The sequence below is a fragment of the Ambystoma mexicanum genome, chromosome 1q, assembly GCF_040938575.1.
Source record: "Ambystoma mexicanum isolate Mex_15411 chromosome 1q, UKY_AmexF1_1, whole genome shotgun sequence".
NCBI lineage: Eukaryota > Metazoa > Chordata > Amphibia > Caudata > Ambystomatidae > Ambystoma > Ambystoma mexicanum.
Window position 1 is genome coordinate 1,139,178,556 of NC_090922.1, and position 72,089 is coordinate 1,139,250,644.

Sequence of the window (72,089 nt, forward strand, 5' to 3'; positions counted from 1 at the left end):
TTAGTGATATCTGTGTTCGGTCCGCGGACGGACTTCCCAGTTCGCTCCGCGGACAGTGTCCTGATTGGCCAATCGGCTTGCGTGATGTTTGCGGACATGCAACGTGTTCGCTGATTGGACGGTGTGGAGCGTGAATCACGTCAGATTTTCGGTAGCGCCCGCCATCTTGGATTCGTGGTCGTCCGCGGACAGCGCGGTGAACCTTTGTTCTAAATTTGTATTTAGTAGAGTGTGTTGGTGTGTAGGAGTGTTTGGGGAGGTTGGGAGTGTATGAGATGGGATGAAAAATGTGTTTTTTTATGTGTTAGACATTCTTTTTGTGTTCGATTTGTCTGCGGACATCACTGCTGTTCTGAAATGTTCTAAATAAACTGAATGGGGGGTGTTCTGAGGACTCAATATGTGTCCATTTTGTTCGCAAGCAAACTGAAACTGTTCTAAGAACGCTCGCAGTGTCCTGAAATGTTCGCAAATAAACAAAATGGGGGTGTCCTGAGGACACTGTCCGTATTGTTCGTTGTCAAGTTGAATATGTTCTAAGAACACTCGCTGTGTCCTGAAATGTTCGCAAATATGAATGGGGGTTGTGGCTGGCAAGTTGAATGTGTTCTAAGATGGGGGTGTCCGTAGTGTACGCTGTCCGTATTGTTCTCTGTCAAGTTGAATGTGTTCTAAGAACACTCGTGGTGTCCTGAAATGTTCGCAAATAAACAAAATGTTGGTGTTCTGAAGACGTTTCTAAGAACACTTGCGGTGTCCTGGAATGTTCGTAGGGAGTGTCCATATTGTTTGCTGGCAACTTGAATGTGTTCTAAGAACACTTGCAGTGTCCTGAAATGTTCGCAAATAAACAAAATGGGGGTGTCCTGAGGACGCTGTCCGTATTGTTCTCTATCAAGTTGAATGTGTTCTAAGAACTCTTGCGTTGTTCTGAAATGTTCGTAGGGGGTGTCCTGAAGATGCTGTTCGTATTGTTCTCTGTCAAGTTGAATGTGTTCTTAGAACACTCATGGTGTCCTGAAATGTTCGCAAATAAACGAAATGGAGGATGTTCTGAGGACACTGTCGGTATTGTTCGTTGTCAAGTTGAAAGTGTTCTAAGAACTATCGCGTTGTTCTGAAATGTTCGTAGGGGGTGTCCTGAAAACGCTGTCCATATTGTTCGCTGGCATGTTGAAAGTGTTCTAAGAACACTCATAATGTCCACGGACATTAAAAGTTTCCATAGACCATAGTTGAAATGTTTGACTCTATGGATGTGATATGCTGCGGTGGTTGTTGCCAGGGCATAGAGTCTTGGGTGCATGGCCACTTGGCCATGCACCCAAGACTCTATGCCCTGGCACCAACCACCGCAGCATATCACATTCATATTTGCTTATAAATTTGGGTGAAAAACAAATGTATAAGGAACAAAGGTATTAGATACTATGGATGTGATATTCTGATATGGTTCTCATTATTGTATACTTACTGTTTGGTCTAGTAACCGGAGTACATGTATTTCTTGTTAATTTCTGTGATAAAAGAAAATAGCATGTTAGTATTAGTATTTTGTAATGACTTATTACATTGTATAATCAATATACTTCTTTTTATTTTGGTCCCTCATATTTAGTAGATTACAAATCAGAGTACTGTGTAATTTGCTGCTAAAATCATTGGGTCCGTGGGAGAAAAAAAAAACATGTTGGATTAAAAAAAAACCTTTTTCTGTTATGCTACAGTTTATTTGTTTGTTTGTTTTCAGTGTTCACTTGTTGTTTCTGGCCAATGCCTTATACTTTGGCTTGTTGCATTTTTTTGGAGCAGTAACATATTATTTATTAGTTTTGATATTATAAAATTTTGGAGCAGTTAGATACCAATTGGCGTATTCTAACTGTCTATTTTTTATATATATTTTAGTGGTATTGATTTATCTATTTAGTTATTGTTAAATTTTGGGACAGTTAGATACCAATTGGCGTATTCTAACTGTGTATTTTTTGGTCTAATTTAGTGGTATTCATTTATCTGATTAGTTGTTGTAGAATCTTTAAGCAGTTTTTTGGTTTTAAGAATATCAAATAAGCGTTTGTAAGATTCCCTGGTAATCTCTGCCTTTAGAGTAATGGTACTATCATTACATTCAAACCATCCACATTTATTTTTTATATATGCAGTGTAGTGCCCTGAATTGGTTGTGGCTCCTGCGTGGTAGATTATACCTATTGTTGTGAAGGTTTTCTTACCAAGTGATATTTGACCATGTGTGAATCCAGTCAGCCTGCAGTTGTTTTTGGTACCATCTGCATTGTAACGTAGAAACATTAATATTATGTATTTACTATGTGTTTGTATTACTTACGTGGAGCGATTATCTGAATTGCAGGTAGAGCTTAATCTACCATGGTTTGCATTTTGTTCAAGTCGCTGAAATGGAATGGATTCACAATTTGGTATTCATATATATATGAAGCGTTCATTGGGGATTTCTTCTTGTGTCACATTGTTGCAAAGAGTGCATGTATGTTTCCACATGTATGAAATCTGAAAGATTTAATTTATAGGTATGTTTTGTTTTCCAGTACTTGTAGTAAGTACATTAGAAATTCTTGTGGATCTTCCTGTGAGTTTATAGTGAATTTCACCATTCCAGCACAGTAGTCCAATTGTTGTCTTATTCCATAAACACTATGCGTGTTGTCAGGATTGTTTGCTGCATTTCTGTGAAGTACTAACATTTGCAAACACAATGGGTCTGTACTGTGTAAGTAAAGGTTGTCAACAATTGGTGGTAATTGAAATAGAAAGTTCATTGCTACATTTGCGTAGCAACTTACACCAACTATATTTGGGAATGTAAATGGTCCAGGTAGTTCTGTATCTAACTGCTTTTTTGGAGTTTGTCTTCCTTCTTTAAAGAAGTACCTGGTTTACTTTCCCTAATTGATTCTTTTTTGCTTGTGATACTTGATGAAGTATTAGTTTCTTTTACTCTCTTTGGAGGATTTACAGTGACATCCTGTTGCATTTGTGTTTGATTTATTTTTCTTTTATAACGTTTTACTTTTTGTGGAACAGAATATGTGTTTAGGTGGGGGGTGTATAGTGAGTGAAGTCTATTGTATTCTAAAATGCAAGGAATATCAGCGTTTATTGTACTTGCATCAAAGTTGATTAGAAATAGACCGTCAAGTGTACGTAAGCGTGATAGTGCTACATAGCTCATGCCTTCTTTAAACACTGTGTTACCAATATCTATTATTGCTTTGTCTAGGGTAAGACCTTGTGATTTATGAATCGTGACTGTGTATGCAAGAGTCAGAGAAAATTGTTCTCTGCGTACATATATATCTTTGAAGAGAAGGAATCTAGCTGTTGAGCGTCCTATCCTTTTTACTTCTGAAAGTTTGTCAAAGAGTATATTGACAAACTTAATTTTGTTGTCGCGTGGGTATGTTTGAAAGCCAACAACTGTACCCAGTGCTCCATTAACTAGTCCTTGGTCCACGTCAAGGTTACATTTAAACATTACTCTGCAATTTTGGGATAATTTTAATATCGTTTCTAAGCCTGCTGTGTTTGAGATTGATTTTTCTAAACTATTTAGTCTTGTTGTGGCTTGATCACACATGGGTAGTGTCATACCATGTACATCGAGTGTGTCTGTTGATTTCATTGAATTTGAAACAGCTTGCAAGAGTTGGCATTAAGGCCATACAATTGACATTTTTGTGGGCTAATTGTTCCATAACATCTGTAGCACATGCATTATCGCCATAAAGTGCAGTAATGTGCCGGGTTTTCAATATTGCTTCTGCTTCTTTATTCTGATACTTGTTAAAATGTTGGCATAAGTGAGATCTGAAGATTGCCGCATGTTTTTTGTTAATTCTCTGTATTGGAAATGTTGCCAAAAGTTGACATTTCCAATGCTGCCAACAGTTTTACGGCAGAGTTTGTGTCCTAATGTTTTGAAAATAGGCTCACCTTTTACTGGTGTTAATTGAAGCAGATCTCCAAAAACAATAATGTGTTTTCCTGCAAAGAGCTCTTCATAGTCTGTTTTGAGTACTTCTTGTAATCGGAGGTGAATCAAAGCTAACATCAGGTTGGAGGCCATGCTCACTTCATCTATTAGTAGCATTTTCATTTGTTTCAATACTCTGTGTAATTCCATTGCAGCTTCTGCAGAAAGTTTGTAATAGTCTAAGTTGTTCTGGTGTTCTACTGGTAATAGTAGTAATCGGTGTAATGTAACACCACCTGTGTTGTAGGCAGCTAAACCTGTGGGGGCAGTGACAACAGCTGACAGTTTGTTGTTTGTCAATTGTTGAAGGAACTTACTAATGATTTTGATTAGGAATGTTTTGCCAGAACCAGTTTCACCACTGACGTACAGTAGTATAGGTTTATAATTATGGCAGGAACATTCTTTATTTTCATGTTTTACACCATGTGCAATTTGTTTTGTTACTTCTTGAAAAATGTTACTTTGCTCATTGTTTAGTTTTGATTGTAGTATAGTTAAGTCTTCTTTATCTTCATACTGACACATGGTGTTTTCTACCTCTATCATAGCTAATTCTGCCTCATTTATTATTAGTGGTTCTCCCAGTGGTTCTTGGCTTCCTGTTACAGAAGGTTGACTACTGTCAGGAGTGTCCTTATCTAGTTGGGCTTGGAGTTCTTCTTCGTGTTGCTGTTCATTGTGCAACATTATTTTGTACTGTGTAAAGTTTACATCAGTTATAGTGCTTTCATTTGCTTTGAAAGCATCCTCATATGAGTCATAGTAATCTAGCAATTGTTCTTCTTTTCTCCATGGTTTGAAGAGTTGTAGCAGGGACATGTAATATACTTCTTTATGTTGAGGAGTCTTTAATGACATTTTGATATGATTAATTAAATTTGGTTTAGTGAGTTTAACTAAGCTGCCTTCACAGTTTGTCACTCTATATTTACCTTTTTTTTTCATCAGGTTTCATATTATTGTTGTATGTGTAGTTTTGGGCTATGTGGTATAGACACATGTTTTCCAAAGTATTACTTCTGTTTGGGTAGCATGTGTCCAATAAATTGTTTTTTAAAATGTCTTGGCTGTTTGGATCATGTTTGGCTATTGTTTCTATATCTTCATATGATTTTAGAACTCTTTTTCTAGATTTAGCTGGACCAAGACTTAGCCATACTATATTTTCAGATTTACCATACAATGCAGTACCAGTTAAACGATCAGCTGCTTCATATGATCCATATTCTCTATGGGTGAGCATTTTTATGCTCAAGCTGTATAATTTCTGAGACACTGTTTTATCTGATGAAAGGTCATTCCAGAGGTTTTGGATCTCTGTCTTTTCTGCTTTAGTTAAGTATGCTGTGACATATTGTGCAACTGCCGTAGAATTGTCTGGAATGTACTGCACATCTATGTTTGCATTCCATAAGTGGGCAATGATTGCATTATAATCATTGATATATTTTTCTTCTTCTTTTCTTTTTATGTAATATGTATTTTTAAGTGACTTACCTTTAACACTATGTCTAACTGAAGATATGAGGTTGTTCACTTGACTTGTATTTGTAACTGGTCTAGGGAAACCAAATCGACATTTGGTGTAGTATTTCCCTTTGTTTTTGTGTTTGCGACGACAATTTTTTCCACATTTGTGTCTTTGAAATTGTAATATTTGTGCATGAAGATCACTATTTGTGGCTTCTGATGGAATTTCACAAGTGACATATTTTTCAATAAACTGTAAAACAGTGGCATCACTGTCTTGACCAAATTTAGGAGTATCTTTAATCCATAAAAGCATGTGGATATGTGGTTCTCCTCTGGCTTGGTATTCTTTTCTCCAAAAGAAGTGTTGCACTTCTCCAAGGGGAGGAACAATTTTATTACAAATGAAATGTAGCATAGCAATGAAGCGATGGTGAAAATATCTTGAAACATTAACAGGATCCAAAGAACAAAGTTCTCCAGGTGTTAGTATATCTATGTTTGTTTTGTTTTTATCTGATATGCGTAGGAAATCATGTAAATCTTCCCATGCATATTCTGCACAACTTAATGTAACAAACCAAGTTGGTGCACCAAGGTTTCTGATCATACAACGTACATCTCTATGACGTCGAAACCAGTACTCTTTAGTACCACGCATATTTGCTAATACATTTGTAATATTTGATTGTAAAACCTCATCCTTTTGTTGCACTTTTTCTAATAATTGTGTAGCTGTCATATTTTGAAAGTGTGACCCTGATTTTAATATGTGTGCAACTCCGTAACATAAAGTTGCTAGTTCACTTTCAAAGAGTAGGTGGAATATGTATTCCACATTTTGTCTAAATCTGGCATCTTCAGAATACCACCGTAATGAGCGGTATTCTGAAGCTGATATTTGAATAGGTCTATCATCATACCTTCCTCCTTTGCCAGTAGGAAAGAGTAGAGGAAAAGCATGTGCTTCTATACTTTTTCCCATATGCTGATTGGCAATCCTTTTGTTTGACGCATTTGGTAAGTTTCCAGTACATCTTCTACGGTGTCATTACAGTGCAAAGGATGAATTGTATAATGGTCTAAAGTATTTTATATTGTAGCAGGATCTAGTAGCTCACACTGACCAGCTTCTTGTGTTTCTTGAATTATTTCGGTTGTATCTTTCAAGTTTTCTTCAATATTAATTTCTTTGTAATATTCATTATTCTCTTTAAGATATTGGAAGGCGTGTCTAACTTTATATAAATCTACCAGCTGTTGCCATATTTTTTTGTCTTTTGTAGGTACTCCATTTACTAAGATAATTAAAGATTGCTGCATTGGACGTTGGACTCCTAGAGTATGCACATTTTCTTTTAGATCTAATGGTAAATAAACTACTTTTCCACGAATGCCTTTTACCAATTCAGAGGGAGGTAATTTTGCTGTTTTTGGTTGAAGGCGTATTATTGCTTGAAATGGGTGTACTGTTTGAATTATGATGCTCTCATATAAATTAAGTTGTTGTAGGGGTTTTGGTACTGGGTATAATTCCAAATTACTTGTGATGGCACGTGAAGGAGTTTGGTTGATGTCAAGTTTTGTAGTGCAGTATTAAGGGCTCAGTTATTAACGTTATAATATGTTTGAGTAATAGTACAAATATTATGGTGATATTTTACTTACTTTTTTTCTTAAATTAACAGGTAACTTCTTAGTTCTTCTTTGTTCTTCGAATTCGGCTGCTTCTTTTCAGGAGACTGGTCTTCACTGCAATTGTAAAAGCTTCAAATTAGTAACTTTTTTTGTATATAGCGCTGTTTTTAATTTAGATATTGATTTTTTTAATTGAAATCCTCAGTGCCTTCTTTAAAACCATTAAACTAATTTATTTACATAAGATACATTGCATCAGTTCAGTACATATGATATGTTCTTAATGAACAAAATTGTATTGAATGACTAACTGTAGCAAAAAAAATATCTTTACTATGTCTTGTGAAATTTATAATATACCAGTGAATACCACTATTTCTGTAACTAAGCTGTTCTATGTAATAGCGCCTCAATGTCATGTCTAAATTAAAGTAATTAAGTAAATAAATAAATAAAAACAAAAAAATATGAAATTGTACAAGTATTTTTTTAAAGATTTAAACATAGATTGTGCTTGCATGCAATTTTGTTTGAATATATGTAGTCTATATATTTCATTTAAAAAATGTTAGTTTAACCTGATTTGAGTGTGTGTGTGTAAAGAAAGTAAATAGTATAAAGGTTTATAAGTGATAGTTGATTTTAGGAAGTTGAACAAAATACAGTAAATTCATTTTACAGATTACACAAGCTAAAAATCTGTTTGAAAATGTGTTCATCTACTGTACAGAAAATATGCATACCTGAAGTTTGTGTTCATGCATATGGATATGCATGGAGCTGCAAGTAGAAATCTTGGAGACTTGTACAGTATTTCTGGTAGATGGTGCTTGCCAATGATATGTCACTTGTACTCAGAGAGATTCACAGTACATTTGCAGTGCTGATCTATGATGATGCAGTTAGATGTAGAGGTCTTGAATGTGATTGGTGCATGGTCATGTGATTTCTTAGCTACATCCAATGAGGGAATGACAGAGAGAGTGAAGTGGAAATGGTAGTAGGGCTGTTCATGTTACGATATGTCCGCGGACATGGCGGTAGTTCGCAGACATCGGGAGTTACATCCGGGGATTTTTGGGTTCAGAAGTCATGCAAATGAGAATGAGTACTAAAAGGGATTGGTCAGGAAAGTTTAGTGGTGTGTTGTGCCAGAAGAGAGTTTCTCATATACTGTTTTTGCTGAGAGAACAACAGATAAATATGTCTGTGTATTTTATAAAAAAGATTTTATGGATTTTGGGAGATTCATGGATATATTGGTTGAAGGTGCATGCAGAAAGCTGTGGAGTAGCTGTAGATCTTGGATTCCCACATGTGGAAGTACACTGGCATGGAGTACGTGGAATGAAGTGGTTGGACTTGCTACCTCTCTGTGCTACTTTGGAGACAGAGCAACATCCAGACATAATTGTAATTCATTGTGGAGGGAACGGTTTAGGACATGTGTCTGGATTTTTTTTGCAATTTGCTATGAAAGAAGCACTTGGGAAGGTTATGGACATGTTTCCTAATTCTCAAGTGATATTTTCACGGATTGCGCAGAGACAAATGTGGCTTCGTTCTTCTTCATTTGGTTCACAAATGGAAAAAGCAAGGAGCAATGTTAATAAAGCTGTTCGTGCCTTTCTAAAAGATTTTGGCATGTCTTCTTTTCATAATGAAAATATTCTGTTTCGTAGTACAAACATTTTTTGCAAAGATGGAGTCCATCTTACTTATGGTGGCAATCAGATTTTTCTGAGAAATGTACAAAATGCATTGCGACCTTTTTTGGAATTACAACATCCGTTTTGAAGTAGGTGTTAAGCATTTATAATTTATGACTTACAAACACCTCCCAAAGGCTCTTTTCTGAGCCACCACTTCCTCCCAGAGAAAATTGCAATGTTTGTGATAGGGTAGCAACCCAATTTTTTAAATGTTCGCGAACTGTCCTCGGACTTCTAAAAAATACAAAGGGCCCTGCTTCATTTATTTTCACTTCTATTTTTTAATTGTGAAAGGCGGTTCTGAAAAGAGCCTTATTATTTTTTTGATTTTTGATATTTTGTATTTTTTTGTTTTTTTATACACGACACACTAGGAGAGGAGTGGAAAGGAAGGTAAAGGGGGGACACCAACCACAGGCAAAAGAAAGGGCAAGCTGAGAGAGGAAGATGTAGAGTGGGTTTTATTTGGGTAGTGAGCAGATCTTCTCGTGCTCTGAGAGGATAGTCTCAAAAGCACTACGAAGTCGCTCCCCCTTGCAGAGTACTGTGTCACAGTACATACATACAACTGTGACCCTCGAAACGTAAGGGTCATCAGCATTCTGTATGGCCTGTGAGGCAGCTTGAGGAAGACGCTGTCCCACAGAGGTGGTCCTTGTGGTGACAGGATCAGAAACAAAGGATGAAGTAGAGGAAATCAACCTGCTACGTTCTTCGCAAGGTACAACCCTGCGAATAGCCTCAGAGTGAAATGACCTCAGGTGTCACTTCATAGTAGTAGACCCAAAGCTGTAGTTACCGTGCTTCCCGCGACTGAGTATCATTTTGCACTCATTGCAGGTAACACGGTTCACACGAGCCTTAGGAACATTCCCAAGAATGGTAAATAACCGCCACACCCAAGACTCACGCCTAGTGCGGGTAGTAGGGTTTTCCTCTACCTCATTCTCATCATCCTCTTCTTCCTCCTCTGCATCCTCACTCCTGTTCCCCTCTTCAGGCCTTTGGGAAGGTCGTGGTGGTGGAGGGGGTGGGGGTGGTGCTGAAGCAGGTGCAGCACCAGGTGGCAGTTCAGCAGCCAGGGGTGCCATCTCAATTATGGTGTAATCTGCAGGTGGCAGCAAAAATCGCTGTGTTTCGAAGAATATCCAGAAACACAATGAGAATAAGCTCTAGGGCGTGGTCTTTTATAGGAGTGCTTGTGCACGGTCCGCGGACATGCGCGCTGTCCGCGGACAGATCGAACACAAAAAAAAGTTTGAAAAGTTTCAAAAGGTATGTAGAAACTCAGGTTTACTATGTGGGACTTGTGCCATGGTGAGATTTTATTGAAAAATATTATGGATTAATTGAAAATGTACTTTTAATTTGTTCGGGGACCCGAACAGTGTCCGCATTCAGAACATGCGATCAGCGTGGGCACGGTCATATGATCCGTTCGCGAACAAGTCCGCGAAGGAAGCGCATGTCCGCAGGACACCAAATGCACGGAGATTGGCTAGCGCATGCGTGTTGATGTTCTACTGACACTGTTCGGGTCCTGAACTAATTAAAATTGTGTCACACATGAAACAAACATTTCAGGACACTGCGTGTGTTCTTAGAACAGATTAAACTTGCTAGCAAACAGTAAGGACAGATATAGTGTTCTTCAGGACACGTTCAATTTCGTTTATGTACGAACATTTCAGGGCACCAATTGTGTTCTTAGAACATTTTCAACTTGCTAGAGAACAGTACGGACAGGTATAGTGTTCTTTAAGACACCTCCATTTTCATTTAATTACGAACAATTCAGGACACCGCGTGTGTTCTTAGAACAGTTTGAACTTGCTAGCAAACACTACGAACATGTGTAGTGTTCTTCAGGACACCACCATTTTTGTTTACGTACGAACATTTCAGGACACCAATTGTGTTCTTAGAAGAGTTTAAACTTGATAGCGAACACTACGGACAGATAAAGTGTTCTTTAGGACACTTTCATTTTTTTTTTTTTACGAACATTTCAGGACACCGCGTGTGTTCTTAGAATAGTTTCATCTTGCTAGCGAACAGTACGAACAGGTATAGTGTTCTTCAGGACACCTCCATTTTTGTTTATTTATGAACATTTCAGAACACCTGCACAGCCCGCGGACACCTACATAGTTTTTTTTTAAAAAACGAAACTATTTACAACACAATATAAAAATTAAACTTTTTTAACATATATTAATAATTTATGACAGAGAAGGTGAGGCAGAAACAGAAACAAAAACAGGAGAATTAGGGGTTTTATCATGATTGTTATTAGGTGAAGAAGGGATGGAAGTCTCATCAAAACATTTTGGGTTATGGAGAGGGTTTGGGGATAATTGACTGGGATATGGTGAGGAGGGACAAGTACATGTAGGGCAATGGAACAAGGTTTTTGGTTTAAAATGATCTTCCACAAAAGTTTTCAAATTATTAAAATTAGTCAACAATAAATCTATTTTTTCTTCTATACTGTGAAAAGTGTTATCCATAACAGGTTTTTCTGAAGTTTTTTCTATTTTGGTATGCTCTGTACAAAAAAAAAATATATATGTTAAATGTATACAAAATAATAATAATTAAATGGTTTATATTATAAAGTGTTTACCATTAGTTTCACTATCTTGTGACATTTCTTCATGTGGGAAATGCTCCTCTAGCCATTCCAGAGTACTAGACATTTCTGTGAGAGAAAAAAAAAGATGATATATTTTTTTATCTAATACAGAAAGTTTATGAATATATGAATAAAATTAAGTGCACTTACTATTTCAGGTAAGATATGTCCTATGTACTCAGTGGGTCTGTTCTTGTTCTCAGTAGTGTTGTGTTTGTGAGGTAATTATGTTGGAAGCCAATTTATTTTCTTGTGGTATATTCCATTTTAGAACATAGTATATTTAAATGAATGGTTAGTGTGTTACATATATGGGTTACATTTCTTATGTATTAGTACATATAATGTGTTTGTGTGCTTCTTTTTGAATGTGTTAAATGTTCTGATGTTATGATATAACAATCAAACATACCCTCCCAGAGTTTTTAGGTAGTGGTACTGTTCTTCGAACATGTCCGCGAACATTAAATGAGTTCGCGGACATCAAGTACATTAGAAGGGATTCAGTCAGTTCCATATGATATGTATATAAAGTCAAAGTCATTATTGTTAAGTTGCACTACTAAAAACCTATGAAATTCAGTGAAAATACTTCGTTAAAGGGACGTTATAGTTAAGTTGCGCTGCTAAAAACCAATGAAATTCAGTGAAAAAACTTTGTTAAAGGGACGTTATGGTTAAGTTGGGCTGCTAAAAACCTTTCAAATTCAGTGAAAAAACTTTGTTAAAGGGACGTTATGGTTAAGTTGCGCTACTAAAAACCTATGAAATTCAGTGCAAAAACTTTGTCAAAGGGACGTTATGGTTCCAAGTAAAACCGAAAAACCCTTGAAATTCGCCAGTTATGGTAAGCTAAGCAACCATAACTCGCGCCACCACCGTGCACTGTTAAGACTAACACCCAGGACATCAAAGATGACATCACAAATGTCATTGATGACATCACTGAATCACATGTGTATGTAGTTTTCATTAAATATGTGTACAAGGGATTCTTATTATAGTGTTGAGAAAAAAGTGTCAAGGATCATTGCAATAAATATCATACCCTAATTAGTGCATTGAACAATGCATTGATATAAATAGCATTCTATCATGGGGTTCTATCTAGTATACTAAGCTACTAATGCAGAAACATAGCATTGTGTGCAGTGTACAAGATGAAGGTATAATATTCGTAATGTTAATATGTTGAATAATGAAATGATAATTGTTTTCTTTATAGATTTTTGTGTACTGTGAAATATGTAATAAGTAGCTAATAAAACACATGTATTACGTAATTGCATTACTATAGACAAAACACAAAGACACAAGAACATAGGTTTTTAGTAGCGCAACTTAACCATAACGTCCCTTTAACAAAGTTTTTTTAATATCACGCAAACAATATACAAACATGGCGTGCAAAAACCAACTTCTACAGATGGCTTTACACATAATGTTGCAAAGTAAGAATTAATGCTCGTTCACAGTGAAGGTCAGCTGCTTCCATTTTTTTCTCGGGCCCCGGAGAGGCTCACGAAGCGGACTATAAGGTTGTATTGTGTTTTGACCTTGACAGACAGAGATTGTGATGAAAGACTTCTCTTGAAGGAGTGTTGCTAAAATGTAAGAGAAGATAAAGATGAAATTTCTGAAACGAAACCACTTTTATATATCATATCACTATGCAAAAGATCATTGGCACACGCAGAGTCGTATTTTGGACTGCACCACTGGTAGACAATGGAAATTGCAATTGTACTGTAAGTAACCCTTTAGATTACTTTATACCAAATATAATTACAATAGCGTAGCATTAAAGACCGCTCAAGTTGAACTTGTTCGTTGAAAGTGGCATAATGTTTTTTACCACGCACTATCACCGCCGAATTTATCCCCTGTCGTTTAGAGGGCTCTGAAAAAGGCAGACGACACAGGGTGGGTTAATAGAAATAATTTAACCGGTCTATAGGCAGTCAAGCGCTCTACTCGCTGTGCCACTTCACTGTAGCCTGTCAAGTGGCACAGCGAGTACAACGCTCGCTTTGACATCCGTGCACAGCTTGCTAACGCAAGTTTGAATCCCAGCAAGGCCAAACTCAGCCTTTCATCCTTCCGTGGTCGATAAATGAGCACCACACACCGTGGTTAATAATAAGCACTGCTTACATACCTCACGGTTCTTAGCGCTATATGAATGGGAACATATTATTATTTTATTATTAACATACTCTGTTGCACTATCTTCGATTGCAAATAGTTTCACGCCCTAATAAATAAAATGATGATTTTTAATGAAGATCGGCTGGTGAGACTAATTTATGTTTTTTAAAACAGGTACGTGGCCCCATTTTGTCTATGTCATGATTTACAGACTCCAGTGGATGGGGTCTTCAACTGCCAGGTGCAAGTCCAAATATGCAACTTCATGACCCTCACCATTTCATGGGACAATCGCCAAGGACCAATATGCCCTTACGCAGTACTAGCGGCTACAAACAACATACCAACCAATAGGGTGGTCTAATGACTCAATGTTGGAGCAACCTTCCGATTATCAGAGCGACCATTTACTGCTTTTATCATAAACCAACAGCCTATCTACCGCAAAGGAACAACGCGTGGCTCCAAATAAACTTTTGCTGATCGACAGCAGAGACAATAGCAAATCGCTGAATATTCACTAAACATTTCTTGTGAAGTAAATGTACTTTACCAAATGTACAATCCTGCTGTTTACTTTTAAACCACAGTTTCATATTCCGAATTGTGGCGCACTGAGTTGTAAGCTGATCTAACACTCTCTGTACCGCAAAGGAACATCTCGTGTCTCAACATGAACTTTTGCGGATCGACAACAAAGACAAATGCAAATTGCTGAATATTCTCTAAACATTTGATGTCAAATAAATGTACTTTACAACATTTACAATCTTGCTCTTTGCTTTTAAATTACAGTTTCATATTCCGAATTGTGGCGCACTGTGTTGTGACATAATGTGTGTTGTCTTCCAGGTTCTGTGTAAAGTCGCGTAGTACTGGAGACGACTGGGCGCGTTTCATTACGCACCCTGTAACATCACGGAGAAACGCGGGGAATATGAATGCTTTGATAATATCAGGTTTAGGGGCGGGAGATATGATTTAGTGTCCCAAAAGCAAGTCAGCCAGGTCAATAGAGCCAGTCATAGGATTATCACATAATGTCGGCGCACACCAGCTGGTTTATCGTTTCTGTAGTGGACAAAAAGTCGGTTGACGCCCCTAGGAAATTGTACTATTAGCGAACAAAAGGAGTGTTCTTAAAACACTTTCACCCTGACAACGAACAATACAAACAGCGTTCTCAGAACACCCCCATTTTGTGTAATTGCAACCTTTTCGGGACACTGCGAGTGTTCTTAGAACACACTCAACTAGACAGATTATAATACAGACAGCGTCCTGAGGACACCCCCAGTTTGTGTATTTACGAACAATTAAGTACACCGCGAGTGTTCATAGCTCATTTTTATCTTCCTTGCGAACAAAAATGACACATACTCCGTCCTCTAAACACCCCACCATTTATTTTATTTACAAAATGTCAGAACGGCCGTGTTCTCCGCGGACAAATCGAACGCAACAAAAAGGTCTAGCACATAAGAAAACAAAACATTGAACCTATCTCGTACTCCCCCATCCTCCGCAAACACTCTTACACACCAACACACGGCACTAAATACAATTTTATATCCACGTTTCACTGCGCTGTACGCGGTCGACTGCGAATACAAGATGGCGGGCGCCACAGAAAATCTGACGTGCTCCACGCCCCTCGCCGTCCAATCAGCGAACACGTTGCATGTCCGCGGACATGACGCAAGGCCATGGGCCAATCGGGGTGCTGTCTGCGGAGCGAACAGGGAAGTCCGTCCGCGAAGCGAATGCAGATATCACTAATTTTTTTGCCTTACATTTTGGTCATTTTTAAAAAAAACTACTGGACAGATTTACACCAAATTTACAAAAGCACGCTTTTGGGACCAGGCCGCCGCTCCTGCCGCAAATTTGGTGTAAATCCGTCCAGTGGTTCGGACTGAAGCCGTGCGCAAAGTTTTTTCCCATTCAGTCTATGGGAAAAAAAAAGTTTTGGGACCCCCCCTATAACTTTTCCCCCTCTGGACAAATCCTCACCAACCTTTGCAAAAAAATTCAGAGTGACCCAACTACTTTTTTTTGCAAAGTTTGGTGAGGATCCGTCCAGGGAGAGCGAAGTTATAAGCCGGCCAAAAAGTGCTCTTCCTATGGAAACAGCAACTTAACCATAACTACCGTGGCCATGTAATATATATATATATATATATATATATATATATATGGATTTTGGGGGGTTTGGCGTTGGGTGGGGGGATGTGGGGGGTTTACTCCCACATATAGAGTACAATTGACCTTCACAATTCAGTCAATTGTGAAAAGGTCAATTGTCATTCGAGCAGTTGTAAAACGAACAATTTGTATACAACCCAGTTTTCGATCTGAGAGGGCTTTTTTCTTTGACTTTTGAATCCTGGGAACTTTCGTTGGACTTTTGATTTTTCCCTTGACTTTCCTCGTCTATTGCTGTTGGAAGTCTCCTTCTGGACTGTTGCAAGGAACAACTAGCAGAGAAGCAGGGAGAGATACCAAGGCCTTAAACATTGTGTGGGAGATAGAGACTGGGAACTCTAGAAGCTAGCTGGGCCTGCCATTTGAGGAGCCAGAGGAAGTGTGGGTGCTGGGGGTGACCAGATCTGTGCTGTCCTCAGAGGAGCCCTGCATTTTGCCTGGATGCCCCATAACCATGGCCTCCCATGTAAGTAGCTTAATCCAAATGCCAACAAAAGTGTTGGTGGGACTCCACCAGCCTTATTCTTCATTTCTTCATCTTGCATAGTGGGTAGGGGGGTGGAACTGGGGAGGCACTGGCATATTTTATTGAATTTAACTCAAATGAATTCCACAATAGAAAATTACCCTATCCATTTAACTTGAATTGTGTTGGGAATTGCCTGCCTTAATCCTTTCCATTGAATTGTGGGGAGGGGTGAAACTGTGTAGATCCTTAGTGCATTGAAGTTAAATCCTAAGGACTGCTCTGCACTTTACAAAATATGAATAAATAAATACAAATCAATTCATTCCCATATAGAAAATCATGGGATGAGTGTTGTTAGAGTTCGAGACTAACAAAGTTAATGCCCAGTGTGTTGGAGCCGGTATAGACAATAAAGTACTTGGATGACTCTACCTTTGTGAAACCCGTCTTTTGCACAGAAGGGTGGTGTCCATAATCGCAAAATAAGTAACCCTAAGACCCTGCCATTCCAGTTAATGTAGAGTGTGCCTAAATAAATCTTCAATTTATTTACTTGTATCCCAAAACAAAATCCCAAAGCCCTGCATATCACACCAATAAAAAGGCCAACATGATTTTCCCATTGAGTTCCTTTCCTGATTTTGCCTTTCAAATAAAAAGCCCAAAACAAATGTTATTCTTTGTGTCAATTTACCAAACCCTACCTTTTAATAAAAAGCCAGAATGATTATCCCATTGCATTCCGACTCCATATAACTTGGCTCCAAACCAGAGTTGTCATATCTAATTGATGCCTGTGGGTGGGGGTTGTGGAGAGAAAAGAGCTTGATAACAGACTAAGCAATCACTGTGTGAGTCAAAGTCTGTGTAGGTGAAATTGCAAGAAATCTGATGTAATGTGATGACTGTCCATCTTGAAATGTTACCTGTGTGTTGAAGGACCCATAAGTCAATTAGAAATATATGTCAGTCAATTGGTGCAAGACATTTGAGATTGTGATATCGTGTTGTGCCATGGCATTGGTGGCTGAAGTTTTGGTTGTTTTATTATTCTTTGTCAAACATTAAATACATATAAATTCTTACTATACACCTGCCTGGTTCCTTGCTCATTGGTGATACAGAGGGTATGTGCTGGGTCGTTTTGGATAGGTGTGAGGGATCACTAAAGCTGAATCTGTATAAGTGCTCTAGGTGTGCGCCACTTTGCCTGAGAGGAAAGGAAGCCCCTGTGAGTGATGCCTGCTAAATTGTGACAATGCAGCACTTCAAAGTCATCTGCATGTTCTGTTGATACTCTAGCTGGACAGGTGATAAAAATGTGCTTGGACGATGCAATATCAGTTCCAAAGTGAATTTCAAAGGTAGTACTGCAGGTCAAGCTGTTTTGAATGTGGTTTGCAGTGGTTCACGTTATGAAAACAGGATTCCTGGCTGCTTTGGCCTTCTGGATACTGTGAGTCCCACTGCGGGTGGTTCTAAGGCAAGATGAGTCCTTTTCATTTTCTGCTGTCACAGCCTAGGGAGGATTGTTAGCAGAGTGGGATGCCTTGATCCTTAGTAAATACTCCCCCTGGGAATGGGTAGGGAGCAGAGAGTCCCTCTGACTGGAGCACCTGTTTACACCTCTGGCAGATGGCTTTGAAAAGGACTGCTTCCATAGAAAGATAAAAAGTAAAGTGAATCAAAGGAGTTGGCTACCCCCCTCTTATATAGGTAAAAGGCACACATAATTGAGTGAAAGCAAGCCTGTGTTAAGTGGTGGAATCCCTGAAACAAGTGTCCCTTGCCTCCTGATGCCATTCCCAGAGTGCCTTGCTCCACCGGAAGTGTAGAGGACAGGAAGGAATGAAAATACCACATTAAAGAAAGATTGAGTAACCCTTCCTTAAAACCACTTCACAAATCTGCTCAGGTGTGTTTTTTTGTGATTTTAAAGAGTGCAAATGTGTAGCCATCGAGAAAGAGCCACCCACCTATTGATTTTAATATTTTGTTTGTTCTAGCTATCACAGGACTTTAAAGTCACAGTTCTAGGTTTCCATGAGTATGTGGTAAGCAATCAACCACTTTCTTGCAACCAGGGACTTTCCGCAGTGAGCATCCTCTCCACAGTTATGGCAACCACATGGACTGCAACCGGGCATCTCATAAAGGTCGGACAAATCAAACCAGAGCCCGCAGTTTTATGGTTTCTGGAATGAAACACATAGGTCCTATAGAAACCCCAACATAAATTCCTCTTTTTGCAAGTTGAAACGATATCAGGAATGGCTCTCTTGGTGATTCTATACCACCTCCAAGATGTTCCAAGTTCTATGGGGACTTGCTTTGCCAATAATAACTGCACGATGACTGTCCAAGTTTACCTAGTCACACATTCTGCAGATGAAGAGACGTTATACATCCTTGTGACATTGCTCAAATCATGTAATATTTTGTTTGGTCTGAAATGATGAAATACCACAACTCCTCTTAAAAAGTGAGATGGCTTTCATTTATTCTTCCATGGTTAGAGTTCTTTCAGTCTCATAGCCACTTTCATCACATAATAGGCAGGGAGCAGGGGCACTTATAAGTGTTGTCTCATTGTAACAATGTTTAGCGCTCAGGTGTCTGTTCTAACCTTCCAAGTTCAAAAGATGCTGCCCTCCTATAAGAAGTGAAAGTTGCATTACATTATTTGCTACTAACATAGTCAAGTGTGGTGAAGCTAAGACTCTACCTTAAACAACATCTGTATATGTGTTATTTGTGCGGCTTTTATAATTATCTTAACATACCTTCATTTAGATAAATGTAAAAAAAAATAATCAATACATGTTCAAGCAAAAAAGAAAGAATTAAAATGTGAAAACAAACTAGTGGAAGTTGCTACAGAGACGTTTCAATTTTATAACGCTATTAACTTGCCAAACGAGAAGAAAAGGTGCAATTATGGCGATCCTATTAATAAACAGGCAAGTTGGCCTGAAGACAAATGTGTAAGACATCTGCCACTAAGATAGAGTGGTGCTGTATTCACTTCTAGAGTCAATGCCTAAGGCGTCATATTTACCCACATGCTGTGTTCTGATTTTATTGGTGTTTATGTTTTAAACAGACTGTCCATTTACAGGAGTGCACATGTTGTTTTTTTCTATTTAAAATAGTGTTCAGACAGGCAGCTTGGTTCTGGTTCTTTTTCAAAGAAGACATCTTGGTCAGAACAATTAGTACTTTTAAAGCAAAACATACAGTTGCAGCTTAAACAGGCATGGCTAATAGTTAGGTCCACTTTTCTTCCCATTGTGACATTAATCCTTCCAGCGGTAAGAATTTGTGTGTAGAAATTCATACAACATGGGCCTTCAGTGCAGGGTAGTAGCAGTTCCCTACAACAATTATATCCAGCTATGGATGAGCTAAGGATGAGTTATGTGACCTCACAGAAGATCCTTGTGCCGACGTGCGCGGAGGCCTCCCTACCACGGGACAACAGGCGCTGCAGCACACGGACGAGGGCAGGGGATGAGGACAGGTAACTCGACGCGGACAGCGTCGGCGGGCGGGGTCACCTCCACACGGCCCCCCGCTCCTCCTCCGGAGCAGGCACTCTCCCAAGGCGAAAAGAGGAATGTAGGCAACTGCTGGCGGCTGCAAGGCAAAGTGGGTCAGAGGCTGGTTACTCTCGTCACCAGTGTAATAAGGATCTTCTGATTTGCTTGTTTGTGTGTTTATTTATTTATATAGCGCACCTAACCTAAGGGTATCTGGGCGCTTTTACCATAACAAAGTAGTTTAGAGCATGATTTCTGAAATCCAATTTAATGTGTGGAGTGTAGGTAGTCCAGTAGATAGTGCTGGACCAGTTTATTTGAAATAGCTCCTGTTATTATAAATGCCATATCATACCATATCATTGTTTAATCAATATACAGTGACTCGAAGTGTATTATGACTCAGGCTGAAGTTTGTTCATACAGGGTCGAGCCATGACTTGAATCTCGAGCTGACTCAAAATACTTTGAATCAGTAGCACGTTTGGAGACTTATGAATCGGCATGAACCTTTACACTGTGAGTAGTACACTTATTGTAATGAAGCTCAGTAAAATTCGAGATTAGGGAAGTGCGAGCCTTGAAGTACATGGGTTGGATGATGGCTCAAGCAATGCAAAAAAGGATTGACTTGCCTGGAGCCAATATAGTAATGGCTGCAGAGTGCAATCAAGGTCAGTAGGTAAATGAATCGGCTCTGTCCAGTTTGAGACAATAGGTCTCTACTGCTTGAATTGGATTACAGCTTTTTGAAATAGACATATTAGGGCAGATTCACAAAGCTTTTTGGGGCGCAAGTGAAGAGATGAGCTTGTACCATAAAAAGTAGCAGCCCAATTCACAAAGGGTATCTTAATGAGCGCGTCTTAGATATGCTCATTGATATGCCCCCCCCTTTGCTTATTTGCTCAAATTAGGGGGAATGTCGGCCAATTTTAAAGCCTAACGAGGAATACAATTTAAAATACACTGAAATAAGTGTCTTAATTCTGCACCTCTTCAGAACAGGCGCATGGGTAGTAATTTCTGACATGATTTGCTTATGAAGTGTGACAGCCGGGGTTTAAACCACAGTGTCACACTTGCATTTCCAGGCTGCAAACAGGGATCGAAATGGTTTAATTCAGTCATTTTAATGGAACGTGTCCTTTAACGGCCCTTCTCATTGAAATGCACTCCCAGCAACGATGTGGTTGCTGGGAACTGTCATACATTAGTGCCTGGAGCTATAGTCTAGCACCCCCTGAAATGCTCGGTTTACTTTTGAGAGTAAGTTGAACTGAGCATTTTTGCAATGAGCGCAAATATAAAGAGGCCATTGTCTGTGCTCTGGTCATTTACACTCATATTAATGATTCTTGCCTAATGATTCAAATTTCAATTAAAGTTGTAAAGTTCAGAAGGGGTGACGCTTTTCTCCACTTTCCGAAGCCATTAGACCCCAGGTCAGGAGCAGCAGAATCAGTCACTTCCTCAGGCTGCTGAAGTTCAGAAACCTCCAATAGCCACAGCCGTGATCCAGCAGGGAAGCCCGAACAAATCCAAACAAAGGACTTCCCAGCAATAAGTTGCAAAGGTGGTTTCTGAGCTTTGTTGTAAAGTGGTAAGCAGGAGAAAGTGGCCTCATTTCACCATCACTATCATGATGAGGCCCCTACGTAGGAAGCAAATGACATAATGTCTCTGCAGGGGACTCGGCAGCAGTCACATCTATCACTTCCACACGCAAGACAAAGGGGCACCAGCAGAGGCACCAATGCCTACTCCCTCTGCAGGATACACCAAAGACCAGCTGTCCTGGTGAACTGGGGTCTTCCAGCCCTTTAAGATGAGGTAGCAATACCCTTCAGATGGATGGGGATGAAGAAGTTACTCAAACATCAATACTCGAAATGACTTAGGTAGTTGGCAAAAGGATAACTGTTTTAATATCAATTATCTAAAACAGGGAGTACAACAGACATCAACGGACATCTAAGGGTAAGATCTCTCAATGCATTGTGAAAAAGAAGACATTCTTTTATAGCAAAAGATCGTCATAGGTGACGTCAACCTACGTATTACTAATCTCATCATACGTGGCAAACTACGAAAACCTAGTGGCAAGTGTGATAAGGTATAAGGGAACATCTAAGTATACGATGAATACTCGTCTAAGGCAGTGAAGACAAAGTGAACTAAGCCCTCCCCTAAAACAGGTCACTATGAACGTCAATAAATACACAACGTCCCATTGGCTAGACAAACTATAGGACCCTTAATCATGCAGTCCCCTACCATTGGTTGGCACTCTAACCTCTGTCAGTACTTTTCCACCTACGTCTGCCAGCACGCAGACTGGGCTTCCAGGTGCTGGTGAGCTAGTCTTCAACCATAGCTTCCCACCAATTAGCATATTCATCCATCATCACCTCAGTAGTCTGCTTTCAATTAGGGCTTTGTCCTTGGGAGTGTTCTTTGCTCTGGAGAATTCAGGGGAGTGAAGGCATGCTCTGCCCTCGTGCGTAGGTGTGACCATCATGTTCGTCCAACTTCATCCCTCTACGTGACTGAAGACCACAAAAACGAACCCCTTGTGTATTAAAACACTATTTTCCAATAGACCTCTGACGTCTTTCTTGTTTTGTTCATGCCTCCTGAACAGAAACATTGAACTCTGTCATTTCACACAATTTGTATCCAATGTCTGCTCACTCCAGCCTGATAAGACCTTGGCTTCTTGGTTCATCCAGACTCGCCATTCTGAGATTCGTAATTCACTTATTTTCCAACTGCGACACACTGGAAAGGACACATTCTATCTTCAGCTCAGCTCTGCTATAACACGTAGTGGAAACATCCCTTCCTTGCTCACATATATATATATATAATGCTAGTCTCAAGAATACTTTGCTTGCGTTTCTTTGCATCTGTACATGTGTAAAACTGCTTGGCATCTTCATCCTTTCTGTAGCATGAGTTTCTTAATCTTTATTCCGATACTTTCTTGATGCTTTATAGAATATCTGCATTCTCTAGTCTCTGCATCTCTTCCATGTACATCAGCTTGGCTCTGTGTGATGTCACCATTTGTCTTAGCCATTCATTTGCTCTGCTTCTTCCAGGATTTCATTCAAATGGTCATGGTACTGTCTCATATGCAGGTATGGTTTTCTCAGTGGGAACCTTTCCTTCAGGATTCTCCTTGGTATCAGAATGTTCACTGGTACACATGTGTCTAACACTCTGGTTCCCAACATATAGGCAAGATGGGCGAGGTAATTTAGGTGGGGGTACTTAGCTCCTTCTCTACACTGGGATTTTGCTCCCTAGTCTGCATCATTTGAAACACAGTGGTGTCGGGGTTACTCATGTGAGAGATGGGTGGTGCAAGGGTGGCACACCTTAAACAATTCCATGCGGCCACATGAAAGGCCAATCTGAGCTGAGCTCAGTAATTCCCTCATTGGTTTTACACCCCAGTGTTGCACCTTCCCTACAAAAAAACCTAAACATTCGAAAATTAATACTGTAACCAAAATATTAAAACATGGAGAAAAAAAGCAAAATGAAAACAATTCATAGTTTATACAATGCTTTATGCTGGATTTGGGTAATCCATAAATACTGTAATTATTGTGTTATTATTATTGTTCCCATTGTAAATGTAATAATGTCCTCATTACTTTTTTCCTAGAGTAATAGGACATCTTGTGACACATACAACGTATTCTCTGATGGATAGAAAGAAACCCATGGTCTGACTGAGCTGTGCATTTAGAGATGCAAAAAACGATCAGGTCCCACATGGCTACTCCCTTATATTGAAGCTGCTCCTTGATAAAATGTTAAGGGTCATCTCTTGTAAGAAAAATGTGCTTTGAAAAATGTTTACTTGTTATCCCTTATAAAAAAAGGCTGTGCTTTAAAACATGAACGGTCATCCCTTGTATTAAAGGTGTACCTTGAAAAATATGTGAACATCCCTTGTGCGAAAGTTGCATGTTGACATATTGTACAAAAGCTGTTTTCATCCACCTTTCCCAACCCTATCCAAGACTCGTGAAGCCCATAGTTCGAAGAGTCTTCAAGTGGATTGTCCCATTGTAGTTACTCCAAGTTTAAATTCCTTCCTGTCACCCAGTATACTTACACCCTTATGTTTAGTTTTAAAACATCTTTAAGAAGAAACTTCAAAACATATAAAACTTCCAGAAATAATGCAAAATGTTCATTTATTTTTTCTAATGAACAAAACACATTGCAAACACCAACTATATTTTAGTTAAAGCAGGCAGACATATATTCAGCCCAATGAAACGAAAGGTGCAAACATATTTGTTTTCTTAGAGGTGGTATGGATTGCTGGATGTTCTTGTCAGGCAGGCAACTGCAAATTCCCCCAAGTGAAGTAAAATTGGAAACAAGCATTTATAGATTCTTTTTTAGGAGATGTTAGGCAGAATCATATGCAGTACCCTTTGGGAACACCACACACAATTAAGAGTACAAGTGTAAGTACAGTACAAGCCTTTACTACACAGTAAAGTTGTAGCGATGGCTGAGCAGCCAGACTTATATCAAGAGTAAAGGGAGCAGTATCAGAAGTTATACAAAGGACAGCAATTTCTATGGTTCAAACAAACACTGATTCAAGGTTTCTGAGTAAAAGAATATACATGTATTTACACCATCAGTTATAAAACAGTTCACTAATATAAAGCAGCAGAAAATCACAATCGTAATACACTACATTGACCCCCAATCAATTCTGGACAAGTTAGGCTTAAAAAGAAGTGTGAGCAAAATGGCACTCCAGTAATTTAAAAGGGAGAAAAGACAAGGTTATCAAAAATCAAGCAGCACCAACATGTTATAGGCAGGGCAATCTAGAAAAGGCTTACTACAACTAGGATTCAAGTCAATAGGCCTGGGCCAATGTTAATGGTTCAGAGTCTTTGCAGAGGATCACACAGTTCAGAGTAATTCGCGGGTTAAGTCTTTGCCAAGAGTTCAAAACGAAGTTGGTCGGAAGAAAAGTTTATCAAAGGAGAAGAGAAGGACAAGCCTTCGGAGAGGCGAAAGATGTCAAACACTTTTATCTCAGTCGGATGGAACGAACGATCGGATTTGCACAGTACCTTGAATGAAGAAGAATGCTGTAGCTGAGGCAGTTGTTCCTGGCAGTTCCTGCAGGCTCACGGTTCCTGAAGCGACTGTCATGGTGACAAGAAGGAGGAAGACTTGAGGGTCTTGCACTGCCCAGGGAAGAAGCCAGCAGCAGAGCAAAGTGTCGTATAAAAGGTGCACTCCTTAAAACCCTAACAGGTTCCATTCCTCCTGGCTATCCGGTTCACTGCAGCGAGGCACAGCAAATTTGACCAGGAGAGGAAGGCCGGCATTTGGTGTTTAGCGAGCTGGTTGGTCCCATCAAGCTCAAGGGAAGAAGATTCCTTACCGATCTTCTCTTTCGTCAGAGTTTTGGGCGATTCGGACCTACAGCAGGGCTTCACTGGGATGTCCAGTAGTTGCAGCAGTCCTCTTCCTTCAGCTCTTCATTGGTTCTCTCGTTCCAGTGGCGAATCTGCCTTCCAAATCCCAGAGACCTGCTTTTAAGCAGTTTTCCCCCATTCACACAGCCTGGCTGTCAATCACACAGCAGGCTGGCTGTCCTGGCAGGACAGCCACCTAGCCAATCAAACTAGAGTGTGACTTGGGTCTCCAAGGAGACCCCGTGCAGGTGGCCTCAAACCCCTCCCTCACATCCTGTCCACCCAGACACTCAGGCACCTAAGGAGGGCTTCTGTGCAGAAGCCTGCCAAAGGACGGCGAACAAAGGAACCAAACCCGGTTTGGTGCGCAGAGTAAAACACGAGAAAGACCTTTACAAAAAGAAATGGCGAATAAACCAGACCGGAATCAAATAAAATTAAAAGGCGTCCAGCGGATTAGAGTTTGAGGCTACCATCATAGCCTCTAACAGTACCAACGCTATTTTCATAGCTCGCTGTAGAATAAAAATGGTACCAGCCAATTCTTAGAGAAAGGCGAATGAAATAATGTTCCATGAGAATCACACAAAAAGGGATAACTATTAACCCTTACACTACTCTATGGCAAAATCGGTTGTACTGGGTCTGTACATTTAAAAAGACTAGTAAAGTCAATGTCAACTTTACATGTTCTGGGAGACAGTAGTCAGTCCGAGAAAATGGATTTTAAAGTGGGAAGTCTAAAGCGACAACCCTGTGTCACTGCACTAAAGGTGCTATGTGACACACAGTAAAACGATGATGCCTATGGAGTGGGTGAGACTCCATAGTCCATGAGCACAAACATGTAAAACACACAGCAAAAACACATCTAAGAGTCTCTTACCAGTTGAAAAAATAAATCCTAGAAATCCAGCAGAGCCGCTGAGGGACTCAACAGGTAAGGGAAATTAGCCATTCTGCAGAATCCTTCCTAACAGGATATAATTTGCACGGAATTCATCAAGAACACAGGAATGTTATTGGCAGACAAGCACATATTCAGCCAAGTATAATAAAGGCGACACAATGCATATATCATTTTCTTTCCTTTCTTCTGAAAGACCACTATCACAGAAGTTAGGGACATGCACATTCAGATCAGTGAAGTAAAGTTGGAATCATGCATGTACTTATTGTTTTCTAACAGACCATAAAGATGTGCAGCCCAGAACACCATAATTACATTTCTTGTAGGGAGCCATACTTTGAGATCACTAACTAAAGATGGAAACCATGGACATACTATTTGTTTCTTAAGATACACAACATAGAAAAACTTAATTATTTTCAGGAACAAAACCAAACATTGAACCCAACAGGTAAAGGGAAAACTTCCATTTACATTGTTTCTCAAGTTGTATTGAAGAATCTGCAAAGCGAATCAAATAACACCAGAGAAAATGCTAAAAAGCTGCTGCCAATTAATACGTGTGGCATATCAGATCTTCTAATGAGCAGAACATGACTGTTGTTGTGCAAAAATCAACCTACATAAAGCCCTCACACTGACTTCAAAATACACTGGGCCTCATTACACGGTAGGTGGTAGCTATGGCGCTATTTGTGCCATGGCTACCCCCTTACCGCATTCCGGGTCCGTGTTCCCGGAATGGGGACTTACCAGGTCATTCCGACCCTGGCGGGACCGGTATATCCCCATTCCGGGAACCATTCCCCATTCCCATTTGAGCATCCATAGGGCTCAATGGAATGGGGAAGGAGCTAATAACGGGCCCGCTATTAGCGGGCCCGTTATTAGCTCTGAAGTCCCTCAACGGGTCCCTTCCTTAACGCCTAGTAAAACCAGGCGTTAAGGAAGGGACCCGCTAAGGGACCTCGTAATAGGGCAGTAAGGGATTACCGGCACCGGTGCCCTTACCGGTGCCGGTACTCCCTTACCGCATACCGTGTAATGTGGCCCCCTGACTTTTGTCTTATAATAACAGATATTTTACAAAGTAAGTGGGACTCATTACGAGGCTGGCGGAATGGGTTTACCAGCACCGGTAATGGTGCTGGTGCCGTTAAACCTATTCCGCCCTATTACGAGGTTCCCTTGCGGTACCCGCACAGAACGTCTGGTCAGACCAGACGTTCTCTGCGGGTGCTGCAAGGGGACCAAGGAGCTAATGGGGGCTCAAATTGGAATGGGGATTGGTTTTGTGAATGAGGAATTACCGGGTCCTCCAAGGTTGGAATGACCCAGTAATTCCTCATTCACAGAACCCGGACCTGGACACGATTTCGGAGGCAGCCATGGCACTAATAGCACCATGGCTACCTCCAAACTCGTAATGAGGCCCAGTATCTGCTTAATGAAAGAGCAGCACCCTGCTGTAAAGAGTGGCACTGAGTTAACTGTTCACTAATTTCTCATTTCAGTCTTTCTAAACCAAATGACACCCATGGGCATCATTACGAGTACAGCGGTAGGGTGTTAACGGCACATTTTCTGTCTGCAATTTAGACCACTTGCTGTTCCAATACTGTAATGGTTCATCATCCATTCTCATGGGTGAATGGTCAAGACGAAAGGCATTAAGTATATGTACAGTTGATGGTCCAATGCCTGGACTTGTTGATATGTTATCAGAATTCAAGAAATCAGAGTGCCTGAGAAGGGAGTCCCACATAATTTCCTCTCATGGGCTATTCCTGTGCTGGTCATAACGTTTTCATCTGGTGTCAGTGATGTTGTGGCCTTTGGGCCTTCAATCTAGACATACTTGCTCTTGTTGACAAACTTTGGGGTGTTTGCTGGTCTTCCTACTGTCTGTGTTTTTCCTCCAATTGATGTTGCAAATGCTGCTTTAAGTGTGCCTCCGCCATGTGCTATGCGCTGCAAAATCCCATTCCTGTGGCAGCAGGACTAATTGTGGCAATGTTGACCTTTAAATGTGGGTCCAAAAAAAGAAACTATCAGGTACTCGATGTTACCTTTCATTCCCACTACCTGGAGACCACTGTCTAAATATGTACACAGGTCCCTCACCAGTTGTGTGCTGCTTCAACATCACCTGCCAAGTCATGCGTCTTTACCATGTTGTAGAGGTTTAGTTCAAGCAGGTATACCAGAGGGTAAACCTCACTGAGTGACTCACTGTGATAGCTAACCCTTTTTGTAGCCTCATCAAAAGGTCCAGCTCGGATAACACATAGGCTCCTGGCAGGATGATAAGAACACCCCATCTACTCCTCTGCTGTGCTTGCTGCAATAGGCTGACATGGCATTGCACTACACCTGCAGCCTCTCTCCAACATGTGTAAAGTTGAGTTCCAATGAGTGACAACTGAGGTCTTCAGGTTATACTATGGCAGCTTGTGGCAAACCTATAACTGGCTTGAGGCAATTTTCACATGGAAAGCCTGGCTGAAATGATGGAGTATCCTATGTGCCACTACAACCATTTTCTTTACAGGCTGACAATTTTTACCAAGTGTGTGATTTTACCATGCTTGCTCTGACAGCCATACTTAGCGTTCATTGACGTCTGCTTAATTTACTCCAGCAGTTGAAGCGGGCTGACTGGGCTAGGACTACGCTGCAGTCCTCTTTCTACGCCCGTGAGCCCAGCCTCCCTGCCTCGCTCCCATTCAGATCAGTGCACTTATGTGCAGGATCGCTCGCCCGCGCTGTGAAAGGTAAGCTGCTCCCTCGGAGGACAGCTGACGAATTGTTAACTGCGAATAGTTAATTTTATAGCTTTTAATTCTGATTGCCTTTGCATTATTAATTACATTAGAAGGAACGTTTTCTGCATATAGAATTTTATAATTGTGCAGTGTTTGAATGAAGTGACTTGAATGCTTGCTCTGACAGCCATACTTAGCGTTCGTTGACTTCTGCTTAATTTACTGCGGCTTAATTTACTGCGGCCCACTTAACCAAACCAGCCCAGACAGTACTACTTACCTGTGCCATCATAACCTTTATGGCCACTGCCATCATAACAAACCCCCCTAAGGATAGAAACTTGAGACTTAGGTCTAGATTGTTTCCCATTTACAAACCCTACAGAAATGTATCTAACAACACCAATAATCGAACTTTGATCCGGTCCAAGAACCTCTCGTCCGCATTAATGCAAACTGCCAATACCACTGACCTAACACCTCCCAAAAATCATTCTTCCCGAGATACCCTCATTCGCAAAACATCGCCAACTGCCAACCTTGGCAGAAGCCTAACGCTAACAGGGTCCCTCATAAACTCTAGATCAATGGTAGCCCATGCTACTGAAATTGCAGACATCTTAAACAATGACAAGCAGGACCAACGCTCATGTTAGCAGTACCTGACAATTACCAAATCATTCGAGTAGACCGGCCTAATGCCAGAGGTGGTGCCCTAGCCATTATCTTCAAAACAACCCACCACATTAGACTTGCCACCTCAACTCCCTTCACATCTTGTGAAGTACTCACTGCCAAATTGCCCCTTTCTAACAACCGTACTCTAACGATCCACCTGATATATAGACCCCCTGGGCCTCTAGGTACCTTTGAAGATGTCCTAACAAGCCTTCTAGCCGACAACACTAAAGATCACTCTCAAACACTACTGTTGGGAGACTTCAATTTAGACTTTAATGATACTGAAAATAAACATGCTGGATCTATTGCAACCTTACTAAATGACCACGGTCTTACACAAAAAGTTCTCTCACCTACGCATATCAAAGGAAGGACCCTTGGCTGGATATCCAAACTAAACTGCAACATCACTATTACCGATATTGCCCCACGATCTTGGACAGATCATCATTTAATAAACTTCTCTGCCGCATTAGGCCTCCTTAGCCCCAAGCCTAATAACATAGCACCACCTCTCCCCATCAGAAGTAAGAAGGATATTACTGCTGAAAAACGTATCCCTCTTCTCCTCCCTGCCATATCTGGAACGGGAAATAACAACCCTGACGTATTGGTAAATACCTCCAACAATGCTATGACGAAGGCACTGGACACAATAGCTCCTGTCAAACTGCGCAGAGCCAGGCAAGTAGCGCACCTAAATGCCTGGTTCACCCCCCAACTTAAATCCTTAAGATCACAAAAAAGAAAACTTTATTCTATTTGGCGCCACTCCCCCTCCGAAAATAACAAAAATTACCTAACGGAATTTGCAAAAATGTGCAAAAAATAAATAACCAAAGCCAAAAAGAATACCTTCAATGATAGGATTGAGAAAGCCAAATCTAACTCCAAAGAGCTGTTCTCCATCCTCCGCGAACTAGAATGCCCAATCCAACCAGTAGATAATGCCCCAAAGGATAAAGCATGGTGTACTAACTTACAAAATGCTCTATAGAATAAAATATTGTCCTTACAATGCAAAATCGCAAAAAAAAGGCCTCACTACCACTCACTGACCAACAAACTAGTCAATCCTCGGTGACTAGGACAACCACACCTTTTAGTTTTAAGACTATCTCCATAATTGAAACAGAAAAAATAATACTATCCCTCAAACCTTCGAATTGTAAAGGCGACACGTGCCCAGCACAGATAATAAAGGATGCAGCTAGAGACCTAGCCCCCTTTATCTCTAAATTGATAAATGCTTCATTTAAAACTAATACAGTACCAGCCAACCTTAAAGAATCTTGGGTTCTACCATTACTAAAAAAACAAACTCTGGACCCCACCATCCCTACTAATTACAGACCCATTACTACTGTGCCATTTCTCCTTAACATTTTAGATAGAGCTGCCTACATACAAATCCAGGACTACCTGGAAGCCAACCACCTACTTGGCTCACGACAATCGGGCTTCCGCCCTCTCCATGGCACTGAAACAGCGCTGCTAGACCTGAAGACACAAATTGAAGAATTAAAGGACAATGGAAAAATAGCTGTGCTTCTCCTACTGGGCTTGTCAGCAGCATTCGACTTGGTGGACCATGCAGTGTTATGCAATCACCTCCAATCTGCCGCCAACTTCACTAATGATGTGACAGCTTGGGTCCAATCCTTCTTAGCTAACCGGACCATGAGAGTTTTCTCTTCAGCCAGTGCCGACCCTATCAAAATAACCTGTGGGGTCCCACAAGGCTCCTGCGTATCCCCTACTATGTATAATATCTTCACCAAACCTCTGTTTGATAAGTTGGATAGACTGGGTGTCACCTACACTAACTATGCAGATGACACCCAGATCCTCATACCCCTTTCGGGCAACTTCGAGGCGGACTCAACCCTGGTGAACAAAATATACACCCTCATTCAGGCATGGATGGCATCCCATGGCCTCTGCCTGAATGACGAAAAAACACAGTTGCTAATCCTAGGCTCTGAAGCTAATATCCAAAAAAACTCAGCCCAAACTACACATCATTCAACATTGATAACAACCCTATCAAGGTGATATCTGTAGTTAAAATTTTAGGATTCTATTTGGACTCCTCGCTTACTCTCAAAAAGCATGTCAACTCCCTTGCTTCATCAACAACGTACACTTGCAAACTCATCAGAGCCTCCAGACCATACCTCTCGATAGCAAGTTGTACCACACTAGCCAATGCTCTTATTATGACAAGATTAGATTACTGTAATGCCCTGTACTCAGGAGCCAACAAATATATTACAGATACAATTCAAAGACTGCAGAACAACGCCCTGAGGGCAGCATTGAACATCCCCTACAGAGAGCATATTACCAAATTCAGAAAAGAGGTCAACTGGCTGAAAATAACGACAAAATTCTCCTTAAAACAGCATCCCTCACCTCCAAATGCCTAAATAACTTAGCACCACCATACCTAATGGACGAAATTACTAGGAGAACAGCTACCCGCCCTATGAGATCTGCCAACTCACTTATGCTGGAGATTCCTAGGTTCAAACACTCCACAGCAGGAGGAACTAGTTTCCCAGTTAAAGCTGCACAATGCTGGAACAAATTACCAACTGACCTCAGACAAATACAACCGTACCCTAAATTAAGACATAAGATACTCAATTGGTTTCATACCAATGACACCTAACTGACGAACTACATTTCTACCTTTTTGGCCCTTCCTCGATCCTTTGCTTCCACCAAACTACATTGCAGCTTGGTTAACTGGGCACGCTGTGTGTACGTAGGTGTGCATATATTGATACTCTTGTTAATGCCTCCTTGACTCACTAAGACCATTGCTTTGCATTTAATGAATCTTGTACCCTGTATCTTGTTCCTATAGCAATCACTGCTCTATGTATTGCTAGCTTTGCACTGTAACTAAGTTTTAAGATTTCTTGCTTCTGTTGCGCCCGTCTTCCTTAGGCTTGGTGCGCATTACCAAACAAATAAACAAATAAACAAACAAACAAACAAACAAACTCCGGCAGTTGAAGCGAGCTGACTTGGCTAGGACTACTCTGCAGTCCTCTTTCTATGCCCGTGAGCCCAGCCTCCCTGCCTCACTCCCATTCAGATCCGCGCACTTATGTGCAGGATCGCTCGCCCGTGCTGAAGGCACGCTTAAGGCAAGCCCGTCTGTGCCTGTCCGTGCCGGGAAGGGGCAGAAGGGCCGCCCAGATAGGTGCTTTTTGCTCTCCCTGGCACCTGCTGATACAATCTGGCCAGATGGCTGGAACCACTCTACCTCAATTTCAGATCTTTCGCCTATTATTAATGCAGCTCATACGGAGCCCACATTAGATGCCCCTTCTTTATGCCTATTAAATACTAGATCCCTTCCAGCTCATACTGGCGAGATCTGGGACCTGCTCACTAGCAGGAAACCGGATCTGCTGTGCCAAGTTCGGCACCGGCTATAGTCCAAGCGATGCCCTCTACCAACCTCATTATTCATCGCGACCGTCCGCCACCTAATCGGGGCAGAGGGGTTGCTGTTATTTTTAATAAGAAGTACACCGTTGCTGAGCTACCCTGCCCCCACACACCTAGTGTCGAAGTGCTCTTCATTCAGTGTACTATCCCGCCTTCTAGGATTATCCATCTCCTGCTCTTTATCACCCCCCGGATCTATTAGGATCCTTAGGCAAAGGTCTGGCTGACCTTATAGCAAATCTGAATTTGCATTTTGCCAACCATGTAATCTTGGGTGACTTCAACCTGCATTCTAATATGTCTAATTCGGCTGAAATTACATCTTTCTTTGATAGTCTTTCTGACTTACAATTCCATCAATTGGTCCAAGCTCCTACTCATTTACATGGTAATACTCTGGATTTAGTTTTTGCAAAATATTCTTTGTTATGCGCTGGTCCAATTGAGCCAGTGACATGGTCAGACCATCACTTAGTTTCATGTTCTTTCTTACCAATCATCTCCCCTTGTAAATCTCTCCCTCCCAAGATGCTATTGCACTCTTGGTGCTCAGCTGACCTAAAGGCACTCACCGATCATATTGTCTCTAACTGTGCTCCCCTGAAGCCACTATCTTTAACCTCACTTTCCCATTCTTTAACTACTGTTGCTGACCTCTATGCCCCACTGAAACTGACTCAAGGCCGTAGACTTCCTTCCCAACCCTGGTTTACTGACCAGCTAAAAACTGCTCGTCTCCAACTCAGACAAGCCAAATGTAAATGGCGAATCTGCTACAATCCGGAGCTTAGAGATTTATATAAACGCAACCTGTCCACTTATCTGGCAAGTGTTAAATTTGCAAAATCCACTTTCTTTGCTCAGGAAATCGAACGTGCCATGTGCAAACCAAAAACTCTTTTTTCTATTATGCACTTGTTAGCCTCTTCAGAGACTCTTACCTCTATGGTTAAGCCCTGTCAGGAACTGTGCAATGACCCGGCGTCTTTCTTTACTGCAAAAATTGATGTTATTCGAGCTAACATCGCCAAATCCCTTGCCTCCTGAAAGCCCCAGCTTTGTGCCTGTCCCTTCTACCGACAACATGGCTGGTTGGTCTTCTTTCCCTTCATTTACTGAAGTAGAAGTTCTGGCAGCCATCTTAAAGATAAAATTGTCCTCTCCTGAGGATTCTATTCCTGCCTCTAATATGAAGACGATTGCACCTGACATCCTGACTGATATTACATTGGCAATAAATAATTCTTGTCAGTCTGGGTTTGTTCCCCCGGAATTGAAATCCACAAGGGTTATTACTCTCCTTAAGAAGCCTTCTCTGGACCCTACTATCCCTGCTAATTTCCGCCCTATCTCTTTGCTCCCGTTTTTGTCTAAACATTTGTAATCTTTGGTTACACCTCTCCTGTCTTCCTTTCTGGAATCCTCCAAAATCTTTAATCATGCTCAGGCGGGTTTTAGGCATGGGAGAGGTACGGAAAGTGTCCTTGTCTCTGTACAAGATGACATGTCCAGACTTGTTGATGCTGGCGGAGTTGGGGCTTTGATCCTGTTAGATCTCTCTGCCACATTTGACACGGTGGACCACTCCATCCTTCTCCCTCACCTTTCACAGATTGGGATATCTGGCTCTGTTCTTGCTTGGTTTACTTTGTTTCTTTCTGATCGCACACAGCCCCTTGCTATGCCACTCTTTCTCTCTCCTTCCTGTTCTCTCACCTGTGGTGTCCCTCAGGGATCCTCTTTATCACCAATTCTGTTTAACATCTACATCTGGACCTTGATTTGTCTCATCCGCTCTTTTGGGCTTAATTGTTTCTCATATGCGGATGACACACAAATCCTGATCCGTTTGGATCAGGATCAGTCTGAGGCCTCAGTTTGCCTCCATGATTGCCTAGAGGCAGTCGGGATCTGGATGGATCAGAATTGACTAAAGTTAAATGGTGATAAGACGGAGGGATTGTTGGTAGGTTGCCCCCCTAACCCCTTACTGTGGACTTCTGCTTTCTGGCCTTCTTCCCTTGGCCCGTTACCTAATCCAGTTAGTAAAGTAAAGAACCTAGGAGTTACCCTCTCCGTTTCTTTGTCTATGTCTAACAAGGTTACGGTCATGTGCCAGTCCACCCATCATCAAATCAGAATTCTCAAGAGGGTCATGCCCATGATCCCGGAAGCCCTCCGCCCCCCTGTGGTGGCCGCGTTAGTCCTTTCACGACTGGACTATTGCAATTCGCTCTATCTGTCTCAACCTATCAGCCTTATATATCGTCTTCAGCGTATGCAGAACCTTGCTACTAGGCTGGCCACTGGCTCCCCTTATGGTGCCCATATCACGCCAGTGCTTCGGCAACTGCATTGGCTCCCAGTGAATCAGCAAATTAATTTTAAATCACTGTGCATTGTTCATCGGGCAATTCATAGTCAGGGAGCCGAATTCTTGCAGTTTAAATTTACCCGATACATTCCGGACCGGGACCTCCGTTCTGCTACTTCTAACTTTCTCATTGTCCCTAGGTTTAACCGGGAAAGGCTTGGTGGTAGAGCCTTTTCTGTTGCCGCGGCCAAAACCTTGGAACAGCCTCCCTTCACCACTTAGGGCCACTACTAACCATTTTGGATTTAGAAGAGCATTGAAAACTAATCTATTCTAAGTCTGGCCTTTCCATTGGTTTTTCTCTGACTGAGTATTTTCCTTTCCAGCGCCATGATGCCTTTGAGCGACCGTGCGCTTTACAAGTGTTAATAATATAACATAATATAACAGGTGTAGTACATGTGCAAAGCAGAGGATGTGCATATAGTTTTGTTGATTCTCAACTCAGCCATGACATTTGATCTATGCTGTGCCATGACAAAGCCCATCTGCAAAGGTAGAGGCTTTAGTCACTTTGCCTGTATTCCTCCATGTTCTCCTAGATACCAACTCACCTGTGGCTTCTGCCGTGAAATTCTTGCATGCAATGTGTTGTCATGTGTCGACAAGCATCTGCTGCTCCCTTGCATTATTCCAGGACCACTTTTGCCTGTTAGAGAATGTGAAGGCTACCCAGGGTGCTTTGGTGACCGTGTAATTAATTTTCTCACCAATGGCCGATATACCCATGCTGAGATGTATTGGTGGACACTGGGATGGCTGTAGTACTCATCCCATTGTGGTCATAACATTATTCTCCAATTTGGGTATGGACATGCAGAAGAAAAAACAATGGCTGGAAAGTTCTGAGCAGTGTTCAGCTATCTCCAAAAAGCCTTGTCAATCCAGGTTTCTCAAAGAAAGAGAAGGACAAGAGGTCTCTTACCAACATTATGGCAAGATTTACATTACACAGACATGTTCAGTGAGGTTTCCTTCAGATGGCCTTCCAGATGATATTTGTGTTCATGCTGAAATGTATACTCAACACTAGCCTGACACTATGGCCTACTACTGATATACATCACTGGGAACTTGTGGACGGGCTTGGGTCCCAAGCAAAGCAACAGTGATAGTATTTGTGGGGGTAATTGTACTGACTGGTGTTGATATGCTACTTGTCATTCATTATAGGGAAGTATGCACTTGAGGTGTTTTGAGCTCTTGCCATGTCTGTGCATGGTGCTGCACTAAATATGTCTCAAAAGATGTGGTACCAAATTGGTCTCTGCCTTTCCTCAGCACACAACCTTTTGGAATATTTGACATGTTGTGCATGTTATACTATGTGATATACCACCACACTTTGGATTTTCATTGAGGGCTAACACACAGGCTGTGTTCTTCTGAATGTGATGCAGGAGGTGTGGATGGTGGAAGTGGGTGATGTTCATTTAGGTGGCCCCTGATGATACGATTTATGCCAGGATGCCTGCTTTTTATAATAGACCTTAGACAGGTAGGCAGCTATCTTCTATTACTGCTGCCTCTCTTTCTGCTCTCACATTATCCACCTGTCCTTCCCCGCTGGTGTCTGCTTGCCAGCAGCAATGTACATTCCTGTGTAGACTGTGATGGATTGTGATCTGTATCTTGATCATCATCATCATCATCATCATCATCATCATCATCATCATCATCATCATCCAATCATCCCAAACATCTTTATTTTTTTAAAAGCTATTCAGTGGATGGAGTTGATGTTAGGCAGAATTATATGCAGTACGCTTTGGGAACAACATACACAATTAAGAGTGCAAGTGACAGTACAAATTCACCTTTGGTACAAGCCTGTACTACACAGTAAAAGTGGTAGCAATGGCTGAGCAGCCAGACTTATCTCAAGAGTAAGTGAGCAGTATCAAATAGTTACACAAAGGACAGCAATTACTATGATTCAAACAAACACTGACTCAAGGTTTCTGAGTAAAAGAATATATATTTATTTACACATCAGTTGTATAACAGTTCACTAAAGTAAAGCAGTTGACAAATCACACTCTTAATACAACACACCACTCCCAATAGTTTCCAGACAAGTTAAGCTCACAAAATGAAGTGGGAGCAAATTGGCACTCTATTCATTCAAAGGGGAGGGAAAGACAAAGTTCGGCTAAAACTGAGCAGCATCAACAGTTAAGTAAGCAGGGCAATCTAGAAAGAGGAACTACAGTGATGGAATCAAATCAAATAGGCTTAGGGCCAAAGTCAATAGGACAAAAGTCTTTTGCTCAAGATCACACAGTTCAGGGTAGCTCGCGGTTTTTGAGTCCGCAAGTCTTTGAGAAGAGTTCCGGACAAAGTGGGTCAGCAGAAATGTTAGTTTAAAGAGAAGAGAAGGACAACCCCTCCAATTGGGCTAAGGTTTCACACACCTTCAACGCGGCTGAACGAAACACACAACCGGATTTGCACAGTACCTTTAAATGGAGAAGAAGCTGTAGCTGAAGCAGACATTCCTGGTAGTTCCTGCAGGGTCACGGCTCCTAAAGCGACTGTCGGACTGGCATGAAGTAGGAAGACTGGAGGGTCCTGCACTACCCAGGGAAGAAACCAGCAGCAGAGCAAAGCAATGAATAAAAGGTGCACACCTAAAAATCAAGCAGGGTCCGACTGTCCTGGCTATCCGGCCCACTGTAGCTCTGTAGAGCACATTCTACCAGAGGAGGGAGTCCTGGCTTGCATTTTGGGTGAACTGGTTGGTCCCACCAGCTCAGGGGAAGAAGATTCCTGGAGGATCTTCTCTGTCGCAGCAGTTTGAGGATTCGGACCTGGTGCAGGGCCTCACTGGGCGGTTGAGTCGTGGTAGGGGTCCTCTTACATCAGCTCCTCATCGGTTCTTTCGTTCCAGTGGCGACTCTGCCTTTGCAGACCCAGAGACCTGCTTTTTGTGCAGTTTTCCCCCATTCACACAGCCTAGCTGTCAATCACACAGCAGGGTGGCTGTCCTGAACAGGGAGTCCTAAAGCCCTCCCTCACATCCTGTCCCCCCCAGCCATACAGGTGCCTAAGGAAGGTTTCTGCGTAGAAGCCCGTGAAAAGACGGTGAACAAAGGAATCAAACCTGGTATGGCGCGGAGAGTAAAACACAAGAAATACTTTTACAAAAAGAAATGGCGAATAAACCCGTCCGGAACCGTAAACAAACATGTGGTCTAGCGGATTAATGTTCAAGGCTACCAAGTGTAAGTCATTTCAACCCGGCACTCCACCTAAGTCAATGCCTAGCATGTGATGCACAGCTGGAACCCTTAATTATGTATTTGTGTCTATAAGTTCTTTTATTTCTGAATGATGTACCCTTATATCACTTCCCTCTCTTTGAATCCCCCCAGTCTCACTGAACCAGGAAGCAGGCTGTTTTGCAAAGTTAAAAGATTTATTTTATGAGTTTGAACAATATATATATCACACTATTAATATTTATACAAGGATCACCATTGGGGTGATGTCACAATCAACAATCTCTTTAATCAGAAGGAGTATGGATAGGAGAAATAATGCAGCATAGAATAATACTTGTGTGGGTTCAGTCAAATGCAATGTCACTCTTTCCCCCTGCACACTACTCAATCCCCCCCAATATCCAGCATAAAGAGATGGAAGTAGAGAAAACAGGTTTCAGGAATACACACTCAACAAAAACAGTTTCAACCCCAATTCCCCCAACAAGCATAGAGAGAGAAACAGGAATGATTGCAAACAGGTCCAATGCTTTTGAATGTGGTTTGGAATGAATGGTTAAAAACATTGAAAAATGGATTTAATTCACTTAATTGGATTCAAAACTAGTGGAAGCCACATTGTATAGTTTCAGGTAAACACTAGCAATGATGATTAAATAACTAGCAGGATATAAATTCAATTCTGAGTTCTATAAAACTATAAGCAATTAGGTTCATTCGAAATCTGAGGGTGTTAGCTTCAATTTGACACTTAAATTTTGTTTCTAGCATGCACGGTACGGAAGTTACAGAGGTATTAGTAGTGGTCGGTTTTTCTCAGAAAGAGTCAAGATTTTCAAATGAAAGATGCACTTTTGAATTACAAACAGAAATTTTTTTACACTAGGGAGTCTATGAAGCCACGAGCTACATGACAGCACAACCACCAATCCAGCAATGTCTCTGGATGGTTTCTACCTGCCAAGACGCTTGTCTTTCTTCAGCAACTATATTAGCGCAAATATGATATTATCACTACTATTATCAAAGGACTATATGGATGAGGGAAAGATTCAGGAAAACAAGAGATTGTCTAGAATGCAGTTCTGGATATGATACCATGGTTTGGATAGGTTTACTTAAGGATAAGATATTGGCTATGGACGATTCTATGCTATAGATACGCACAACTACTGTTTCGAATAGGCCCGTCAAGGATCTGGTCAACGGGTTCTGGACTGGAATTCTGCTAGCCCACCAGACAGGATTCAGGGTGCTCGGTTCTTCACTCAGCACGGCACTCTGGACACTGCACGGCCTCTGGACTGGATCTGATGGGTTGGTTCTGGGTTGCAGCTATCTGGTTACAGCTCTGCTCTACTGTTTTGGATCTCTGGATTCTAGCAAGAGTTCTTAGCGAGAAAGCAGAAACAGCACAGCCCGGCTGTTCTTTTTGTTGTGCCTCTTGGAAATCTGGGGGTAAAATCAGGTTGAAAGATTTTAAAGGCCAAGCTGAGAAGGTTTCCGTTTTGGAATTGGGCCTCTCGGCTTTCAAAGTTCTGGAGTCTTGGATATGGATTTCTCCTGCAAAGTGCTTCGCCGGTAAATCAGTTGATGGATGAATCGTGTGTCTCTAGGTCCTAAACTGTCCCTATTTATGTATTTCCTAAAGCGGTGGATAGGCTGAATTATACTAAGCACACCCTCTAGGAATCGTATTTTTTAGGGTCTGTCCTCACTTCTGATTTGAGAAGGAACGCTGGTGCCATGATGATGCTGTATTTTACAATCCAGGGAGTACCTCCCCTTTGTTTCTGTACAGTTAATCTATTTTTCATATAAATCATATTTACAATACAACCAACTTGCTAGCAATACATATTTTCACCACAGATTTAGTAGAGCAAGTATCTGTCCTAGTCCCAGCTCAGTGAGAGCTTTAGTTCAGATTTGACCGTTTTTCGCGCTTTTGGTTGGGTACCCAATTTCAGATTTGTCCACATTGTTCTACATGTATGTGCATGACATCTGGGCATAATCCTGTGAAGTTTCATATTTCTAGCATCATCACAATTGCTACAAAATTACAATTTCGGTAGTCCTGTCTCTGAACATAGCATTCAGAGTAGTTTCAAACTGTGAGTGGAATTTTCAGGTTAACAACCTATATTTTACAGATTTTTACACATTTTGCACAGTTCTCTGTGAGTCCTTTTTCAAAAAGATATTTTCTTGTGGGTTAAGATACACAAATCTGTCTTATCCCGCCCCCATGGTTTGCTGGGCTAAGAGCAATCCAGGTCTCTCTTCCTTCTTGAAGAGGCTTCTGTTGACACTTGAATTTGCATACCCTTTCAGTCCAGGAAGTCTATTGTCTCTCCCCAGAGAAGCAGAGCAAAATCTCCTCCTCCTTTCATTAGCATCTACCTGAGAGTTCCTGGTCAGAGAGCAAAAGGAAGGTGCTTTGAAGTACTCTGGCTGGTATCAGTTCACTTTAAAACACTTTGCTAAAATACTTTACATTTTCAACAAGTATACACACATATCTCTAATTCCAGTCTTTTTAAAACATAGAGATTGAATAGTAGCAACCTATATTGCTTTTGATGGCAAGTCTCTTCTTTCCAACTATTAGATCTTAATGTACCCGTTTACGCTAACAGTGTAAGTAAATGACGGCTTTGATACAGGCAGGCGGCGGTACTGCACCCATATTCTGACACATTTTTCCAGACAAGCCATTTTTTAAGTATTGTGGATATTCTTGTGTTGAAATCTGGTTCTCCAGACATTGTGCTTATGGGGATTCCTTAAATACAATGATGGTTAACACCCCACAAGGACGCTGGATCTTTCCTGATGTTTGGGAACCATTATTTTACAATTTCAACAGCCAAGGAAAAATGGATTTTAGAGCACTTCTGGGTTTTCCTGGCAATGCATCATTTCCATTTTTAAGGTAGTTCCATTTCACTCTGTGGGCAGCCCAATGACAGGTTTTGGCAGTGTTGTCTCCTGTTCTACCACTGACAAAGGCAAAGTAGATTGGCAGCCTATTTTTCCAGTTTCCCACCGCACTTCTCAGAGGTTTTTAGCGCGCATAGGGCTTTTTTGGCAGAGCCTAGTGGGTCAATGTATCCCACAAGCCCCCACTCGCAATTTGGTCTTGACCATACGTCAAGAGAAGTCGCGAGACTGGGATGATCAGTTTCTATTCTTTGGGTTCAAATGGCAAAATTCATCATCTTTTCTTTTGGTTCAAATGGCAAAATTCGTCAGCTTCTCCCATCAGGTGTGGATCGACCAGTTCTCCTCGCCCAGTCCTGATGTGAGTATGGAGTGATACCCCAGGCCCCTTGGATATTTCCTTCCGGTCCCTGGGTGGTCCTCCTTGGTTTTAGTGTCCATGGTTTCCAATTCTAGGATGACAAAGCAAAAACACATTTGTAGACATTTCCCCACCACTATTGATGTAGTGGAGCAGACACATACATTTTGACAAATCAGGACACATTTTTCTATTTGCCATTTATTAACTATATAGATGGAATATTTTATAGTGGGAATTCTAGGGAGCGGGAGGGACCCCCTCTGGGTTTCCAGGAGACTCCTCCAGTTGCTGGAGAGTGTGTCTAGGATGGCAAAACTTCAGTTGGTCAATATGGACCCACTCATCTTCCCCTTCTGACAAACTGCCTTTAGGGATGCAGATTTTGTAGGCGACTGGTGAGATTGTGTCTACAATTTCAAAAGGTCCCCTCCAGCTAGGCAAAAATGTGCAGTGTTTGGCCTGGTTCCTTTGGAAATTGTATAAGTAGATCCGGGCTCCTACATGGTACTCTTTTCTAGTAGTCTTTAATTCATAGTGGGTCTTCATGCTGTCTGCAGATCTTTCTAGATTTAACTGAGCATAGTCAAAAGCATTTTGAAGGTGTTTTCTTATATTTTCAACATACTCATGAGTTGTGGAGGCATTGATTAATGTCTGCTCTTGGGTTCTGTAGACCAAATGCTGGGGAAGCACCACTGATCCAGTCATCAGCTCAAACGGTGACATTTTAGTTGCAGATGAAGGGGTAGATCTGATGGCCATTAGGACAAGAGGTAATCGAATATCCCAACTGGGCCCAGAATCTGCCACAAACTTTTTTAATATGCTCACAATTGTCTTGTTGTATCTCTCTACTGCACCACTAGTGGCTGCCGGTAGGCAATGTGTAATTTCCTTTTGACCCCAAGTATCTCCCACATCTTTGTCATTACTTCACTAGTAAAGTGGCTACCTCGGTCTGACTTGATCCTTTGGGGTAGTCCAACATGCGAGAAGATGTGGTTGATCATCAGGGCAGTTGCTGTTTCTGCCTTGCAATTCGGGGCCAGGAGACATTCCACCCACTTCGTAAACAAGCATGTCACGGTCAACATGTACTTATTTCCCCTAAAGGAGCGAATCACGGGCCCGATATAACTGACTTTTAAATCTGACCAAGGCAGTGTCATCCCCCTCTTTTGGAGAGGCGCACAGTGTGTGAGGGATGTCGGCTGAAATTGTGCACACACAAGACACCCCTTCAAGTATTGTTCGAGGTCCTAACCCATGTGTTGCCAGTATGCAACCTCTCAAGATTTCAAGCATTGTATGAAACCCCCTATGACCAGCAGTGGCCAGATCATGTGCGTGACTTAACATCAGGCTTCGGAATGAGGCAGGGACCACCCACTGATCATGGCCAGCTAGGGATCTCCTTACCAACAAACCGTCTTGGATTCGGAACATTTTTGGACATTTTATCAACACTCTGAGGTCCTCTTTCCCTATGTAATCGGTATCCATCAAAGGAAAGTTCTCAGGGTCCTCAATGTGTTGATAAAACTTACCAATCATTGGATCCCCTCTTTGAGCTGTAATCAAATCAGCATCTGGGGTCTCCTTACTCCATTGTGCAGTTGAGAGTTCATTGTGAGCATTTGTCTGGGACCTAGTGATAGCAGTGAACTGGATTTCCCCAACAGGGACTCAATCTCAAGTAGATCCCTTTGGATGGCTCCGGTGTTGGCCAGCTGATCAGCTAAGTCATTTCCAGTTCTGTCTGGTCCCTCTACTTTAGAATGAGCCTTAATCTTTTTCCAGTAGATGGTCATCCCATTCGAGGTGACCAGATCATCAATGTTTTGAATTCATTTCCCATGTTTCAAGGGTTTATTATTAGCACATAGCATGCCTCTGGTTTTCCAGTTAACCAGGTGCTCCACAAAGCCGTTCCGTACATAATCTGAATCAGTGATTATGACCCGTTTGTGGAGTTGGTGTTGGACAGCAGTGAGGATGGCTTGATGCACAGCCATCAACTCTGCCACTTGACTACTTCTAGGACCAATCGTGTAGCCAGCGGAGAGTTCTGGGGTCTCATTCACCCATGCATTCCCTACGCCGGCCACAAGTTATTTTTCTCCGTTGTTGTCAACATGGTAGGAGCATCCATCCACATAGACAGTGGGGATTCCCTCACACTTGTCTTCTTCAAAGACTTTGTGGGGGAATTAAAGTATGCCTCCATGTTGTCCTTGATTTTAAGACTTTCGTCCTCGAGACAGTTTTCTCTGGCACAATCATGCAAGTCAGCCAGACCTTGCGCGAGGGGACTCTTCTTGTTTTGGCCATATCTGACCTCCACAGGAAAGCCTTGCATTGACAGAATCCCGGAAGTAATTTGGGAATTACTTACATTTCCGGCCCGGATTCTGTCACTTTGGAGATATTGCAGAGGCTGGTGTGGAGTCTCCACTATGATGTGTTCCCCCTGGATAAACGGGCAGTAATTCTTCAATGCCCACACCATTGCCAGGAGTGCCTTCTCACAATTGTTGAATTTTTCCACCACAGAGAATAAAGTTTTACTCCATAGGAGATTACTTTATTGACTTGTCATGCTTTTGATATAATACTGAGTCAAGCATTTATTTGAGAACCTGGTCTCCAAGAAGAACTCCTTGATTTTGACAGGGTAAGCTAGGCAAGGCGCTTGTGAGAGGCTTCTTTTGAGTTGTCTTACTGCCTCGTTCTGGAACCCACTCCCACTTGACCCCCCCTTTCAAAAGATGGATTAGGGGTCTTGTGATCTCTGCGTAGTCCTCAATGAACTTTCTACTGTAATTAGTCAGTCCAAGGAGGCTCCTTAGTTCCCGCAGAGTTGTGGGGTCTTTTAATTTCTGGAGTGCTTCCACTTTCTTTTCCTGGGGACAGAGACCCTGAGGAGTAATCTCATGCCCCAAGAAATTGACACGGGTTCTACACCACTGTGCCTTCTGAAAGGAAAGTTTTGCTCCGGCAGCCCTCAACTGCGTCAGAACATAACGGATCTCTGCTATGTGTTCCTCCACAGTTGAGCTTTTGATGAAAACATCATCTACATAGGACAAGTTACCCCTGTCACCCAGGTCGGGCAGGATCTTATGTAGAAAAACGTTGAATTCATTGCCGGAGTTGATGTATCCGAAGGGAGTCTGGGTCCATGTGTACTGCTGTCCCCTGAGGTGAAAGCCAGCTTGTATTGGTCCTCCCTACTGACAGGTACAGTCCAGTAGCCATTGGTCAGGTCAATTTCAGAGAATACCTGTGACCCCTGGATATGGGCCAGCCCTTGGTCTATGTAGGGAAGAGGCCATCGGGAAGTATGGACCCGTTTGTTAAGCTCCTTAAGGTCGGCACACAGTCTCCACTGGCTGTTTGGCTTCAAACTCCCCAGCACCGGATTATTGAAGGTGCTATGGTCTGGATGGATTATCCCACAGGACTCGAGGTTCTTAATTATATCAGTAAGGGACTCCATTGATGCGAGAGGCAAGCGATATTGCTTCACAAACACTGGAGTCATGCCCAGGTCCGTGGGAATTGTTGTTGTGTGGATGTCGGTGAGTCCACCGCAGAGAGATCTTGAAAATCCAAGAAAACTTGTTTCAATGTTTGCCTTTGCTCCAGAGTCTCACAGGCATCAGCTAGGTTGACTCTCCCTTCAACCATCTGCATGAAGCCTGCAAAGACTTCCGGTTTTGCTATCTCAGTGGCCTCCTCCAGCTGGGTGGAGAAGTCCCTGGTCGGAGTGCTGATTTGTACTGGTGGCTTCAGGTGGGAAAGGCAGTCCTAGCCGACTTGGAAAATCCCCTCAGCCCTCCTGAAGTCACAGGTCAAACCTTCCTTACCATAAGGGCAGGAAGTGTACACCAGGAAGTTCCCCCATGCCGGGTAAAGATCCTGTCTGGTGTTGTGTTGTCATCACTATCACTGTCAAAAGCGTCCTTGGGGATTGGTCCTAACAGTTCATTGCCTAAATCTATGGAGAAATGTCGGTCATCAACCGCCATTCCAATAATGGTGCCTGAGGCTAGAGTGATACTCTTTAAGTCGCTGTTATTCACCTCTATTGGAATGGTGTCATATTCTATATTAACTAGTGGTTTTGGGTTTACCCCCAACCCTTGCTGTTGGAGGGAAGCATTTAGATGAATATAGGCATCAGGGTTTTTCAATTTCTGTCCTCTTTTAACTTTCACTTCCAGTGAGAATTGTCGCATCCTTTCTGGGATGGTGACTTCCTCTCCAATCTGAATTTCAACTGCATAAGGCAGCAGTTGAGCTGACCTAAGTGCTTTCTCTGGGTCATCAAAGCCCATGGGATTATCCGGTAATCGGGACCAAGCTTTGAAGTTTATTGGGTCCAAACTAATGGTAAAGCGGTTGAGAATATCAGCCAGGCTTCGAGCTGATTTCTAAGCTTTCTGGACTATAGGAGTGGGAATGTCTGATTGTGAATTCGTAAAGAATGTCAGTGTGTTTCCTTCCAGTATGGAATGTCACCTTAGACTGGAAGGAAGGTTAATTTTCAAAAATAGAGAGGACCCCCCATCACCAGTTTGTTGTCCTACTGCTATTACTGTCACGTCTGGGATTTGGTTGTTCTGGAAGTGAAATTCTACTTGGTCAGATTGTTGTTCAACCATGTGGCAGGTGCCGTTTAAACTAACATGGTTGACACTCTGTTTTAATTTTAATGGTCGGCTAGTCTGGGTCCAGAGGACCTTGTTTACACAATCTATTAGGGGTGACAACCTTTGCAGGAGGTCATTCCCTAGTAAACACGGGGTGCCCTCTGGAGTTACGAATATGACCGGGTGCTTCATCTTGTGTCGCCCAATTTTAATGTCCAATTCCGCAGTCCCCTCGACGGGAATTTCCTTCCTGTCGAAGTTCTGAAGAGTAATTTGGTATTTCTTCCCCCTTCCCGAATTCAGTTTATCAAAGCCCCTTTTTGACAGAAGGGTAGCTTGGGATCCAGTGTCCACCAGGGCCACAATTGTACACTGCCCCTGTGTTTGCACTGGGGCATAGAATCTTCCCTCCTTATCCTCAAGGGGGCACAGATAATGTACATTTTTGGACAACTGGTGGGTTAGTTTTCTAGTTTTGGACACTGATAGAGAAGAGATTTGGGCAGAATTCTGTGGGGAGTCTTGGGAAACTGAAAAGAAAAGGTGACAACTAGATATGGGAGAAGTTTTGGGTTCCCCTGGTTCTGGTTCTGGGATGCCCCCCTTTTTGGAGGCTGTCACCAGGATGGGTTTGAACCAGAGGATTTTCATGTTGTTGGTTCTGGGGTTGGATGATGGGCGGTGCTAACTCCATCCCCACATCTACCCAGTCTGGATTTGGATCCTTTGGGACCCATTTTTATTTGGGAGGAGTTCCCCCATCTCTGAAGGAGAAGATCCTTTCCCCAGGATCCTCTGAGGATCCCTCTCCTTCAAATTGGAAGATTTGTACCTCCTCCTCAAAATGGGTCTGTTTGGGTTCTTTGTTTCTCCTACCCCCCTCTTCTCCTTGGGTGGCAGACTTTCAGGGGCAGGAGATTTTGGTTCCTGTTCCTGGGTTTCCATGGGCTTTTTACAAGTGAGGAATGAAGCTTCCTCCAAGGCTTTATACCCCCCTTCCCCTTGTGCCTCCTCCCTGGGAACCGGTGGGTTCTTGGGGTTCTTCCCCCGTCCACCAGGTCCTGTGTTTGAGGCATTCTGCGCCGGCATGCTCATCTGAGAGTTCTGTTGAGCCCTCAGCATGCAACCCAGATCCTGTGCCATGTTTTGCACCTGGCGTTCTAGTGGTGACACCCGCTCAGGCTGATACGGGGTTCTGTTGTCTCCCCTGGTCTGATCCCAGGAAGGGTAGCTATCCCTTCTCTGAAAATACCCCGGGTTTGGAAAGTTTGGGTACCCCTCCTCCCTTGGCCTCCCCTCTCCTGGATTAGGTTGTCTGGGCTCAGGAAATTGGGAAAAGAAGGATGGGTGGTTTTGGGGTTGAAAGTTTTGCAGGTACCTGGGGGAGAAGTTATGTCCAGGATTTGGGGAATTTCTGCCCTCCTGGGGGAAGTGAGGGGGGAAGTTCCCTGGGTTAGCTGCTATTGGGTTGGATCCCCACCCTTGGGCTGGAGGAGTCCACACATAACCCAGGATGGGTCTGTTCCCCTTGTAGCAGGGACTTATGTAGTCAAGGGAGTGAGGGATCCCACTTGTGGGACTCCCTCCTTGGCTCCCTGTTTGTGACTGGCCCGAGGACCTTCTGGGCTTGGGATTATTCTGATTCTGTGCAGTCAGGTTTTTAGGCGCCCCCATCTCCAAATCTAACATGGGGGCAACCTTCACCTCTGCCACCTTAGCAGCAGCATGGGTGTTGGTTGGTTGGGGCTTTTTTGATTATTTTTGCTTTCTGCTGGCTTTTGCACCGCATGAATTTGTGTGGCCTGTTCAATGACCCAGTCAAGTGATCTTTTCTCGTGAAAATCTCGCTGGGTCATGATGTACATGGGGAGAGCATGGAAAAAAGTAGTGCGCACCCTTCTGGTAGTCTGTGCAAAGGCATGCCTTAATTCCTGCACAAATTCCTATGGGGCCGGATCTTCCCCACATTGCAAGTTGTAGGCTGCTTTGTGAGCCTCCTGAGGATTTCTATGCACAGAAAAATGCTTCAAGATGGCCGCCCTACAGTGGACCATCTAGAATGATTTTGGTCCTCCAGACCCGCAAAGAAGCTGGAGTATTCTGGTGAGAAGGTCCATTTCACATATTGAATACAGTTTTGGCTGTCCTTCAAATGGAAAGTTTCCATCATCTGTTCAAAGAGCTCTAAGTGCTCCCAAACAGAATATTTCCCGTTCTTATGATATGGCGTGATGACGCTCCTTATTGCTTTGATTTGTTTTAGGGGATCCTTGAGCAAGGCCCTTTTTACCTTATTGGCCTTTTTGGTTTGGGTAACCCTGGTCCATTCCTCCTCTGACTCAGAGGCATTGCTCCCAGAGGTGCCCATCTGGTCTTCTAGGCTCTTCCAGATTCTGTGAGCCTGGGAATGGCTGGCAGAAAGCAGGGACCTAGTCCCCTGTGTCCTGGGATGCTCAGAGGAGTCTTCTGATTTCTCCTTGCTCCCAGGATTTCATGAGTACCCCCCCTACTGTCCTAGCTGGGCAGAGGTTTTCGGGATGCCCTTAGTGGGCCTACTCTCATGGAGTTCCCCACTAAATTTTACATTACTTGGGAACCCATACCCAGATGCCTGCCCATCCATTCCTGGGAGGAGCTGGTCTATGAGCCTCATATTCCTGATTGGATTGAAGTCTGCCATCCCCATGGCCCTTGGCTAATGTGCGCCAGTGCACATGGGGGTGGCAGAGTCCAGGGATTGGAAGAGATGAAGGCCTCTGGTGCTAGGGTTCCTGAGGTTATGCTCAGGTGTTTGCCTTTCCCAGCGAACCTCGTCCCTCTCAGCCCCTGCTCCATGTTGCCATGCGAGAATCTGAGCTTTCTGTTCCTCTATCAAGGCCTTGCTGGTTTTTATCAATTTCTCTTGCATGGCTACCTGTCTGTGGAGCCTGTCATTGTTCTCACAGAGAGCCTCATTTTCTCTTTGTGCTTCCTGTGTTGTTTTAGAGTACTGGGCCAGTCTTTGCTGCAGGAGGGTTACCTCCTGAGTCCTGTCCATACTGGCCTGGTCCTTCCTTGCTAGAGCATCCTCCACCCTCCTGGTGTGCTCTAACAATCTTTCATGCTCATTTTGGAGGTCACCCAGTCCCTGAAGGGCCAGGCGATTTTCTTCTATTTTCTCTTTTAAATGATAGACTTCCTGGCCTAAGGTGTCCCTTTCCTGAGCAAGAGCCTGCCTCTGTGCCACCAGGTCATCCCTTTGTCTTTGGAGTGCACCAGCTTTCTGGTGCTCTTCATCAAATTCTGCCTGGGTGTCCAGGTCTTTCGGGATTAATTTATTACTCTCTTCTTTTCTTTTTCTCTATCTAGGTGGCATTGCAGGGTGACTACCTGCTTTGTGCATGCCCTGTTGAAATGTATTTGTTGTTCCAGCTTTATTTGGCTCTGCAGTAGAGAGTCCAAACTTTCTTGGTACTCCTTCTGTAAGGCCAGCATTCTGGTATCCTGTTCTGCCTTTTCCTGCTGCAGGATACCCAGGTCTTCTTTTATTTTGATTAGGCACTGCCTACTTTCTTTTTCTGATTCCTGGATCCTCTGCAGCCTCTGCTCAGAAGAGTCCAGATCAGTTTGGGCCTTTTCTAATGCCTGCAGTTGCTTGTTTGCCAGATCTTGGCCCTCGGCATATTTGTCCTGTATTGCTCCAATATGTAGGTATAGATATGCCGCTATTTTGGCAATCTTGTTTTGCTCTTCCTTTGCATTAGGGGCCATATATAGTTCACTCAGGGCCATATGTAATGGACCCTGGTGTTGCAATAGGTCTAACCCTGTTGCAGTGATCTGTTCTATGATTGCCTTCAACCACACATTATGATCATGCTCTGTTCATTCACCTCGTACAAATAACTTATGCAATAGGTGTTCTTTAGCCATATTCATTTCTACCAAAGTCGCCATTCTGGAAATATTGATTTCCTTCCTGATTTACAGAAGTTTATTTTATTTTTACAAAACAGACCAATTCCTTAGAGCGTTCCTATTGAGGAGTGCTTTTCACAGTGTAACACAGCGTGGTAGCCCAATAGGGATTATGTACCCTGTTAGTTAGCACACTGTATTAGACTGTCACAAGTGGTATATCTAATTCAGAAATCCCGGAACGAGCCCCCAATCTTGTAGTGATTTCAACCCGGCACTCCACCTAAGTCAATGCCTAGCGTGTGATGCACAGCTGGAACCCTTACTTATGTATTTTTGTCTATAAATTCTTTTATTTCTGAATGATGTACCCTTATATCACGCCCCTCTCTTTGAATCCCGCCCAGTCTCACTGAACCAGGAAGCAGGCTGTTTTGCAAAGTTAAAAGATTTATTTTATGAATTTGAACAATATATATATCACACTATTAATATTTATACAAGGATCACCATTGGGGTGATGTTACAATCAACAATCTCTTTAATCAGAAGGAGTATGGATAGGAAAAATAATGCAGCATAGAATAATACTTGTGTGGGTTCAGTCAAATGCAATGTCACTCTTTCTCCCTGCACACTACTCCACCCCCCCCCCCCAATATGCAGCATAAAGAGATGGAAGGAGAGAAAACAGGTTTCAGGAATACACACTCAACAAATACAGTTTCAATCCCAATTCCCCCCAGCAAGCATAGAGACAGAAACAGGAATTATTGCAGACAGGTCCAATGCTTTTGAATGTGGCTTGGAATGAATGGTTAAAAACACTGAAACATTGATGTAATTCACTTAATTGGATTCAAAACTAGTGCAAGCCATTTTGTATAGTTTCAGGTAAACACAAGCAATGATGATTAAATAACTAGCAGGTTGAAAACTAAATTCTGAGGTCGGATGCAAAGAATAGCTGTTTTACACGTGATGAAATTGAGCCAAACAAAAATGTGCGGCAAACTTTTCCGCGTGCGAGAAACGCGATTGTAGGGAAACTATAAGCAATTAGGTTTGTTCAAAAGCTGAGGATGTTAGCTTCAATTTGACACTTACATTTTGTTTCTAGCATGCACAGTACGGAAGTTACAGAGGTTTTAGTAGTGGTCATTTTTTCTCAGAAAGAGTCAAGATTTTCAAATGAAAGATGCGCTTTTGAATTACAAATAGGAATTTCTTTACACTAGGGAGTCTATGAAGCCACAAGCTACACGACAGCACAGCCACCAATCCAGCGACGTCTCCAGATGGTTTCAATCTGCCAAGACGCTTGTCTTTCTTCAGCAACTATATTTGCGCAAAGATGATATTATCACTGCTATTATCAAAGGACTATATGGATGAGGGAAAGATTCAGGAAAACAAGATATTTTCTACAATGCAGTTCTGGATATGATAGAATGGTTTGGATAGGATTACTTAAGGATATGATATTGGCTATGGACAATTCTATGCTATAGATACTCACAACTACTGTTTGGAATAGGCCTGCCAAGGATCTGGTCAACGGGTTCTGGACTGGAATTCTGCTAGCCCACCAGACAGGATTCAGGGTGCTCGGTTCTGCACTCAGCACGGCACTCTGTACACTGCACGGCCCCTGGACTGGATCTGACGGGTTGGTTCTGGGTTGCAGCTATCTGGTTACAGCTCTGCTCTACTGGTTTGGATCTCTGGATTCTAGCAAGAGTTCTTAGCGAGAAAGCAGAAACAGCACAGCCTGTTTGTTCTTTTTGTTTTCTTTTTGTTGTGCCCCTTGGAAGTCTGGAGGTAAAATCAGGTTTCAAGATTTTAAAGGCCAAGCTGAGAAGGGTTCAGCTTTGGAATTTGGCCTTCCTGCTTTCAAAGTTCGGGAGTCTTGGATATGGGTTTCTCCTGCAAAGTGCTTCACCAGTAAATCAGTTGATGGGTGAATCTGTGTTGTTCTAGGTCCTAAACTGTCCCTATTTATGTATTTCCCAAAGGGGTGGATAGGCTGAATTATACTAAGCACACCCTCTAGGAATCCGATTGGTTAGGGTCTGTCCTTTCTCCTGATTTGAGAAGGAACTCTGGTGCCATGATAATGCTGTATTTTACAATCCAGGGAGTACCTCCCCTGTGTTTCTGTACAGTGAATCTATTTTTCATATAAATCATATTTACAATACAACCAACTTGCTAGCAATACATATTTATATCACAGATTTAGTAGAGCAAGAATCCGTCCGAGACCCAGCTCAGTGAGAGCTTTAGTTCAGATTTGACAGTTTTTTGCACTTTTGGTTGGGTACCCAATGTCAGATTTGTCCACATTTTTCTACATATATGCGCATGACATCTGGGCATAATCCTATGAAGTTTCATATTTCTAGCATCATCACAATTGCTACAAAATTACAATTTCGGTAGTCCTGTCTCTGACTGAAGAGTAATTTCAAGTTGTGAGCAGAATTTTCAGGTTATCAAGATCTGTTTTATAGATTTTTACAAATTTTGCACAGTTCTCTGTGAGTCTTTTTTCAAAAAGATATTTTCTTGTGGGTTAAGATACACAAATCTGTCTGGTCCCGCCCCCATGGTTTGCTGGGCTACGAGCAATGCAGGCCTCTCTTCCTGCTGGCAGGGGCTTCTGTTGACACTTGAATTTGCATACCCTTTCAGTCCAGGATGTCTATTGTCTCTCCGCAGAGAAGCAGAGCAAAATCTCCTCCTCCTTTCATTAGCATCTAACTGAGAGTTCCTGGGCAGAGAGCAAAAGGAAGGCACCTTTGTTTGGGGCAAACTGTGGAATGTGCTTTGAAGTCCCCTGGCTGGTATCAGTTCACTTTAAAACAATTTGTTCAAATTGTCTTTGCTAAGATACTTTACATTTTCAACAAGTACACACACAGATCTCTAATTCCAGTCTTCTTAAAACATAGAGATTGAATAGTAGCAACCTATATTGCTTTTGATGGCAAGTCTCTTCTTTTCAACAATTAGATCTTAATGTACCAGTTTACGCTAACAGTGAAATTAAATGACAGCTTTGATACAGGCAGGCAGCGGTACTGCGCCCATATTCTGACAGATTTTTCCAGGCAAGCCTTTTTTTAAATGTGGATATTCTCGTGATGAAATCTGCTTCTCCTGACATTGTGCTTATGGGGATTCGTAAATAAGATGATGGTTAACACCCCACAAGGATGCTGGATCTTTCCTGATGTTTGGGAACCATTATTTTACAATTTCAATAGCCAAGGAAAAACAGATTTTAGAGCACTTCTGGGTTTTCCTGGCAATGCAGCACTGTCTTTTCAGGTAGTTCCATTTTAATTTGTGAGCAGCCCAATGACAGGTTTTGGCAGTGTGGTCTCCTGTTCTACCACTGACAAAGGCAAAGTAGATTGGCAGCCTATTTTTCTGGTTTCCCTGCGGCCTTCTCAGAGGTTTCTAGCACGCATAGTGAATTTTGGCGGCCATTCTGTTGTTTCTGGTGAAAGCAGCACACAGTGATGTCACAGAGCAGAGCCTAGTGGGTCAATGTATCCCACACAAGATAGCCTAAAACACAACCAAGGTTATTTAAGATAACGACGGTAGGAAAAATAGGCTAGTTACCACTGGCCTCAGCCAAGTCTTGATGAAAAGGGAGCTAAACAATGCTCCAAGAGAAACAGACAAAAGGGCATAAGTATTAACCCTTTCCAGTACTCACTGTAAGCTGGTATGTACTGGGTCTGTGGTTTTACAGATGCTAATAAAGTTAATGGCACCTTTATGTGTTCTGGAAGACAGTAGTCAGACCCAGAAAAATGGAGTCTGAGTTGGAATGTCTAAAAGACAGCCCTGTGTCACTGCACTGAAGGTGTTGTGTAACACACAATAAAAAGATGATGCCTGTGGAGTAGGTGAGGCTCAACAGTCTATGAGCACAAAAATGTTAAAAACAGACAGCAAAAACACATATAAGAATGGGAAAAAAGGCTCACACTCTTACTAGGTGAAAACAATATATCCTAGAAATCCAGCAAAGCTGCTAAGGAACTCAGTAGGTAAGGGAAATTTGCCATTCTGGAGAATTCTCGCTAACACTCGCCCCTCCAGACTAAGGGACAGGAGGATTTAATCCACTCCTGGATGAATCTCTACCACTAGTTGGTTAAAAACATCCTATAGAGACCATCAGCATTTTGGTGGTGACATCCTGCTCTGTGCTCAATGGTGAAATCAAACCCTTGCAGGCAGATTGACCATCTCAGAAGTTTTGGGTTTTCCCCTTTCATTTGCATTAACCATCTTAAGGTTTGGTGGTCTGTCTGAATCACAAAAGTCGATCCATACAAGTATGGTCTAAACTTCTTCAGAGACCACACAATGGCAATACATTCAGGCTCTATGGTTGCCCACCTTGTTTCTGGTTCCTTCAGTTTCCTACTGATGAAGCAAACGGGGTGCTCCCTACCTTTCTCATACAGTTGACTAAGGACTGCACCTATAACTGCACTGGATGCATCTGTCTGCACAATGAAGGGTTGGTGATAATCAGGAGCTCTTAGGACTGGAGCCTGACAAACGGCTTTCTTCAGGTTTTCAAAGGCTTGAGTGCACTCCTCATTCCATCTAACCTTTTTAGGGCATTTTGGAGAGGCGATCACATTCAAGGGATAAGCTATGGTCCCATAGTTCTCTATGAAATTTCTGTAGTGCCCAGTGAGACCTAGGAAATCTCTTACTTGGGTTTGAGTAGTAGGGGTGGCCCTGTTTTGTACAGTTTGTACTTTGCTAGGCAATGGCCTTATTTTACCTCCTCCTACCTCATGACCAAAGTAGACCACTTTGCTCTGACCAATTTGACATTTGCTTGCCTTTATGGTCAGATGGGCCTGCTCAAGAGCCCGCAAAACCTATGCTAAGTGATCAATATGTTCTTTCCATGTAGGGCTGAACACTGCAATGTCATCCACGTATGAAATGCCGAAGTCCTCCATCCTATTCAGAACTTGATTGACCATCCTTTGGAATTTTGCAGGTGCATTATTTAGTTTGAAAGGCATAACCTTAAACTGGTAGAGGCCTGCTGGGGTTGAGAATGCAGTTTTCTCCTTGGCATGGTCTGTCATGGCTATTTGCCAATAGCCTGACATCAGATCAAATGTACTGAGGTACTTGGCTGAACCAAGTCTATCCACTAGTAAATCTGTCCTTGGCAAAGGATGGGTATCAGTCTTAGTGACTACATTTAGAGCTCTATAGTCCACACAGAATCTCAGCTCCTTGGATCCTGCCTTTGGTACTAGAACAACTGGACTAGACCATGGACTTGTAGAGGGCTCTTTAACCCCAAGATCAAGCATCTTGTTGACCTCTCATTTGATGTGGGGTCTTACATGTTCTGACATCATGTAACCCCTGCTTTTAAGGGACTCAAATGGACTGCATCCAACTCCCTCCTGAGGGACCTCTCTATAAGTAAAGAGAAGGAATGGCAGTAGAAGGTCCCACTTTCTTTTAAGGGGTTCCTCTGAAGCACCTATCGTGCTCTTCATAGTACGATTAAACCTCTCTACCAGTCCATTTGTCTGTGGATGGTAGGCTGTAGAGAAATTGTTAGTGACACCACAGTTTTTCCACATGACAAGCATGTAGTGGGACATAAAATTGGATACCCAGCCGGATATCACTTCCTTAGGAAACCCTACTTTGGTAAAACAAACAAGTAGAGCCTTAGACACAGCCTAAGCCGTAACAGTTCTCATAGGTATGGCTTCTGGGTATCTTGTAGCATTGTCTACTACAACCAGGATAAGCCTGTTCCCAGAAGATGTGGGAGGGTCAAAGGGACCAACAATGTTGACGCCCACCCTCTCAAAAGGAACTCCCACCACTGGGAGAGGCACCAGGGGCGCCACATTCTTGGCTCCACTCTTGCCAGAGGTTTGGCAACTGTGACAGCTCCTACATAATTTGTCAACTTCTGAACCCGTTTTAGGCCAGTAGAAGTATAAGGGGAGCCTTCCCTTGGTCTTTTTGAAACTCAAATGACCAGCCAAAGGTATCTCATGGGCCAACTCTAGGAACTGGAGTCTGTTAGAAAGGGGCACTACAATTCTTTTGCAGTCCCCAGGGATAGCCTCAGTCGGTTCACTGTAGAAGAGGCCATCTTCCCAGCTTAACCTGTGCTTTCCAACTTCTTGCCCATCAATTGGTTAGCAGCTTGTTGTCAAGGGCCTTCAAGACTAGGACACTCTCTTTGTCCTCTGATGAAGTCTGCCCTGTTGGCTCCACCTTTTGCCAGTAAAGACTGCAGCTGAGGATGGTTAACAGGGTCAAGATCTCCAACCAAATCAGTGTCTTCTTCCAAATCTGATTCTTCAGAAACTGGCTCAATAACACAAGGTTCCACCTCACACTCTGCCTCAGAAGGTGGAGGGATCACAGGTGTGTTCTTGGACAATCTTGGGGATGTCCTTGTTGGTAGCACAGGGGTGCTGTCTGACTTTTTCCTTGAGGCCTTGCATTTTCCCTTTGCCTCTGTCTTTTTAGAAATGGCAGTGTGCAACTCCTGTGGAGTGGGAGTGATAGTTTTGTCTATCAGCTCCTCTGTAGAGCCCCTCAGGGTCCTCTCATAGTGTGCTCCTGTCCCCTTTTACTGGGAGGCCTGCGGGTACTTGACACAACTCCAATAGTTTTTAGGTCATTGCCCAACAGACCTCTCCCAGGCACTTCACTCTGCATACTAACAGGTATTTTGACAGTCATATCATTACACTGGATGAGAGCTGGTGACTGGGGAAGCATATGTACAGGGCCTCCGGCTAACTTGGTGAGGCATTTGGGTGCCTTAGCAACATCCTCCACCTTGAAAAATGATTCATCCACCACAGTTAATGCCGGCTCCAGTGTCTCTGATGGCAGGAATCTTCTGACCATTCCCAAGAACACTATCTTTAAAATTATCTTTAGTATTATCTGGGATGCAATTGTAGACATCTAAATTTGGTTGCTCCCACAAGCCCAGGGACACTAAAGAAACACTAGCTGAGACTCTGGGATCCCCTTTCACATGGTCAGTTGACCCACAAACATAACATTTCCCAAATGTCTTGACTAATGGGGGTTTGTTCTGACACCCATCTGGCTTGGGTCCAGATGGTTACTAGCCTGATTTAGTTTTCCCTGTGATTTACCCTTATGTTGCTGTTTGTGTCCCTCTTTTGGATTGGAGGTATTAGAATTCTCCTTATTATCTTTCTTTGGCTGCTTTCCCTCATCCTTCTTCTGAGTTACCCCAAAATCCTTGTGAGTAGCCCTGTTGGTGGCAACCCACAAGTCAGCAGCCTTTGCTAACTTCTTTGGATCTATCTCATTAGAATCAGCCAAGTGCTGTCTGAGCTCAGGAGAGCAGGCATCATAAATTGACTCCAACATAACAAGATTTCTCATACCTTCATAAGTGGTCACTCTGTAACCCTTAACCCAACCATCTACGTTGTTCAAACATTCACATACCCAGGTAGCCCAAGGGGTACCATCATGCGTTTTGAGGGTCCTAAACCACTTAAGGTACTGGGAAGGGGTCTTCTCAAATCTAGCAATTAAAGCTAGCTTCACACACTCATAATCCATCCTATCTACCTCCCCCAACTCCATCACAACATCAGATGCAACAGTGGGTAGCCTAGAGAAGAGCCAGGGAAGCAACCGATTACCTGTGTGACCTTGAATACCATGGTTATATTCAAACATTGCCAACCAATCCAAAATATCCAGCTTAACCTCATACATACTGACAATTTCTTTAGGCATATGGGGTCTCTTAGGACTGGAAGACCTAGAAGACTCTGGGAGAGAAGCATTTTCAAGAGATAACCTTTTCATTTCCAGTTCATGATTCAACTCCATTTCTCTGAGCTTAAGTTCTTGGTGTTTTTGTTTAGTTTGAGCATTTAACCATTTGAATTCCAGTTCTAGCTTCATCTTTACTAGAGCAATTAATTAAGGACTGAGTGTAGGACCTGGTGGGGTCCCAGCGGACAAAGGTTGAGGTTGCTTAGCAACAAGGGAGCATTGAGGCCTACATTAGCAGACACATCTTCTTCCTCCAACTCATCAATAATAGATACATTATCATCCTCATTATTTTCCACATTTGCTGAGGGGTCAGGTATCTCAGACCCACCCTCCAGACTTTGTTTCTCTATCAATCTTTCAATCAATTCAGACTGTTTGCCTTTAATGGTGAGATTCCTTTCTCTACACAGATTTTTTTAATAATCCACAGTGGAACTAAGGAGGGTCTCCTGAATGTAGCTTTCCATATCAGACATGATTAATATTGCTCTTTAGTGATGTTAGCCTTGTGGTTAGTTGATCCAAGGTAATAGCAGCACTCTAAGTGAAATTACTATACTTGATCCTCACCGATGTACACCAGTGTTACGCAGAAGTATATGCAGTACCCTTTGGGAACACCACAAACAATTAAGACTACAAGTGACAGTACAAATTCACCTTCGGTACAAGCCTGTACTACACAGTAAAAGTGGTATCTCAAGAGTAAGTGAGCAGTATCAACTAGTTACACAAAGGACAGCCATTACTATGATTCAAACAAACACTAACTCAAGGTTTCTGAGTAAAAGAATATACATGCATTTACACATCAGTTGTATAACATTTCACTAAAGTAAAGCAGTTGACAAATCACACTCTTAATACACCACACCACTCCCAATCGTTCCCAGACAAGTTAAGTTCACAAGATGAAGTGGGAGCAAAATGGCACTCTAGTAATTCAAAAGGGAGGGAAAGACAAAGTTAGGCTAAAATTGAGCAGCACCAACAGGTAAGTAAGCAGGGCAATCTAGAAAGAGGAACTACAGTGATGGAATCAAATCAAATAGGCTTAGGGCCAAAGTCAATAGGACAAAAGTCTTTTGCTCAAGATCACACAGTTCAGGGTAGTTAGCGGTTAAGTCCTTGCCAACAGTTCCGGATGAAGTTGGTCAGCAGTAAAGTTAGTTTAAAGAGAAGAGAAGGACAAGCCCTCGAATTGGCGAAATGTTACACACACCTTCACCGCGGATGAACGAAACGCACAACCGGATTTGCACAGTACCTTTAAATGGAGAAGAAGCTGTAGCTGAGGCGGATGTTCCTGGTAGTTCCTGCAGGCTCACGGTTCCCGAAGCGACTGTCAGACTGACATGAAGTAGGAAGACTGGAGGGTCCTGCGCTACCCAGGGAAGAAACCAGCAGCAGAGCAAATCAACAAATAAAAGGTGCGCTCCTTAAAACCCAAGCATGGTCCGACCTTCCTGGCTATCCGGCCCACTGTAGCTCTGTACAGCAAATTTGACCAGAGGAGGGAGTCCTGGCTTGCAGTTTGGGCGAACTGGTTGGTCCCTCCAGCTCTGGGGAAGAGGATTCCTGGAGGATCTTCTCTGTCGTTGGAGTTCGAGGATTCGGACCTGCAGCAGGGCTTCACCAAGCGGTTCGGTCATGGTAGGGGTCCTCTTCCATCAGCTCCTCGTCGGTTCTTTCGTTCCAGTGGAAACTCTGCCATTCAAGACCCAGAGACCTGCTTTTTATGACGTTTCCCCCATTCACACTGCCTGGCTGTCAATCACACAGCAGGGTGGCTGTCCCACAGGGACATTCACTACAGCCAATCATTTCAGAGTGCGACATGGGTCTCCAAAGAGACCCTGTGCAGGGAGTCCTAAACCCCTCCCTCACATCTTGTCCCCCCATACATACATGCGCCTAAGGAGGGCTTCTGCATAGAATCCCGCAAAAAGGCGGTGGACAAAGGAATTAAATGTGGTTTGGCGTGCATAGTAAAACACGAGAAAGACTTTTACAAAAAGAAATGGCGAATAAACCCAGCCGGAACTGTAATAAAACATATGAGGTCTAGCGGAGTTAATATTGAGGCTACCAAGTTAGCCTAAAACACTATCAAGGTATTTAACATAACTGCAGCAGTAAAAATAAGGTAGTCACCACAGCCATCAGCCAAGTCTTGATGAAAAGGGAGCGAAACAGACAAAAAGGGATAAGTATTAAACCTTTCCAGTACTCCATGTAAGATGGTTTGTATTGAGTCTGTGGTTTTACAGAGGCTAATAAAGTTAATGGCAACTTTGTGTGTTCTGGGAGACAGTAGTCAGTCCCAGAAAAATGGAGTCTGAGTTGGGAAGTCTAAAAGACAACCCTGTGTCACTGCACTGAAGGTGCTGTGTAACACACAGTAAAAAGATGATGCTGTGGAGAAGGTGTGGCTCCACAGTCTATGAACACAAAAATGTTAAACACACACAGCAAAAACACATGTAAGAGTGTGAAAAAAGGCTCACACTCTTACCGGGCTAAAAAAAAAATACTAGAAATCCAGCAAAGCTGCTGAGGGACTCAGTAGGTAAGGCCAATTAAACATTCTGGAGAATTCACTCTAACAGTTGAGGAGACAGAGACAGAGACCTGGAACTTTCGATTTTGACCCGACATTCAAGTGCACTGTGTTGTTCTTTCCTGATCTTTGTTACGGAAGAACTGCTCCTTTCTCCCTGCAATAGTTGCAATAGAGGATGGAAATGAAAGGCAACCTACTCTGAATGTTGGATGCAGAATCATTGTGATGCAATTCCTATGCATGTACTTGTCCTGTATGTTCCTCAGAACGTATCGAGTGGTTGGGGGTGGAATCTTAGACTGATGATACCTTCAATGGGCCTCATGATATTGCATCATCATCAGTGAACTCAGCAACTGCAGTAGCTGTTGTACAGGAAACACAAATAGCAAGTATATCCCATATGTTATGCACATGCACTGGTTGCTCATGTCAAGAGATAGACACTCAATGGTATCTCCAGCCTCCCTGGATTGCTGTAGCTTCTGCCCACCACAACTGTCACGTGAGTATGTAAACAATAGTAGAAGGTGTGCTAAGGGTTTCTCTGGTCATTCCTGCACCCAAGTGTCACCCATGGGCACTTGCAAAGTTTCCTCAGTTCCGAAAATATTTTCTTATATCATGACTCCTTGAATGTCTGCAACCATATGTCAATAAAGATCACCTACTCAGTTCACTCAATTCATAAGATGTACATCGATAGTTGCGTGGAGGGCACATGATCACGGTTCATGGAATATGTAAGATGTGACCACCGGAAGGAAGTTCAATCTGGAAGATACATCTAGTCGAGCAGGCAAGGAAGTACTCTGTGTGCGTTCCGACGAGGGAATAGTGTCCTATTTCTGATCCGAACGAATCAGAATGGAAAGAAGGCTGGACCCCCGAGAACGAGATGGCCCAATCCACCATATGAAGGTAATCGTTTGCGATAGAGGCGCGAAAATCCCAGATCGTAACGATAAAGTGGTGAGAAATTGGAAGACTTGAGTTGAATAAGGAAGAACGCGAAGTGCGTGTTGGTTGTTTGTTTTATCCTTCTGCAGATTGGGTCATCCGGGATCGCGGTAGAGAAGGTCACATGAGGGTACTCTGACCCCGAGTTAGCCCATCATTAGGCAGCCAATGTTGATTGCTATTAAGTGCATAGAAACTATGGAATGGAAGGTGAGATTGGAATTTGGATATGATGAGAGTGCTAAAGTGATTCAGAAATAAAACATCTGAACTAAGGTGTAGGTGCGTGTTTTAACATCAGTATGCCCTGTTGTTTATGTGTCATTCTCGAGCCCAGATTCCATTGGATGTGGAAGAACAGTGGCAAATAAAAACGAGTACATAATAGAGGCTCAGGCTTATTGATTGAAGACAGCCGCATAAGTGTCTACCCAGTTAAAGAACAGCAATTTGAGAAATAGGTAAGCAGCTGAGTGTCAAACGAGTGATGGTAAAGAGGCGATGTGAAGGTTTTGACGCTGGTGCTAAGTATAAAAGACTATGTACAAAAAACATGGTGGTGTGTATTTGGCTCGAGACTATTTAATTGAGTTTATTGCCTAGAGGGTACAACAGGAGCTAGACATCTGTAGCCATGTGTTCAATAGCAATTGTATAAAATATGGTGTGCCTTAAAGAGGTGGAGATGAAGGATAAAAACCATGGAAGGAGGAATTAATTGCCAGTCCCCTTTCCTTGTGACTAATAGACATAAGTGTGTAGTGATGTTAACATGCAATTAGACAGGTGCATTAATGATACCGTGTGATGTTGTGCTTGTTTTTCCATACTTCAAACCATGGTTGCCCCAGAATCTAAATAGAAAAGAAGTGGAATAGAAGACCACTAATCTGCTACGACTGGAAGGGAAAGTTGTGTTTGTTAACCATAATCAAGTGTTGATGTACATCACCCTGATGAATTTCCTAGATTAAGTGATTTAATTTTTACATAAGGAAAGAAACATTTTGGGAGCTAGATGAATGTGGAATGTTTGGATGTATGATTCAATGTCACCAGGTAAATGTAAAGGTGCTGCGATTACCTGATTGCCTCTTAGAGTAGAGAGGCAATTGGTAGTAGATCTAATAAATTCATGTGTTTGATGAATAGTGTGTACAATGAATTGATGTACATGTCGAGAGTTTGTTTATGTGACAACATTGTTTAAAATAATGTTTTTTTAAGACAATATAAAAGCAAAACAACAGTGTTGGTGATAATATGGATCACACATGATTGATTATAAGATGTATTATTAATTTTATAGTGAAAAAATAAAATGTATTTTTTTGGAAACACAATGGTTAGCAGTATTTTGTAGACATTCAAAAGACATCTACATAAGATATTGGGTCTCCAACGGTTGGGGATGAAAAAGACAAGGGACCCTTCAAACAAAGTTATTGTATGATAAGTGTTTGTTTTAGAGGGCTGTTGGAAGAGGTCTGGTTAAATATTTCCTCTGGTCTCTATAGTGTTTGTGAGTCTACTACCCCTCACACCATCATCAAATCTTTCCTCAACTCAACTATTCTAATGCTTTTATCACTTTTCCAAATGTCCAAAGCATGCCTTCACGAAAATCTTCATCTCTGAAAACTGTCCATGACTACAAGTTCAACTACATAACAGCTTAAATAGTCATCAGGTTTTAACTTTGCTTCAACATTTTCATAAGTTTGACCTTTTGACATTGGTTCATACGTTATTAGTTATTCTTTCTGTACTTTTTCCAAACGTTGCGGGCCATAGTAGGATGTGCTAAATACTTGTTCACTGGTCAGTCTGTTCCTTGTATGACTTGAATGTATATGAATGATTTGAGCATTGTTGCCATGTGTGCATGATTAGTTCTGCGGATTGAGTGTGGTGCGAATATGTAAGTGAACTAGTTGGAGAATGTTAGGGAGAATTATCTGTTTAGGCTGAATTTCCTAACCTAGTGAGTCCCCCAGCAGCTGTGCTGGATTTATGGAGTTTGTTTTTTTCCATCCTGCCAAGAGTGAGACTCTTTTCTCCCACTCTTGGACATGTATGTGTGTAATTCCTTTTGAAATGTCAATGTGTTCAATGGGCTATGGGGTCTTTTACTCCATAGGGTCTCATATGTTTTTCTATGTGTGTTACACCGCACCCTACGTGCCGTAACACGGGGGCACCCTAGCGGGTCCCCCACCATAGACTCCATACCCGGGGACTGACTTTGTCTCCCCGGGCATGTAAAGTCACCATTGGCTTTACTAGACCTAAATTTACTAACAGAACTAGTACAAACCATCTTATTGTGGACGTACTAGTAAGGGTAATTCGATTACTCCTGGATCTGTTACTTGAGGGGGCACTGTCCCGTCCCCCCTCGTCGAGTTTTGGCTAGTGGCAGTGGAAACTACTTGTTATGTTCGTCCCCGAGCATAACCCTATGGGACTCCTCCCATTGTTGGAGATTGATACTTTTTCTCATTCATCTCTGACGTACCACAGATCTCCTTATCTTAAATAGGTTTATCGAGTGGTATTTTCTGCCAGAACTCGGTTTGTAAAATGGCGTCTGTGTTCATCTCTGTGACTCCTAAACCAAAGGTTGAGCCCTTTGTTCCACTTTTGGCGGGCCTCTGTACAGAGACCCTCCAAAGTGGTGCCATTCTGTCTGGGTTACCACAGGGGTGTGGGAGGGGGTTTAGGCACCCTGGACCGAGTTGCCTTGCCAACTCCGGTCGCACTCTGGAGTGATTGGCCCAGGTGGTGAGCCTTCCCGCTCACCACTTAGCATGTGTTGATTGACAGCTAGGCTGAATGAATGGGGGTTTTCTGCATAAAAGCAGGGCTTTTGGGACTGGATCTTCAGAAGTCGCCACAGGACCTAAGAATCCGAGGAGAGTAACGCTGAGCCGACCGGCACGACGACACCCCCGGTGGAGCCCTGCGGAACCGACTCACCACTTCCCGACGACAGAGGAGATCTCCCTGCCGGAGAGTCTCTTCCCCTGACTGGTGGGAACAACCAGTCCCCTTTGCTTTTTATTCGCCTCAGGACGCGGTGGTCCAATTGCCCGTGCAAAAGCACCTCGGCAACCGGATAGCCACTACCCCTGAACCGCGACCAAAAGGTGGTGCCTTGTGACGGAGCACTCCGCGGCTGGTCTCTTCCCTGGTGGTGCACCGGACTTCATTTTCTTCGACAACGAGATCATCTCTACTCTTGGTAAAGAACCAACGTGCATCCACCACCAGTAACAACTGCCCCCGCCGGAGCTGCCCTCCACAACAAGGTACCGTGTCCACCTGGCTTCCCTTTCGATCGGTTCGAGTGAGGTGTCTTAATCCTCTCCGTTCCGTTGGGTCGCCTCCAAGCTTTTCTCATTCGATGTTCTGAACTGGTTCAATCCACCGATAACAATTTGCAATGCAGACTTGAATGCATCTCCAATAGAGACTTTTTGGGACATCGCGCCTTGCCTCTCTCCGAGTGGGCCTGGCCTCTGAACTTTACGATCTATTGTGATTCTTGCCTTCCTGCCTTGCATTTTATCCGATAGGATCGAACTGTGTTGATTTCGTAACCTGCCTATCTTTTTCTCTCCCGTCCTAACTAATATTCGAGTGTCATCTGGGTTGAGGTATACACCTCTGTCTGAAAATAAGTGGTACCAGTAGAACCTAGAGTTGTCAATATTGCTAGGGGGATTGATCGTCTACTCCGTAGAGTAATTGTGTTTGATTTGTTTGCTGTGATTTGCCTTAGTGTTTTTCATAGACATTTTGTTATAAATAAATACCTTGATATCTTTACACTAAGCCTTGTTGCGTGTTTGCTTGTCTTGCTGTGAAGAATTGCCCTATTTTGTATACTCCACATACTGCTCAACTTTTCTTGAGAGAAGTCTGACTGCTCAGCCACAGCTACCACGTGAATCTGTGTGGTGCAGACTGCTACCAAGTGGGTTCACCGCCAACGCCTATAGTCCTAAATCTTTTGCAGTGGTCCCAGAGGGATCTGCACAGGTTTCCGCCTAACAGAGAAAGTGGTGAGTATGTGTGGGTACACTGTAGTGAATGATGGTGAGTAGAATAAGTGTATGAGGGTGAGTGAAGCACTTGAATGCTGCATAGATGTGAATAGGGGTGGTGTGAATGAAGTTGTGAATGGTAGCTTGTCGGTTGACCAAGATTGTCTTAGAGCTGTGGGTAAGTGTGCGAGTCAACTGGAGCTTTCAGGTTTCTCAAACAGTAAACTATAATTTGTAAAACAAATAGGGACTCTGTATTGAAGAATGCACTTGGTTAATATGTTTGTTACTTAGATGGTGTTGAGCCCGGATGGGCCCTCACAATGAAGACAGGCACACCGAGGGTTTGGAAACACGTCTTTCTTTATTAGCTTACAACTTCGAACTAACCCTAGAAACTCCCTCCCCCCAGCGTCACGCGTCACGTGTCCGGACCATGTGACACAGTCCGTGTCTCTTAAAGAGACAAGCCCGGCGTAACATCACCCCCGGACAAATGTCCTTGTAACAACAACATTAACACTCTTCTACTAGGCGTGACGGTTTCTTCACGACACGATGGGGTCGACAATTGGTGGCTTCTCCCGAATCTTCTTCTGGCCCTTGCGCTCTCTTCATTCCTGGGCGAGGTAAAAATCTCGGTGGTGACCACAGTGAGTCTCTTGGGTCCAAAGGCATCGGTTCCGGATCCGGGAGTTCTCGCTCCTCATGGCCCTGGATGGCAGTGAGCTTGAATTGTGAACAATTCCGGGTTATTTCCCGCTCTTCATTTTCAGCTGTCAGCATGGTTCCTTTTGTGGGCGTCACTAGGAGCGGCTGTGGGGAGAACCTTGGGTCAGTCTTTTTGACCATCGTCTGTTGGACTAGTACTTCGTCTCCAACCTGGATCTCTTTGCGCGGGCAGACAAAGGCCCAAGGTGGGTCGAGTGGTTGGAAGACTTCAAAACCTTCATTGACGCCGCGGGAGAAGAGAAATCCCCAAGACTACGCAGCATGTTTCTGAACCTTGCGGGGAACGACATCAAAATACTGTTGAAAACCATTCCATCAGCAGAACAAGCTGACTACTCAGCCCTTATCGCAGCACTGAACAGACGGTTGGTGATTGAACCCAACAGGGACTATGAAAGATACATTTTCAATCAGTGCACGCAGAGGGTAGATGAAACGGTCGACGAGTTCATCACCCGCCTACGAATAAAAGGCGCAAACTGCCAGTTCCACGCTTTCTCCCTAGATGAGGCCATAAGGTTGAGAGTGATTGAGGGGTGTGTATCCCAAACTCTAAAGAAGCAACTTTTAAAAAAACCCGTCACTATTGATGAAGTTAGCCAGATGGCAAGGATTCTGGAGAGAGTCGAAAAAAAAGTGACGCAGATAACTGGCACCGCCTCCTCCAAACATGACAAAAACGAGACGATCGCAGCAATGCAGGCCAGTAATGCCAGAACAACAGATAGAGGACCGAATCTCAACTACTCAACGACCCCAAGAACATAACGCCAGTGTTACCGCTGTGGAATGCCGTATCCCCATGCAGGGACGTGCCCCGCATTGTCCCAGAAATGCGGCAACTGCGGGAGAGAGGGACATTTCCAATCGGTCGGCAGAGAGGGCAAACCATTCCCGACCCAAAGACCACCAGTCGCCCTGCAGTTCAAAATACCCTACAGGAATCCACAAGGCCAAAGCTACCAATCAAGCCCTTTTCAACAAAACCCGAGAAGGTACGTCAGAGTAGTTGAAGACGTCTACCCATCGGAAGAACCCCAAGGCAATGAAGAATACAAACAAATATCCTGCATAAGAGATGAATACGACGGGCCCCCAGCTTCCATCTCTCACTATGAGGCAGACCAACAGCGCCTCGAAGATGAAGGTTATCAATACGATCACTATCGGCAAGATGAGTACGTCAACCTCATCATGGACGAAGGACAAGCACGTGAAGCACCCAAGATACCAATGGAAATAGGAGGCCACCAATTCTGTTTCCTGGTTGACTCAGGAGCTACGGTCAACATAATGGGTGAAAAGGAGTTCCACCAAATTCCCAAGAAACCAGCCTTAGTGCCGTCTGAATCCAAAATATACCAATTGGGTGCCGACACTCCACTACAATCAATTGGCTTCTTCGCCCGTCACCTCATCCATGGCAACCGTGCCATAACGACAAGCATACACGTAATTTGCAGTCCAACGAAAGGAAGGTGCCTCCTCAGCTACAGGACGGCCTCCTCCCTGGGACTCATAGACATATACGTCCGAGACGGTGACAAGATCTATTCATCAGAGCCAACTAAAGTAGCGAAAGAGAGCGTGTCAAACGTCCAAGCGGAACCCAGGGAGATGGACGTGATATCAAAAGACACCATCATGGAAGAATTCCCCCTCATCTGCAAAGGCCTAGGAAAATTGAAAGGACCCTCAGTTAAACTACATATTGACCCCACAGTTCGGCCCGTCCCCCAGCACCCGAGGAGAGTGGGGTTCCATCTCCAAGCTGCAGTGTCAGCCGAACTCGGACAACTCCTAGAAAATGATATAATCGAACCAGCGACGGGTCCGACCCCGTGGGTCTCCCCACTGGTCATCGTGCCAAAAGAGGGGGGACAGCTCAGACTCTGCGTTGACATGCGTGTCGCCAACACCGAGATCCAGCGTGAGCGACACCCCAGCCCCAGAATCGAGGACATGATCGTCCAGATAAACAAGTCCACCCTCTTCTCAAAACTGGACCTTAATCAGGGTTACCACCAGTTGGTTCTCCATCCAGAATCCAGAGGCATAACCACGTTCGCCACGCATGATGGACTATTCCGTTATAAGTGCCACAACTTTGGCATTTCGTCGGCCACAGAGATTTTTCATGAAACCATCAGACAAATCATTCGCCCAATCAGAGGGGCACTTAACTACAGCGACGACATCCTAGTATTCGGGAAGTCGAAGTAGGAACACAATGTTGCTCTCCACGCCACCTGCAAAGCATTCAAGACGCTGGTCTCACCCTCAACGTCGACAAGTGTCGATTCAGCAAGACCAAGCTGAAGTTCTTTGGCCACATATTCTCTGCGGACGGAATGACACCAGATCCCGACAAAGTGGCGACAATCTTCAGCCTACAAGAACCAAGGTAAATAGCAGACGTGCAATCGTTCCTGGGGATGGCAGGATACTGCGCGAGATACATACCGCATTATGCCACAATCACAGAACCGCTCAGGAAACTCCTTCAGAAAGACATGCTTTTCGCCTGGATGGCAGAATGCCAAGATGCATTCGACTCTATTAAGCAATATCTAGCGGAAGCCAGAAAACTTGCCTACTTTGACCCCAACTGGCACACTGAAATCGTGGTCGATGCAAGTCCAGTCGGGCTGGGTGCCATCCTTGCCCAAACAAATGGAGCAGACACCCACCCGAGACATGTGGTGGCCTATGCCAGCAGAGCTCTCTCAAAACCTGAGTCTGCGTACTCGCAGGCGGAAAAAGAAAGTCTAGCAGCAGTCTGGGCATGTGAACACTTTCACAATTTCATCATAGGAAAAAAATTTACCCTAATAACGGATCACCAAGCCCTGCTCTCACTGTTCGGCAACCCACGAACCAAGATGCCGCCAAGAATTGAACGTTGGGGCATCCGCCTGCAAGAATATGACTATCAGATAATACATCGTCCGGGGGGGAACACAACCCAGCGGATTACCTGTCGAGACACCCCACAGGAGAAGCCACGCCGAAAAAGGAAGATGTAGAATACATTAGTTATGTCACCACGAACGCACTGCCTCCTGCAATATCACTGGAGACTGTTGCAGAGGCGTCAGCTGCCGATCCATCCATAGCACTAGCTATCAACCTCACGGAGCACAACAGATGGAAGACATACAGGAAGTTTCTGACAGAACATCCAGATGCAAATCGAGATGAACTGGAAAGGCTGGCAAAAGTTCATACGGAGCTGGCCGTCAAGGACAACTCCATACTCCTCCGAGGGTGCAGAATAATAATCCCAGCAGCCCTGCGGTCAGACATTATAAAGACGGCCCATGAAGGCCACTGCGGGGCGGACAACACCAAACTGCAACTTCGGTGCCACGTATGGTTCCCATTGCTTGATGCGCTAGTAGACCGTTGGGTACGAAATTGCATGGCATGTCAATGCACAGCCAGGGCCGAAGTTCCAGCACCGCTACAGTCAACTCAGATCCCTGAACACCCGTGGGAAAGAGTGGCAATATATTTTTATGGGCCCCTCGAGTCCAGGGAGTACCTGCTCTTGTTCATTGATGAGCACTCTCGCTTGCCAATCGTGAAGAAGTCGCCGTCAACAGCCTTCGCCCACATAGCAGCTGTATTTGACGAAGTTGTGAGTGGGGCATACCAGAAGTCATCAAGTCGGACAACGGCCCGCCGTTTTGTGGCCACGACTTTGCAACCTTCGCCAAGCATCTGGGATGCAAACACCAGAAAATAACACCAAGATGGCCACAAGCCAACGGGATGGCCGAGAGGTTCATGTCGTCTATCAAGAAGACCCTACAAAGAGCCAGACTAGAAAACGTTGACCCTCATCAGGCCCTGTGCAGGATGCTTCGGAACTATCGAAACACGCCACATGAGGCAACGAACAGGACACCGGCTGAGATGATGGTGAAATACCAAGTTTGCACACGTATCATAAGACATCCCACCTTCGTCGCCAGTTGTTGAGCCCGGATGGGCCCTCACAATGAAAACAGGCACACCGAGGGTCTGGAAACACGTCTTTCTTTATTAGCTTACAACTTCGAACTAACCCTAGAAACTCCCTCCCCCCAGCATCACGCGTCACGTGTCGGGACCACGTGACACAGTCCGTGTCTCTTAAAGAGACAAGCCCGGCGTAACAGAGGGCAACATAGTAAGTATCCTGGCCACAAGACAACTTCTGCATTGAAGTTAATAAGAGGCAATTATGGACCGCAGTTAATTATAGACATAGCCGTTATGCTCTTGTGCTACTCATCTATTTTTAGAGTGTATCTTTATGTTCAGTGATTACCAACGCATTTCTGATAGGCACAATTATCACTAAATTCAAATGAGAAACAATAACGAAACACGTGTTAATATTAGAAGCCCGGTAATGGCCGCCAACAGGTTGAACATGTTAAAGTGAGTGGGTTTTTTTGTTTTTTTTTTTTGCTGAGAGCAATTCACTATATTTATTTACCACCATGCAATGTGATGCTATCTTAGAAATGTCGTCAAACATGGATGGAATCTCTACGTGGGTTGCCTTGAACGTGCCTCGATATAAACACAATTGGTAATATCTCCCCGAGGTAAGTACCGGTTTTGCAGCATAAAGACAGACGGGGAAAGCCACATTAATGGAAACATAAGAGCCGGAATATTTCTTATGAAGGAATGAATAATGAAGAAAATACACTTAGAGAGTGACCCATCATGAAAGCGCAGCAATGTATCGCTGGATTTATAGCACCCTTGCAAAACAGTGTCAGCTACTTTGACCTTAACAAAAGAGAGTGTTAAATCACGTGAGAGTTAAGCGAACTAATGTATTATGAGCAATCCGGCGGCTTTGTTCAGAAAATCACATAACTGTCCGCTCCAACAAACGCAAGGTTTCAACATGTCAATGTAATCAAAGGCAATTAGGTCGCATAAAATACATTCTGCGTCATGCTTCTTCCAGTGAAACCGTTTCTTCGACATCACCTGTCACACGAAACGCAATCAGCGAAAAGGTCATTATTCAACCACAAGCTTTGCATTGACCCAGTCTTCAGATCTTGGTACAACTCACGAAGCTGTAACCCCCGGAATTACACCAGCCTGTGTATCTGGGGGGGGGGGGGGGGGTCGAGTCGGGGCCGGGCGTTCAGTGATAGGAATTGCACAGTTTATACATTTCGGACCTGCAGTTAGATAGCGAGGGTTTGTCACCTATCCCGCCACGTATACATGCAATGTTAGGAGTTCAGTTCCAGGCGGATAGCTCATGAGTTTAGTGCTTGCCTCAGACATGGAATCAACCTGCACTTTGCACGCGGGTT